The following is a 68776-nucleotide window of genomic DNA, read 5'->3' on the forward strand; positions in this document are numbered from 1 at the left end:
AAAAGTTTTTTCGTTCAATTTCACATTTATCTTGACCCATTTGCAACAAAGTCTAACGTTTGAATCGTATTCAGTTACCTTCATGAATTTTTCGAATCCTGAGGATACAATATTAAGAAGCACATGTTCTCTAAGAGTTAGTCTGTGGATGCTGTAGGCTACACGAGCAGCTTTTCATCTTGATTGACCCGTTTGTGATTAGGTATTTGCACCACATGCATTTCTTACCAGCTGAAGCTGAGCTATACCGAACGGATGGAGCGATGGGCTACGTACTACTATTTTAAGAACAAGTAGTCAGGTCGATTTGGAGGGGTCAATCCGGTCAGTTTTCTGTTCAGTTTAGTCAGCTTGTTAACAGCTTGTTAACCGATTACCTTCGAAAACGGAAAGCCAAATTTTTTGCCATTCTGACTCATGACACACTGAGAAATTTTCAGCTCAATTTCTTACGTCGTTCAGTGAAGATACGTAACTATCAGCGCACAACTAGTTTGGTCGGACCTGATGAAGAGACGCTAAAGTGGGCGGTGACTGCAATAGTAAGTCGCCAAATGTCACTATGTCAAGCAGCGGAGGCATTTGGCGTGAAACGCAGCACATTGAGTGACTATCAGAAAAAAGTTGATCATTTGCATGGTGGAATAGTGCCTCCAGTGTTAAATCGCGTATAACATTCACGACAACTTTTAAGCAGTGTAATGGAATTGGAGAAGGCAGATTACTAAGGCATTGTGCGCTCCTCAACCATGGATTAACTCCCGTTTAGGTAAGGAAACTCGTTTTTCAGTATGCTAAAGAGAACTTGGAAGATGCGATCTGTTGCGTTCTAGTGAGTTTTAATTGTAAAAGTTAAATTAGAGGAATGCCTTTCATGAGTAACTGTTATCATAGGACAAGCAGTCAGCGTTTCTACGCCGAATCAACAGCATGAAGCAAGGGATGAAGTTCAGCAAGACGCAGTAAAACCTTCATCAACTCGCAAGAGAAGGTTAAGCCAGAGTTTATATTCAACAGTAATTGAGCCACCAAAATCTCGTTCCCTGAGTGGCCCGGCCAAAGTATTGGAGGAGTTTGGGATTTATTTAAAAGAACCCGTCGTAGCTATGGAAGTTCTAGTGAATCCAGTGGATCCCGACAGTGACCTTTGCGTCACTAAGCCCTTCGAGTATTGGAAATCTAATCAGTGTCGTTTTCCAATACTAAGCGAAATCGGAAGAGATGCTGTTAGCGTTGCAACATCATCAGGATCTGTTGAACGGGCTTTTAGTGTGGCTTCGGATATTTTATCAGCAAAACGCGCCGCCATGAAACCAGGTCTCTTCATCAACTTGATGCTTATCAAGTGCAACGCAGGGCTTAAAGTTGGTTTACGTGATGCTGTGTAAAACTGTAAACTAAAAGTAAGACTGTCATGCAATACAATACAGAAATTCAACAATTTATCGACTCAAATGTTGTTTTTCTTTTTTTGTGCTAAAAAAAACTTTTATCTTATCTTAACTTATCTTATTTTTATCCCACCATAAAAATTTGGAAATATCTTATCTTTACTGTTTTTTTAAGATAATATCTTGTATCTTAGCATTTTTTTTCGGTATTTCGGAATAACTTAACTTAACTTTTTTTTCGGGCTATTTTTTTTAGTATCTTTAACTTTAGGGTAAAAAAAAAAGATAGGAGACACTGTCTGTAGCCCATTGCAATGATTGATGAGCATCAGATCGTCAACCACGCCATTATCAGCTTCGCGAGAACAGGAGTAGTTCGAGATATAATCATTCAGGATAGATCTTCTCTTTAATGGTCTTCCATAATAAAGGTTTGCTGACCTCAACGATGACGCAGTTGATGAATATCTTCTTGAGCCAGTCAGGGATGAATTGGGAGCAGCCATTTCGCTATTAATAAAAAAAAATATTTAATTAAAAAACAAGAACATTGAGCGAAAATTTTTATAAACTTACCTTTTCAAGTATCCTATGAAGCAAAGAAACTAAAAACGCACATGCATAAAAATACTCCGTATGGAAGTTTCTAGTTGCTATCAATGAAAATGGCCAGTAGTATGGGCACGGAGGATGAGAAGAAGGAGGAACATCGCTCCATAAGCCTCATCAGGGAAAAGTGACTACCCCAGTGTCCCTTTCTGAAAAGTTGCCAGATTTCGGGAACTGGACCTGAGACCCCACGTTGCCAGTTCTAAAAAACGACATTTTGGTGAAAGTCCCGTAAATTTAGGTTTCCATGACGACAGTCGTCTGCTTTGTGATGTTCAAAGCATGGTTTGAATGTTATTGTCACGCTGTTAAAAGATTTCAAAATGCCCTTTAAGTGTGCCGTTCCAACATGCTCGTCTTCTAAAGGTAGTAGAAGTTTATTTAAGAATCGTGTTTCATATTTTTTAACCCCAAAAGATCCAATGCTGCTTGCTGAATGGGAAAGCAACCTTCACCTGTTGGATGGTCAACATCTTTCATCAAAGTCGAAAATTTGCCAATTAAATTTCTCAGAAAGTGATATTATTAAAGGGAAAACAGTGAAGGAAAATGGCAAAGATTGCTTTATTTCCCACAGAAATTGGATACTTAAGCCAAATGCTCTACCCTCAAGTGGTAAGTTGTAAACGATTGTGTAGTTGTTACCACCATTGTCTATGTACACCACGAGTTTCTTTTAGAATGTTGTAACATTTTTTCTTATCTCTAGAGAACGACTTAAATTGTGATGCTCAGACACCTTTCATTGGAGTTCGAATAGTTCAGCCATTGCCACTTGCACTGGATTTACCAGCATTTATCGAGGAGGAAGCTGATATGCAGCACTCATTAGCAGTGCAGTCCCTTCCATCGTCTTTAAATGGTAAAATGTATGTAATTCATTGCATGGATGACGATAACTGATTCAGGTTTTACAATTTTTATAGGAATGAATAACACCAGTTGTGAAGCTGAGATCCCTTTAAGTGTAGTTGAAGAACTAGGCACTGACAGATCTACCTCAAAAGGATGTGCATGTACCTGTACATGTGGAAAATTAGGTCTTACAAACACTGGGGTTTGTACTATTCAGGAACAACATGGAGAGAAACTATCATTGGTTATTGATAATTTATCATCTGAGACTAACAATGCGGGGAAGCGCATCTGTTTAGACGATGCCACGGTAAATTTTTCTTCTTCAGTCTCACCATTTCAAACAGATATAAGTTTTAGAACCCTATTCATTTCTGATTATAACTTTTCTATTGTATTCCTACTATTAAGGTTTTTACGGCAATTGAACAACAAACCCAACTGCAAGTGATGGCTACTGCTGAACAGATATTGAGCACAATAGTGTCATCTTCTTATTTTAGAGCAAATGAAGTAGTTTTAAAAATACCGCTACCCCCTGCTTGGGTTTGGGTCAAAGCTGCTATTGCCAAAGGATGGACGTGTAATGAATTCGTTAGTGATGACATTTTTACAGCTACGTGTACGTTTAGAAAACGGATGACAGTTAACTTTGAAAAGTTACAAGTGGACTACTCAGTTTATGGGATGGAGTGTCAAAATCAGGATCTTATTACTAAATCGTTTACGAACATCTCCGAACTGTGTAACGCAATAATTCGTTTTCATAATACGAAAGTTTGCTTGGGTTTAAAAATGGACAACCTTGACATCTCCAGTTTGGCGGAAATAAAAGGCGGAATTCTGAAACACGGAACTTGGAGAGCAACCAGGTGATTAATTACTACATTTTACCATATCTTACAACGTTCTACATATTTTTTTTTATTTTGAAGTTGCCAATTGCTGTTGGCCAATGGGCGGCGAAACACATGCACATCATGTTTGTCTTTACTCAACGGTACCCGCAAAAGATTAAAACGCTTGGCGTTCAGGAATCGCCAACTGCAGAACGCACATTACCGTTTTCAAACGAAACAACAGTTGATTCAACGGCTGCGTTTGCAATCGTTGAAATTGGATGTAGCCAGGCGAAAAGTGAAAAGGGCAAACTAAGTAACAAGGTAAAATCAATAAAGACCTCTGCGTGACCTTGTATGATCCTAATTACCTCTTTGTTACACAGTCCTTGAAAAAGAAGATAAAGCAGCTTGAGGAGAAGTTTGATGCACTGGATCACTCGAAGGTTGAGATGTTAATAAAAGATGATGTTCAGCTAACTGATTCGGTAAATTGAAATCCCCTACACCGAATATGCACAACACCAGCTCTACCTCGCACGCAGTCTACTACACCCAGTATAATCCACCCAGTGTTCTCAAGCCATTCTACTACACCCAATGTTCTCCAGTCATTCTACTACACCCAGTGTTTACCAGCCATTCTACTACACCCAGTGTTCTCAAGCCATTCTACTACACCCAATGTTCTCCAGTCATTCTACTACACCCAGTGTTTTCTAGCCAGTCTACTACACCCAGTGTTCTCCAGCCAGTCTACTACACCCAGTCTTCTTCACCCAGTCTACTACACCCAGTCACTACACCCAGTCTACTGTAGTACTACTGTAGACACTGTATATTACTGTAGTACTGCAATAAAATATTTAATATTTCCTTGTTATTATGATTTCGAATATTATAGGATAAGCGAACAATTCTTATGGTTTTGAAGAAGGCTAAATGCCTGAATAAGAAAAGTATGAGATACGATGCCGATTGGCTCTTAGATTGCCTTATCCTTCGCTTGAAGAGCAAGGCAGCGTATGATCAATTGGCGACGTCGAAAATGATTCCAGTCCCTCATGTCAATACTTTGAAAAGGCTGCTGAGTGGGATGTCCACTCATTTTGGTTTCAACACATTTGCCCTTCAGGCAATGAAGCGGGCTCCATCAGGGCTCCCGGACATACAAAGAATGGGATCGGTTGTGTTTGATGAAATGTCTATTAAAGAGGCATTAAACTTTAATGCCCAGACGTTTAACTTTGATGGCTTTATAGACACAAACAGTGAAACGAGTTCTACGATATTACCAGCAATTCACATACGCCTGGAAGAGGACGAAGTTTTGGACACGGGAGAATCGAAACTGGCTGACCATGCCTTGGTATTCGTTTTTAGGCCCTACATGGCTTCCTGGATACAGCCTTTTGCCGTATTTGCCTCCAAAAACTCAACTTCCGGTGAAGACCTTTACCGCTTGGTTCTGAAGGCTCTTGTATTGTTGGAAGAACACGGTGCCATCGTTAAATCAATTGTGTGCGATGGAGCGGCAACGAACAAAAAGATGTGGAGCTTGGCTGGCGTTTACGGTCACACGGACGACCATAAAGCCATTCTGAACAACGTAATGTTGCATCCAACAAATCAAGAAAAGATATATGTTATGGGTGACGCCCCACATCTGATCAAATGCATCCGCAACCATATATTGAACACGACTAACGTTCAAGTATTTATAATACGATTAAAAATGTAGCGCAATCGATTTTTATTGTTTTTTTTTTACAGATGTCTGGGAAACTTGTTAGCTGGACCCATGTCGAAGAGCTTTTCGCGACTGATAGCTCAACTGTTGGGGGTTTGCAGGCTTGTTCTCGCCTAACCCCAGTCCATATTCATCCAACAAACATGCAAAAAATGAATGTTTCTCTGGCAGCACAAGTAAATATTACAATTCCACGCCCTTCTATTTTATAAATATGTTAATATACCACGAATTATATTAGGTATTATCAAAATCTGTCGCGGATTTGTTCCGGTATTACAGAACGCAAACAGAAGACCCTGAGCTTGCGCTACGTTTCAAAGACACTGAAGGAACTGAAGAGCTTTTTCGTTTAATTAACGATGTATTCGACATCATGAACGGACGATGTAGAAAGAATGCTATCTCAAGAGACGACTGGGAAGGAAAAAAAGACGTACTGTACAGAATTTTATAGCAATCATGAGTAAATAAAATAACGAAATAATATTACAGCGACTCAGAGAGCTGCTTACGCACATAGACGAATCTGAGTGCTACGGATGGGATTTTGAGGATGGATTTGACTGCCCACCTTTATATCCCCGCGTTTGCCTCGACGTTGACTCTCTCAACATTGAGAGTCACCATACTCAGCACTATAGAATTGGTGGACGAGCTGTTGGACTTGGGTTTTACCTACGTGCTGACGGGGAAATTTAATCAAGATTGCATAGAAGTAGAATATATACATCATTTCTTTGGTGTGCAAGCTTATAATAATTCTTTTAAAATTTAAATTTCTAGAGATTTTTCGGGATTATTCGCTCTTGCGGAGGCTCATACAATAAACCAACTGTTTCATCATTTCTTCAGCTCTTTCGCATGCTGACACTGTACTACCCCACCAAAACTATTATTGGATCAAATGTGGATGGAGTGGAGCGCATGGTTCTGCTTTCATCCTACAAGGACTGGCTCAAAAGTTTGTATATAAATAATCAGAAAGCTTTCGCCGCCAAAAGAGCCCAAATGAAGGACATTTTGTTAAAGGGGATTGTAATAGAGCTAGGACCCTGGGTAAAAGAAAAAGATAATAACTCCACGGAAGTCAGCGACAACCTCGTCTATTATATCGGGGGCTATCTGGTCTATTCTTTTGGGAAAAAAAAAACATTGCGCTTGTTGTGTGAAGACCATGGCGGCAGAAAACGGTAGTAGTTTGCCGGATAATATGACCGCACAAACTCTGACGAAACTGAAATCAAAGGGTTGGTTAAAATGGGCGTCATTAGATTGGTCAACCTATTGACGATTGTTGAAAAAACAATTATAAAGTTTGTAAACGAGGGAATTATTTTTTTGCGTGATGCTTTCGAAGCAATTTTAAGGGAACTCGTTTTCGATAATCTTCCTCAGGTGGGCTGCCATAAACATGGCAATGAGTTCATGACAGAAATCATTTTCAAATTTATGATATTGTGTTTCAAATGTATCGCAAAAAGAAAAAGCATGGAGAAAACGGAAAAGAAAAATAGCAATGCACACACACACGCAAAATTGTCAAAAAAATAATGTTTCCTATTTGTCGTTCAATGATTTCAATAAAATGACAAAACCTGTATCTATATTTTTCTTCCAATCCCGGTTTCGAAATCGAAATTCAGACAATAAAAAGTTAAGTTAACGTCGTCAAATCGTCAACGACAACTTTTAAGTTTTTACGAAGCCGAAAATGTAAGCTAAAACAATACAATGAAAACAAAAATAACTCAAACAAATTACCAGGAGTTGCCAGTGACAGCGAAATAATCCAGCAGGTGCAAATAGTGTAATCCATCAGCGAAAACTTTGAGTAGAACTAAACTAACTACGCCACTACACTCACCCACTACACTATAGGAGCTGCTCGCCGGGAGAAACCACGCGACTAAAAAAATGACGATCGAAAGCGAGCTAAGCCCTTGATTCCAACTTTGATCACCAGGGACCCAAATCAAAACACAACAACTTTCTGCTGTTTTTTCTTAGAACTGGCAACGTGGGGTCTCAGGTCCAGTTCCCGAAATCTGGCAAATTTTCAGAAAGGGACACTGGGGTAGTCACTTTTGTAACTAGTCGATGTTCCTCCTTCATCTCTTCCTCCGTGGTATGGGATTCCAGAAAACTAATTCACTTTACATAAATTATACTGAGGAAACATAGAATCATCAAACAACGTAATAGGTACATAATAACGCCTAATTGCATATTCTAAACCATCATCACGTAAAAATTTATTTATGACAACAATTTCCCCGGTACACATTGTCACACAGCAATTTCCAAAGTCTTCGCGTTTTCTTGATAAAAACTTTCTATCACATTTTAACTTTGCGAATTGACAGCCGTGAAATCCTTCGTAAATAGGACCTATATATAAAATATATAGGTAAAAGTCTATTTTGGCCGACCACAGTAAACTTAAGAAACTAACTTAACTAACTTAATTTAAACTTAGTTAACTTAACTTAATAAACTCTAGTAAAGTACCTAAGCGGGACCAGGCCCGAGCAAAGCGAGGCAAAATAGGGGTTTTGGGTGGGTAAAAAACTAAAGTAGTATGGTAAAGTAAAGTAATGTAAGATAAGTTAGTTTAATATAGTTAAGTTAGTTACACACTTAAGTTAAGTTAAATAGTTAAATAAATATTAATTATAGTAATAAATAAATTTGGATGCAAAACACAATCTTGGCGCACACGAACATTTAGAATAACACTATCTTGCTAAATAAGATAATTAAACATAAATAGAAACTAAACAACATTACCTGAACTAGTATCTGATATCCGTAATAGGTAATAGATGTACAGTATGTTCCAAAAAACCAAACATTTGTTGTAGGCGGATTTGCTTAACCAACAAAAACAAAAGAATACTTTAATTAATCATCATTAAATTAAAATAATATAATATAAACCACAATTTATTAAAAAATAACAATTGGATTTAATAATATATATTACATATATTAATTATAGTAGTGACTTATTAAGTAATCTTAAAAAAAAACATTTCAAAACAAAAGAATGCCTAATAATTTACTATTATAATAAATAAATCTAATATTCATAAATAGAAATTAATATATTATTTTATTTCGGTTAAAATTTTGTTATAAATAGTAATTTAAATTATATTATTATAATTTAATAATGATATAATAAAAGTATTCTTTTGTTTTGGGAGTTGAGCAAATCCGCCTAAAATAAATGTCTGGTTGCCATAGAAACGAGATTTCCATTCCTTAACTCTGTCTCGCGTAGACCAGTAGAGTAAAAAAAAATGGAAAAACTTTGTAAAATTCTTTGCTATGCCTAACGGCAAGTATTCCCAGCACACACTGATGTAAGGATGCGAGCTCATTGATGGGTGTCTCGTTTCCATGGCAATTTCTTACATGGTTTTTCCACATTTTACCATTTGCTTCAATATAGCCTAAAACTCGATGCGTTGATTGACTGACTGACTGAACTAATGGTGCTATTTGACAATAGGGGGCATTGTTATTTGAAAAGGGTAGTCGGATTTTTTTGGAACCTACCATACACACCACACTGTCACAACCGAAAGAATTACAATGATAAAAATTTTTCGTCTGCAACTTGAAATTCCCCAGAGTTGCATGTATTATTTTTGAAGAATAAGTAAAATCTTTATATGCAATAAGTTCATACTATTAAAATATAAATAAAAGTGTTTAAACATAAAGCATGTAGATAATGACAATTAATAATGATATAAATAACATTACTTTTTAAAATACAGTATTGTTGAAAATAAATGTAAATAATAACTATACTTTATTTACATATAATTTATCTACATAGACTAATACATTCTTACCACAGCTGGGTTCGAACCATTTGCATCATATTTAGCGACCAGCGCTATACTACTGAGCTACCCAATACTGCATATTCATTTATCATTAATAACGGCTAATAATAATAGATCCATTCGTAGACATGATGGAATTAATACTAATATTAATATTACGTAAAAAACACAACCCAATTCATAATAAATAAGTTTAGTTAAATATTACTTAACTACGCGTTTCTCAGACTAGATATTAAAATAGTATACTTAACTAAACTTTACTTTTTAAAATAAATATTGTTGAATAGTAAGGTAAAAAGTAACATTTTATAAATAAGTAAACAACTTTATAAATACGTACCTTAAATACATAATCTAAAAATACTTAACCGTCACCAGATTTGAACCAACAAATAAAATAGACTTTATCCAAAAAAAGTATAGTTTAATAAAGTATAGTATAGCATAGAATAGTTCGGTACAGTGAAGTATAGCATAGTAAAGTATAGCATAGTACAACAAAGCATACCATACTATAGTCTAGAAGTAAACAATAATAGAGTAAAGTATAATATAGTAAAGTATACAACATATAAACATACCTAAATGCTCAAATTTTAACTTAAGAAGTTTAGTAAAGTATTACTAAGCTAACTATTCCTCGGACAACAATAGAAATACAATACTTAACTAAACTTTACTTTTTAAAATATTTATTGCTGAATAGTTAGGTAAATAGTAAATTTACTTTTTTCAACTTAATTGAATAAAGTTGTTTAAGTTAATTAATTGTTAACTTAACAAACTAAATTCAACTAGATAAACTTATATAATTATACCACATCTAGATTTGAACCTTAAGCCTTATTTATAGAAATCCAGGGCCATATCACTGAACTACTCAATAATATAATCATAAGATTCTTTACACATTGTATAAGCCGATCTGAACATGTCATTTAATAACGACTAATTATAATAGATCCATTCGTAGAAATAATCGAATCAACTAGTATTACGTTAAATACACAAACCAATTTAACTAAAATTATTTTAGTTACATATTACTTAACTACATGTTTGTCATACTAGAAATAGAAATACTACACTTTACTAAACTTTAGTCTTTAAAGTATAATAATTGTTGAATAGTAAAGTAAAAAGTAACTTTACTTTACATAAACGTAATTTATTAACATAATCTAAAATAATTTTACTTTCGCTAGATTTGAACCATAGACCATAATCGCACCAATCCAGTGCTATACCAATAAGCTACCTAACACTTCATTCATATAAAATATTGCGGATTTTATAAACCATTTAATACATAATACCATTTAATGACGGCAACATACCTTACTACGTTTGGCAACATTGTGATTCTAAAATAACTATTATTCTGTCAATCAGTAGAATACAGAACAGTTCAGTATATTTGTGTCGTTAAGTAGTTGATTTAAGTAATAACAAAGTTACTTTGGTCGGGTAAAATAGACTTTATCAAATATATAAAAATTCAATCGGCTACACTACAGCAGAGATTTGAAGATTGATATCTTCAATAGAAGAAATCTAGATCTAGATCTCTAACACAAGACATTCAAATAAATGAAATAGGCAATGTTGCGAAAGGCGCACATTTAAAAAAATTGTGAATTTCAATCACAAATTTAACATATAAATAATTGCCTAATCTAGATGAATTAGGTATTTAAGGATAGGGAATTAAATTAAGCTTAAATGAAATCAATTTCTGGACACATTGATTGGTAATTTTATAGATAACGAACGAAAAACCCCAATTTTTACTATACCCCCGAGAGCCGAGGGGCCTCCTATACTAGCGAACCTGGCGGGGAATCTTGGGACCCTATACTGAACACCCGCCGTTTCTTCCAAGAGACTGGGATAGCGCGAGAGTGTACCTTTCCTATTATATCGTGCTTTCACTATTAATACAATAATGGGATGTATGTCAATTTTCTATTGCATATAATGTTAGTAAAAGTTTAGTTCTTTGATTTCTATTATAACACTATTTATATTTAAGGCTAATGATGGAACCAAAATGTGGATTGAAACGGCAAACAAAGAGGACACTGTCGACTTGATTCGCAACTGATGGAAAAAAGTGGCGAATTTAACTGAACAAAAACTGCAAATAGTACCCTAACTGGCACCAGGCATTCTGGCAAAATGGCTGATGCAAAAGTATATAGTTTGGCTGGCAACCAACTAATGTCTGAAACGATCAGGCAATTACTCTCTAAGAAACGCTGTGTTGAAAAAGGGAAACATGACCATGCTTTGAAAATATTCTAAATTCTATGTTTTCAAAACGGAAACACAAAGTTTAAAAAATGGAGTAAATTTCTTTTTCTCATTTTTACCTTCGCGCCACTTTGGACATTAAACCTAATAAACGCCCCTCATTAAACGACACATGATTTAACTAAACATTGCGTTAAGAAAAGGTAAAAATGTTAACTTTTTGCATCTCTTTGGTGGGATGTAAAAAACAAACATTTTGAAACATCAACAAATGAAATAAGTATATATCGCGTGAATTGGTTTGATAATCAAGTTTATTGCAAACGTAAAAATGTGTTTATTTAAAAAAAAATGAAAAATATTATTTATCTACATTATCAAATCTAATAGATAGAGATTAGTTGTTTCCCATTGCATAGTATGTATTTTGAGATGTCTATTGAAAAAGTTTTTTCTGACAGAGCTATCACCTGTATGTTTCTCAAATAAATAATAGTGGTGCATTAAAACTGAATATTTTCTGTTACCAAATGAATTTTCATTAAAAATCCCTGAGAATAAGCCAGAGTCAATAATCGTATAATATTTGTCATTGAAAAATCAAACGATATTCAAATGACTTTTATGTTTCTTCATATTTTCCTCTATTAATATGATCAAATGTAATAAAAATGAGGGCCCAAATAGCACAATGGTTATCAAGCTAGATTCTGACATTATAGGTTGCTGGTTCAAACCTCGACAAAATTATGAGATATTTCATATTTGACATGTTTTAATATGAAGATTGAGTTGAGTTAGGATAACTGAATTCAAGATAGTTTGTAGTTCACACCACTATTTTGTACACAAATGTGAAGTGGAAACAAAAATGTATTGATCAAAATTCAAAAGAGTACAGTTTTCTGCTTTCTTCAGGAATAAACCTATGCCATCCAGAATTAGGTTTTTCCACACAAATATGAACTTCCATAGAGATAGTTTTAGGAGTAGAAATGTGTTTCTTGAGAATGTCATTGAATTGCTGCTCATTTAAAATGGTCTTCTCGTGCAGCAACTGAGTCTGGGAATGAATCCAATTCTTGGCCATGTAGTTCTTTCGATGCAAATTAACTGAAATGAAAAATGAATATGAGTACAAGATTCTTGTAATACTTTTTTACAGTACATACCAGCGTCTAGATATGTTTCATAATCAATTGCTTGTAAAGCCAATTTTTCACGTTTGATATCGCCATTATCAAAATATACATAAAACTCAGTTTCTATTTCGTAGATAATTCTAGTAATTGATGACATTTTAACTAAAAGACACAGGGGAAAAATAACAACGAGTTAATAATAATGTTTCAATATAAAGGTGTTCACAGAAAATAACAAACCGAGTTATATGCTGAGCGTCAGATTGATCAGTGAAGACTGAGCGTTAATAATCCAAACTGACATTAGCTCGTTTTGTACAAACAGGAACAAAAGAACAAAGACTGAGAATATTTGTGAATAATGAAACGAAGAAAGGCGTTGTCAATTATATCAATTTTTTTCAAAAATGTAAAGGGGACGGTACAAAATCAGCAAATAAAGAATTGCGGGAATATGAACTAACACCAAGAAACCGTTTGAAACATCACTCTTGCAGTATAGCAGCGTGTGTTGATTTTGTGCGTTGATAATTCTGTTTATTTTACTGTAGTGAAAATGTTTAATTGCCCTTCGTGTAAAAAATGTGTTGCAGTGAAGTCCATAAAGGATATTAAGATTCATTTAGGCCATCATAAGCAGTATGGAGAACTAGACTTTCCCATTCGTTGTTGTGAACCATATTGCCAAGCTACATGCGACTACATTTACAATTACGGTAGGCACTTCGAAAAATTCCATTCCTTTAATACAGAGGGTGGGGACGTTGTTATGTCTGAAAGTGAAGAAATTGATGACCTTGGTTTGCACGAAAACGAAATCATAGACAATAGACCTAATAACCGCCCCTCATTGAAAGACAAAATGGTTACAACAAGAATGGCCTTGCAGGGAGCGGTAACAAACATGGTGATAGATTTAAGAGGGAGAGGAAACGTCCCATTCAATGTAACAATTGACGTAGTAGAATATTTCAAAGATGTCTTTGAAATAATTGTAGATAACTTTAGTGAGGCGCTGAAAACCGAGTTCGATTCATTTGATCTTGAAAATGTTAAAGCAAAAGTGATGGATATTAGTCTTGAATTTAAAGGTTTGCAAAGCGTATTTGATGGCTTTGCATCTGAATATCGCATTCGCAAATTATATGAGAATCATCCTCGATTTGTTTCACCTGAACCCATTGTCATCGGACATTATCATGCCATTGAACGTGTTGTAGTTGACGGCAAATTAAATCACGTTATTGTAGAAAAACCTTGCATTGCACAATACGTTTCAATTAAAAAAACTTTTTTGTCTTTGATAAAGGATCCACTTTATTTAAAATGTCTGCTACAATGCTATCAAGGACAAGAAGGTGTTTATTCTTGCTTTCGAAGTGGTTCAAGGTTTACGGAGTTAAGCATTAATGATTCAAGGCGAATTGTTTCATATATTCAAATATTTTACGATGGCCTTGGAATCACCAATCCGCTTAAGGCAGGAGCGTCTAAACACAATAGCGGCATGTTTTATTTCACAAATCTCTCTTTACCTCCGAGCCACAATGCTACGTTAGCTAATATTCATCTACTAGCAATGTGTCACTCAAATGACATAAAAAATAAAAATTCATTAAATCAGTTGTTAAGTAAAATAGTTTCAGAGCTTAAAGATTTAAACAAAAATGGAATTGAAATTGAAAGTTCCGACGGGCAGAAAATAACTTTATATGTAAAATTAGGATAATTTACAGCGGATAATTTGGGTATGAACCAGATTTGTGGCCTAGTAGAGAGTTTTTCTGGTGATTATTTTTGTATACTCTGCTATGCGACTCGTGAAGAAATGCATAGGCATCATAAAGAAGATAAATTTATTTTACGTTGTCCAATTCAGTATGAGTGTGACATTTCAAGGTTAGAGAGTTTGCCACCTGGGGGAACACACTTTCGGGGTGTTAAATCCAAATGCGCACTGAACGACCTTGAGTATTTCCACATAATGCTAAATTGGTCAAATGATTGCATGCATTCCGCCCTTGAAGGTTTTGGTCCACTTGTTTGTGGAAATGTAATTCATTCAATTTCCTAAATAGAAAATAAAGTATCATTGGCAAATATAAATGTTGAATATGCAAAAATATTTAGCTTATTGATTGTAGATAAAGGTAACGCACCATGTGAAATAAAACAATGTCAGCCTGGCGACGGATTCTCACCAAAAATGAGTGCGGCCCAAAATCTAGCTTTGATACGATATTTACCGCATGTCTTAAGTGTGCTTATTGAAAATGACGAGGCTTGTTTTCCATACATTGATTTGCTTTTGACATTACAAGAAATATTTGATCTTGTATTTGCCCCAAAATTTACAGATTCCCTGTTATCATATTTTGACTCCTTGATTTCTGCATTTATTTTGAAATTTAAAACTTGTTATCCGCAGATGAATATAAAACCAAAAATGCATTTTCTTATTCACTATCCTTCTATCATTAAAAAAATGGACCCTTAAGACATTTTTGGTGCATGAATTTTGAGCGGTTAAACGGGTCTGTAAAGGTTCCTGCCCATATTATTAAAAATTTCAAAAATCCTTTACATACTTAAGCTTATAGGAGACAATGTGCATCACTTGCTTTAATTCTTCAAAGAAAAAGTAATCGGAATTTTATTTCACTTCCCCAAAGGACTTTTGATACCCCGACGGATAATATATCGACAGCAGATAACTTTTCTGAGTATGATTTTCTAATGGATACTATAACTATTGGGGAAAATGTTCTTGTAAACGGCACCGATTATAAGAAAAATACTGTACTGTTAATGGGATGGGGAGATTGTGGATTTGTGTTTGGGCAAATTGTGTTCGTAATTTTTGAAAGCATAGGAAAACCCATATTTTTAGTGAAATTGTTTGATACTGTTGAGTTTCATAGCCCTTTACATTCTTATTGCGTGAATCCGAGAAACCCTATAAGTACAAGATTATGTACTACTGAAAACCTTTGTGACCATCGCCCACTCGATATGTATTCAAGGAATGGAAAATATTTTATTCGGTTGCACTATCATGTTGTTGGTGGTGTGAAGCTTTAAAGTTAAAAGCTTTAGTAAAAATTGCGAATTCTAATTATGCGTGTAAATTTGGCAATACAGCTCATATTACAGCTGTCCCATTTCTCCCAACTAAAAGTAGTCCGCCCACCTGTTTTTTTTTACCATTTCATATAGCAACACGTTATATTGTGGACAGTTTCTATAGTGAGTGAAGTGTTAAAAACTTTAGTTAAAAGTGGTGTAATTGACGTGATGTCTAAACAAGTCGTGAAGCTACAAAATTTTTCCCAAAAAAATTCAAAAGTGAAAATGTTTTGTGTTTCCTCGTTGGATGAGCTGCTATTGAAAGGTATTTTAAAAATATTTCCTTCGTTGTTTTTTAGAAGTTAAAGTCTAGTTTCAACCAGGTGCTACTGCATTTGCCTTAAACGGAATTTGTGAAATCGTTACAAGCTCAGAAGACATTCTTTCGGACGACGAAGTTTTGTTTATGCTGAATAGTCAATCGGAGTTTCTCTATATTCGATTAAGTCAATCTGAAAATGACGGACAACAGAGTAACGAGACCGTAAAAGAGGCCGGGCATCAGAGTATTATCGAGGCCGGGCAACAGAGTAAAGAAACCGGTCAGGAGAATAACGAGGTAGAGCAACAGAGTAACGAGACTGGACAGGAGAATAACGAGGCGGGACAAGAGAGTAACATGGTAATTTTAGAAATAATTCCTGTATATTGTTTACGACACCAGTTGTTATTGTAATGCATGTGATCATCAGGCAGCGTGTTTCCCCGTTGATGATATTCTTAAACAAGGAAGAATTGGTGTTAAAGGAGATACAGCTATTGAAATAATCGACCGACTCAAAGCAGTGGACTACCCCAAAAGTCGTTGCCTTGACAAAGATCACTTTTTTCTTGTTAAGGCCACTGGAACTTGGTTGATGAAAAATTGTGAAAAGTATTTCATTTGTATTTGTAATTGTTGTTAAACATATTAACTTTTTTTTTTCAGACGCGAAAATTTCCCTACATTCAACGAAATTTTAAAGATGGCCAAATCAATTGTCTCTTTCTTTCCATCAGCTGGTAGTTTCAACACTGAATCACCGTGGGTATGAATAATTTATATTAAATCTGTTATAAGAGAAATGACACGTTCGTTGTTATGATATTCTTATACTTTTGGTGTTATTTAAGGATTTGTTTTTTGACGATAAAACTCGCAAAGGTTCGTTAGAGTCCTACATGAGAGGGAAACGAACAAGGAAGCAGCTTTCAGATAAACGTTCAAATAAGCGGTACTCAAATAACTTTTTTCTTACTTTATTTCACGTTTCTCTAAATTCATTTAAATTCTAGGCCCAAAACAGTCTTTTTGTGTCCTGAGGGGGATTCTTATACGGAAGATGAAATAAGGGAAGCAGAGGAGTTCATGAGATTTACACAATTAGATTCCAATGACACAAGAAACCCCAATTGCAGCGAAATGCTTCGTTTGATGAAAGTAACGTATGAAAGCCGCTGGGCTTTCTTACAAAATGGATGCAAGGTTGACGCATCTGTATTTTTGAACAAATATCCTCGTCTTAAGGACATGCCTGAAGCCGTAATATTTCTACTATGCATGTGTATTATTTATGTATAAAATATTGTTTATTGCAGGTAAGAGACGAATTTTTTCGTTTAAAAGGGAGTACTTTGGAAACTTTTGCTTCAAATTGGCGGAAAGCAGAATGTAAAATAATAGAATTTTGTAAACAGAAATTTACGAAGAGTTTAGCCGTCTTAGATATCTTAAGGAAGGCAGAGGAAGCTGAAGAAAACTTTGGTTTGTGTTTCAATGTATCCTTTCATAATTCAGTTTAAATTAATAAACTATTTTATCATTTAGATATTCCTGGACGCATGAAATGTGTCTTAAAGTTGACACTGCATGCAGCAGCCAATACGCAACCGTCCCAAAACAAAAAAGGATCAACTGCTGACGGATGGAATCTTCTGTACCAGTCATTCAATGCAAGTTACATCATTAAGTACATTTTTAATGTGTGTTTCCCAGTCTAACGATTTCTAATAACTATAGGAAATTCTTCTTCCGGAGGAGGCTGCAAATCGTGCTAGCGACATGGAGTTGCCTGGTGTCTTGGACATAAATGGGGCATATTACATCAAGATCGACAATTCGGCTGTAGCTCTTACTGAAACGAAATCTTTTGAACAATCAGTGGGTTATTTGCTAATGTACTATCACATCCTAGACATCAATTATCCTTCAAAATTGAAATTTGTTTATGGATTTCTTGAAACTATGTTTGAAATTGTCCCCTCAATGAATCCATCCAAAAAAATGAAAGATTTGTGTTCCTTTGTTTTCAATTGAAGTATATGTACTTTTGTCTAAAATAAAGTGACATATTATAGCTGTTGAAAGTATAGAATATTTTTTTTATCTAATAAAATGAATATATAGATATTCGGATTGCATTTTGGCTGTAGATACATATAAATGCTGAGAAACAGCATCTGATACATCTAGATACGATAAATCTATAGCAAAATCTAGAGAACAGAAGAGGATGCAGAGGATTAGATTTTTACCAAATTAGGTTTAAATGCATTAGCTGCAAATTAATGTATTCAACTTTAAAGTTAATTCATTTATTTATGTAAATACAATTTTTTACGAATTTCGAGAAATATGCAAATAAGGGGAGGGATAACAAGGCCAGGGAGGAGTATATTCCTCCCTGACAAGGCCATGGCTTCCAGCATAGCCTGGGGTTCTTTCGGTGCCGTTTGGTTAAAAACAAAAAGAAGACAAATGTGTTTGGGTGGGGGGAATCATTTTTGTTTCGAAAAAAATTTCTAAACATCGTGTGTCGGAGGAGGTGACAAACAAGTCATGTTTAGATATAGCAAAACATTAGTTTCCTTTTAGAACACAGCGTTTCTTAGAGAGTCCCCATCTCAACTCGGCCGTTAGATTTTTCTAAATTAATAAATGAAAGGTAAATTAAATATAGACTTTGTTAAAAATGAGCCACCGATACATACTAGAATATCCAGAAATAGTTGCTAAAAGAACTTTCGGGCTTTATTTCCATTAAAGTTTTCCACCCTGAAAACACAAATTCATTTATTTGGTATGGTTCATTATAGTCCTAGTTATAGATACCTTATTTCCATCTCGGTCTTCTTAGCCAAATAGGTTTCAATTGTCTCGACTAACATTAAGTTATCGATAGGTAGCTTTGGCTGCGAAATCATTGCAGCTGTTCCAACAGCTAAGCACCCAGTGGCCTTCATTTTAAATAAAATATGAATACTGTCCTTGTAATTATTATTACTCGACATATCCGGTGTCCTACAAGTAAAAATGGAACGTTATAAATTTCTTCAAGAATAAAAAACGTGCTGAACACTAGCAGAATCAGCAGACTAATCAAATTTAGCAATTGGTAAACACAAAAGAGCATTCAAAAACAACTCACCTAATGAATGACGTCGTGGCAAAAGAAAAACCAATATATAAAGACAATTCTTGGTTTCAAGGAACTAAAATCTCTAGTGGAAAGAGATGACGCGATTTTCAAAGGATATATGTCCTATGCTGCACCACTTAACAGTAATTCTTTCCCACCAACAACATAGGCAACAATTTTGACTTATCCGTGCACAACTTGCTCATTGACCCTTGTAAACGACGAGGATGGATATCCGATCCAAGTTCAGCCATGTGGCCACAATTATTGTCAAGAAACCTCGGGAAAATGCTACACTCTCTTACTCCCAGTTGAAGACCAAGTAAAATTTTTCCTTCGGCATCATGGAATAAAGAAAATTGATGAGGGTGCTCTTGATACTGAGGACAGGAAAGGTGATGTGTTCACGGGCGACCGTTACAAACAGTACGTCAAAGATGGCCTAATCAGCGAACAAACTGTGACAATGCAAATCAATACCGATGGCGCGCAAAAATTAAAGTCCAGCAAATATTCATTTTTGCCCTTCACGGGGATAATCAATGAAACTGGTTATAAAACGCGACGCTCAAATGTCATTCTGATGGCTATTTGGTTCGGAAACAAGAAGCCTCCAAGAAATGCATTTGTTGATCCATGCGTCGTTGAACTGGAAAAACTTTGCACAACTGGTATTGAGTGTGACGGAAAAATATACACTATACGGCCGGTACTCGTGACATTTGATACGGTTGCTCGTCCAATTCTTCGTCACAGTGCAATTCAATGGGGCATATGGTTGTGATTTTTGTTTGCATCCAGGTATTTAATTAAACAACAATTTTACTTTGCTAATTTATTTAACAAATTACCTCAATCGACCGCCAGGAAAGTCAGTTAAAATCGGAAAAGGAAGTGCTCTTGTTTATTGCAACAGAACTGATGGCACAGAACCCAAGTACCCATTGCGTTCTACTTTTCAATATCGGAATGATCTTAAAGTACAGAGAATTAATGGCTGGAAATTGGCGAATGAGTTTTACAATTTTTAAGGAAATTTATTAATTCTTTGGAAGCAATTAAAGGCGGCAAACCATTCAATGGAATTAAAGGGCCTTCAACACTTGCTGAAATAGAAAATTTTTACTTCATTGGTGCGTTCATACCTGAGTATATGCATTGTATTTGTCTGGGTGTGATGCGCTATCTCATTCTACTGTGGATTTCTCCAACTTACAATAAAGAGCCCTGGTATATATGTAAGCATAAGTTAGAGATTCTTAACAAGCGCTTATCAAATACTAAGCCGCCATACGATATAACAAGAACTCCAAGATCATTGCAGAACATTAAGTTCTGGAAAGCTTCAGTATTTCGAGCTTTTGCTCTTTATTATTTTCCTCTCCTTGAAGGAATTTTGCCGGAACTCTATTTTTCCCATTTTCCAAATTTTTCCTGCGCCTTTTCAATACTCTTACAAGAATCCGTCCTTACTACTCAGTGTGTCAAAGATGTGGGCGTCCTCCTAGACGATTTCGTTCAAAAAGTCGAGTATTTTTACGGGAAAAGTATGTAAAATTTAACGTTCATCTTCTGACACATTTATCAAAAAGCGTTTTGGACTGGGGCTGCTTGTGGGCTACATCTGCCTTTATACCGGAGTGGTTTAATGACCAGTTGCAAAACCTATCCAATGGAACTCAGACTGCTGTTTAACAAATGACAAGTTCCTTTTTTTAATGAAAAACTCGGTTCGCAACGAGGCTATAGAGTTATTAAAAAACCAGTCAGTTCCTTATCATATATCAAAGTTTATTGGTAGAATGATTTGTTTACCCAATATGTACGAGTTCCAAACCTATACAGGCCTTAACATCGAAGGCGATATTAGCCTTAGTCTATTGGGTAACCCCGTTATGAGAATATTTACACTAGATGAGCAAACTGCTGTAGAGAATGCTTTGTTGCTGCAACCAACAAAAGACATCAGTGAAAATGAAAGAAAAAGAATGATTGAAATGATTGAGAACAATTGTTGTGCTTTTTATCAAAGGATTTTTTTTTTCGGAATGGTAGTAAATTTAGCTTTACTACTTCAACCTATGTACGATCAAAAAAGCGTGTTAATTATTGTGCTCTCTTGAATGATGGTCGTTTCTTCTTGATAGAAAACTTTTCTTTCATTGAAAAAGCGAAAAAAAAACATTTCATGTGTTCATCTTTGGCCGTTCCATGGACAAAGAATTTAAAAAAACGTATTCTCCGTCTCTAGTGGGCAAAGAGTTTGTTCGTTTTCCGGGTCAGACAACAAAACTAGCTGGAAGAGGTGATTTTTAAGCAATATTGCCATATCAGATAGTTAAAAAGTGTGTTGTGTCAGCACATAATTCCCTACCTCCTTCTTTTATTGTTACGGCGCTAGCCATTACCATGGAAACTGATTAATATTAATATGGCTGTAAACAGTAGAATAAACAGTGTTCGTCAAAGTTTAAAATTTGTTAACTATGGACCTGTCTCTTTTTTAATAACTTTAATAAAGGTAAGGCCTCGATAAAATTAGCGCGATTATATTTAATATTTATTGTTGTAAGGCATAATATATTTATATATTATCGTAGCACAGCATATTCGTATTAAACATATAAGTAACGAGCAAATCTACCCTAGTTTAACACTCATTTGCGGCTGCGAACTAACTACTCGCTAAATTTAGTTAGTAATAAAACATCGTAAATTTATGTTCTTCACTAGTAAATTTTAGCAAGTTGCTAAGGGCGCATTTTGGCGTCAACGTTTAGTTGAACCTTTTCAGTTCAACAATTCTGAGGAGTTAACGCTAAAATGGAATTCGACGTTGATGGTTAACTGTCCAGCTTAACCACTGTGTGGACGGTAAAATGACAGTTGTTGTCAAATTATTTCCGCTAAGTGGCTGTCAAATATTTCCACTGTTTATTTTTCTCAAAAGCCATTGTTTTGAAAGTGACAGTAAATACAATTTTTTAAAACTCTCTAAACTCTACTAAAACTATTTGTAAGTCTCATATAATTTTTTGAAATAACTAAATATTAATTCAATTATCTACGTATAGGCAAAATGGCAGATAAAAGAACACTTTGTCTTTTTCTGTCACAATATGTTTTTGATGGCATTCAATCATCCAGTGAGGAAAGTGATTCTGATTCAGAGGATACAGAATTGCTTACTGTTATCGGATCCACCGAAATGGAGCGTCATCCTCGTCAAGTTGGATACCTGAACGTGATATCTGTATACTCTGATGCAGATTTTTTCAAACACTTCAGGGTAACGAGAACAACATTCCAGTATTTGTTGGCTTATTTACAAGACAACAACTTCCGCTGTGATATAATATTTCATGGGGGATGTGAACCCATGTCTCTCTATGAAATATTGTATATTAATCTACAGTACCTAGGAAATCAAGGTTCCCTTAGGCTGCTTGCTGATAAGTTCAATAGAACGGACTCCTCAGTTTGCAACGTAGTTTCCCAATTTTGCAATTTCATGTTTCAAAAGCAGCGGGACTTTATCAAGTGGCCAAACAGAGAAGGAATCCCTGCTGTGTCTAGGGCTTTTCGCAGGAAGTGTAACTTTCCTGGAGCAGTATCTGCTCTTGATGGTTGCCACATACCCTTTCATCCTAAAGCTCCAAATCAGGTACCATATCGAAACTACACAAAATTTTGTAGTTTCAATCTTATGGCTGCTGCCTTACCCGACCCATATAGCACATTTCTGCCGTCGGATGTCCGAATCATGGCCGAACATCCGTTAGATATCTATGTACTCAATGGGTAGTTCCAGGGATGTCCGTCGGCTAGTCACCTTGGAAGTGCAATGGATGTGCGAAAATTATATTCTACGGACCTCCTTCCAACAGCCAAAAAGATTTTCAATTGTTTCATTTAAGGATCGGCCTCGAGCCAATCGGGGCGCTTTTTTGCAAATCGGGTTTCTCATTTCGGGCCAAGGAGGCGTGGCTCAGGGTGGAAAATTCTTCTCCCCGAATTCAATTGGGGTTTGCAATCAATTGGATTGCAATCAATCGATTCATCAATGCAAAAAACATTATCGATTGACCCGATCTATCCGATAACAACCCCGATAATAGCTCGTTCTACCCGCTTGCCCCGATTTTTACTCTGAAACCGAAAGAACGGCATTTTTTTTATTGCTTCGGGGCAACGGGTTAACCTCAAATTTTTTCCCCGCACCGCCCCGGTTGAAAAAGTGGCACCTCATTTCAACCCCGAATGCACTTTATCGGTGCGGGGCGGTTAACTCGATTAGAACTAATTGGGGCCGATCACTAAGTTTCATTATTAATTGTCAAAATTTCTTGAGAGGGGGAAAACTTAACCGTGTTCAAATTTTTCCCTTGAACGTATTTTTATTTGAAGTCCAGCATTTAAAATGAAAAATTAAAAAAATAAAGGAGTAATGATCTATTTGCCGGATGGTTTATTTTAAAATTTATTTCAAAAAATGAATAAAATATATGAAAGTCGTGAGTTTGTTTGCACAAGCTTTCCGTTTAGCTTACGGGAACCAAGCCATTGAAAATTAACTCACAGAAAATAAATATTATTCGGCATCTAATAATATTAAAAGCAAGTATACTTATGATAGGATTATAATTTCAAATAATAAAAAACTACTTTAAACTTAATAAATCATGCTGAAGTTTAAAATTCAAAAAATATTTAGCATAAATTGTTTAATTTCAATTTATACACCTCTGGTTTAACCTAAGTTCAACATCATCTTGACTTTTTAAAAATCCTGTATGTGATTTGTTATCGAAAAAGCTCAAGTGTTTTACAACAATTCGATTGTATTGTTTGAAAATGATACATAATATATCTGTAGATTGGCACAGTGGAATAAGATTCGACTGTGATGCGGGAGACCCGAGTTCGAATCCAGGTATAGCCTAATGTTTTTTCATGAATAGATGTCCAATACATGTCATATTTATAGCCAAATGAAAGCCCGTTCGGATATCCTTAGAATGTCTGACGGCGCTGTTGAGGGCGGTCAAAACCAAAAAAAAATACATCCGTAGGACATCCAAATCGGATATCGGGCTGTCCGGAGGATATCAAAAAGATGTACTCAACATCCGACCCCGACATCTGTCGGACATCCGACGGACTGCCTTGTGTTATGTGGGGATCGGTCGTTTTCATATGTGTTTTGTGGGTTCCCGGGTAGTGTACATGATTCCACTGTATTCCAAAGCAGTTCCTTATTCCATCAGCTAGATACCGAATGCCACCAGTTTTTTAATCAAAATTCATACCATATCATTGCTGATTCCGCTTTTCCCTTAAAACAATGGCTTATTACTCCATTTAAAAAACTGAATGGGCGGCTACCTAGGAGCCAAAGGATTTTCAATAAGAAATTGTCTTCAACCAGAATGGTTATTGAACTTGCATTTGGGGATATAAAAAATAGATTTAAACGATGTCTAGATATCAACACTAGCATTGAAAAAGGTGTTGATATCGTCGTGACTTGCTGTATATTGCATAATGTTTGTATACAACAAGGAGATCTTTTCTACGGTGGAAAGCTGGACGAGGAATATCTAAATTGCAACGTGAACAACCAACCGTATGCTGTAGTTGTGATAGATCGCTTGGCTGAAAGAAAACGGCAACAAATCTGTGACTCCCTACAATGAAGACAAAAATAAAAATTTGTTATCAATCCATAAACTGAAATAAAGTACGCATTGTTCTTCATTGTAATATTTTTATTACTTTTTCATTTTATTACAACATTTTGGTAAATTGTAGTGGCAGCTTCCGGTTTATGATTCAAAAGTAATCCTGTATCCATTTGGTACGTTTAATACGTCGTTATTTCGATTCTTGGTTCAATATTTGATTCTTGTTTCTTAGATATAAAGTGATATTCACTTTTTGAAGAAAAAAAATAGGACACTAGCAAGCACTGTATGCCATCACGCCAAAACAAGGCGTCCTATTTCCGTGAAAAGATAAATTTGCCATAATTAGGGAATAAAATAAATCATACACTGATTTTACCACTTATGATGATGAAGAACTACATTCATCAGACGAAGAACTTGATTTTGAATCAGAATGCGATCGCTTTCTTTTTGACTCAAAGTTTTCGTTGTTGGAAGAAAATGTCTTCTTGTTTCCGCATTTCTTCTTTTTCTTTTTCTTTTTTTTGGAAGACGGAACCAAACTTTTCATTACGTCGATTAATTGTTGCGTCTTTTCCATTCTTTCGTCATGTCGTTTTTGTTTGTCTTTTTTTTCTTCTAAAAGACGACAGGATCTTTCGTCACGCATCTCACGGAAAACTTCCAAAACCTTGTCGGTTTTGGAAGCTTTGCTGGGTCTCTTCCTTTTTGTTTGAGTTGATCCGCTTGCTTCGTCGAGGCTATCCAAAAATATGTCATCATCCGATATGTAAGACAACATACCGGAGTTGTTTTTTTCAGTGCATGATATACCTACAGGAATAGTAATACATAAAGAGAAAAATAAATAATAAAAACAGTGAGAGTCTGGAAAATGATTAATATTGATATGATATATGACTTATAAAAGGGGGGGTGATCGAGAGAAGAATTCTCAATACCTAGGGGTTTAGGTTCCTCCTGTAAAGCAACTCCACAAAGTGACGAATTATTTGAATCATTAGCCGTCTTTTTAATTTCACCTTCTGTAACAAGAATAATATTAAGATCAAATTTTGTTATAAAAACTTATATGGCACAACAGTACCCCGATCTTCACCAACTTTGAACTTGTGAGGATTGTGGTATAGTGAATCACTCACATAAGGAGGTCGAAAGGAATGATTGCTGGAGCCTAAACAGAACAACAGTAAAATGAGTAAGTAATAATATAGTATATATATATATGGTAAGTAATAATATATATGCATAACTTATCCATGAACATTAAATTACCTATTACTGCTTCGATGGAATCAAAGAACTTTGGCTTCTTTTGGGTATCATTTGCACCGCTTCCTGTTTGCTGAAATTTGGATATATAATTTCTATAATCCTTGCGTAGGTTTTCCCACTTGTTTTTACATGTCTGGATTTTGTCAACTCCACGAATACAAAATCCTGCTTCTTCCAAGTTACTGCAAATTTCATGCCAAATTTGCCTTTTACTTGTCTTGGAATCATTCAATGTTTCCCAATTTTTTTCAACAATCCTACAAATAATAGGATGTTTCAAATTATACTTCAAAATAATCTAGTATAAAATTAATTACCCAAAAACACTTCTGTAGCCTCACAATCGATTGCAATTTGTGTGGCAGTTTTTTTACCATTCCAACATTCTTTTTTGTTTCACTATCACTTTCTACAATTATATTTTCCATTACGATACAAATTCAAAAAAAAGTCATATCTTTTGAAAAAAAAATTTTAGTTTACAAGTGTCTGCTTTGAAACAGTGTTGCCGTATTATATAATTACAAACAAAAACAGAAGATATAGCTCTACGCGGTTGAGCTAGAGCTCAAGGGTGGTCTAGACCACCGTTGAAGAAGTTAAACTTTTTCCATTCAACCTTAAGTTGACGTTGTCGCCAAAACGGTCACCCAGTTCAGCCATCTACCGGACGGTTGACACAAAAACACAAGTTCACTGAAAAGTTGAACTAAAAGTTGACGCCAAAATGCGCCCTAAGGAAACCCTACTAGCAAGTGAACAACTGATTAGAAACTAACAAGAATACGCAGTGTTCTATGCTAGCATGTGAATAGCGAATGAGTGAAAATTGTAGAATACTATATATATTATACATAGTATTCTACTACTCTGGTATATAAATATAGTATTATATTATATATATATTATTCTTTTACTATGGTAAAACTGAAGGAAAAAAACAAAGGGTTTTTAAGAATTTGGCAACTCTGGTTGATGCCGCAAAAAAGGAATTTCCATAATTTAGTTTTTTAGCCTACTCTAAAATCGTTGAATAAAAAGAAAAAAATCTGAAAATCAGGCTACAGGTAGAACTAACGTAGTTCTTTTTTAAGCCCTTTTGCGTCTTCGTAGCCCTAGCTCTTTGTTTAAAAAAAAACCAAAGTGACTTCATTTGCATAATGTCCTCTCGGCTTTCTAAAGACTTTTTCATCAAATTTTTACCCGCCCTTCCCATAAAAAAAAAATGCTGGAAAAAATTAGGGACGTTCTCACTATTTATGAGAACGTACACACACAAAATTTTACCATTTAGGTGAAAATTGTAGCACTGAGAGAACCGCAAAAATGGCGTTTTTGCATAAGGTTCTCTCAGGCTTCCAAAGACTTTTGGTAGGTACTGTACGTAAATACGAGAATAACAGAAATTCCTGATGACGATCTTATTTTTGAATTGCCGATTTCTTAAGTATGAACAGCCTCAAGAGCATTACTCTTAACCGAGCCCACAATTTTGTCACCAATTGAACTCTTTAAACACTGTGGTCTGAGGTAATACTACGAAAGAACTGATTCAGAGCATGAATCAGTGCACTCGGGAGAACAACAAAGTAGGTCAGAATCAGAATTAGTGCCCCAATGTTTAGTAACACTCGAAACTGAGGAGTAAACTTCTAAAAACAGCGTACCCATCGAAATTGTAAGAGCGGAAATCCACACGCAAGTTTATCAGATTCCTTTAGATTGTCCTAAATCGACCCCTAGTATCTCAACAATCACTTGTCCGACGGTTAATCATTCACAGTCAAGTATGAAAACTCAAACTCCTCATTCACAGTTAGCGTCCACTCCGTGTAACTATTTACCTTATCAAGGACTACAAGGTCGGAAAACCTCCTTTACTCCAGCGTCGATCGTTGACCTGTCAAACAAAATCATGCAAAACAAACCGTCAGAAGAAACAAACCAAGACATGTCCATTAAAATAAACATAAAAGAATTGAGCCGTTTGATTTAATCCGGAATGGATTATGAGGATGCTTCTAAAGCAGCTGATTGTATTGTGCAACACGTTCTAACGAATACTAAACGTTGCATTAATTCCTCTCAGAAAACGAAGTATAATGGACAGCCTGTTTTTACAACTAGCTCTCAGCCTTCCTATCTTACCTCAACCCCTTTACATATACAACCACTTGCGTTCAGTGGACAAAGTGTAAAAATCCCAAGCATGTACAATAAGCAAAGTAATAACGAACCAACTCCAAAGTATTCAGTTACCAGCTCAATTCCTAAAATGAATCCCTTAGTAATGTGTCCGTCAAAAGTAAACAGTATAGGAAACACCAACAATTTTATTTCTAACGCCATCGATAAAAATAAAAAGTTACAACAAAGCCAAGCAATGACGTAATTTAGTAACGTCGGAATTTACGTGGACCGTGATCGCTCCGGTTGCTTTGATGACTGGCTTGCACATCTAGAATCAGTATTGGTTTTAGGCGATTTTGAGGAGTCAAGAAAAATGATCTTACTACGCTCCAAATGGTATGGTGAAGCGGTTGATGCGTTTGATAACTTTAAACTGGAAAACCCAATTAGCGCACAAATTTACGACAGAGTAAAGAAGCGTTTAATTAAACTTTTCCACTCTACAGAGACTAGGTCTAAACAAAGCGTTGAATTTCATTATATGCAACGGCAACCCGAAGAGAATATTAGATGTTATGCAAATCGTATACGCAAGGCCTTCCACCTAGCGTATCCTATAAAATCCACGATAGATAAAACAAAAGCTTTTTCCAGAGAACAAATCATGATGGACAGTTTTCTGGAAGGGTTGGCTTTCGACGTCCAGACCAGACTAAAGTATAAAGAATTCAAACTTTTGAAAAACTCATAGAAAAAGCTGAAATGACGGCCATGGCAGTAGAAGAAGCCCAAGTTAGATCCAGACTAAATGCTTTTCAGGCAAAATACGTCGAACCTAATAGAAAATTGAATAAACAACAATTGAAAAACCAGGTGGAATTAAACACTCACCAAAAACATTTAGAAGAAAACATGGAGAAAATGCAAAGGCAATTATCTACCAAAAGAAACGTGAGTTTTTCACAGCGCTCACCACAGTCAAACCCTCCAATCAATAAAACAGGGGATTTATATTTTTGTGATTTTCACAACGATTGGGGCTATCACTCAATAGGCAATTGTAAAGCAAGGGAGAGTCAAGCTAATGATAAATGTTTTCGTTGTAAAGAAATCGGTCACCGAGCAAACTTTTGCCCCCAGATAAAAAATTTGAAACCCAGTCCTCCAGAGGGCTATGACGGAAATGGGAAAAAACTCACTTCGTTTGAAGAAAGGGGAAACTAAAAACTACCGATGTAAGCTTTGGTCCCCTCGGTGGAACTAAGAAAAAGCCCCGACATCATATAAATAGTTTAGCAGTAAACTAACACACAAGACAAGGTCCTATTCGTCAAAGAGCATATCACACGTCTCCAAAACAAAAAGAGACAGCTAAAAATATAATCGAGGAACTGATGCAAAATAAAATAATTCGTTATTCAATGTCCTCGTGGGCAGCCCCGATAGTATTAGTAAGTAAGAAAACAGGGGATGTTTTCCTTTACCTCGAATTGACGACGTTTTAGATTTAGTGGTGGGACAGAGGTATTTTTACACGTTATATCTTGCCTCCGGATATTGGAAAATTGAGCTCGAGGAGGAATCTAAAGAAAAAACAGCCTTCATAGTCGATGACAATTTGTACGAATGGAATCGTTTGGCGTATGGTTTAACCAACGCCCCGGGAACGTTTCAAAGACTTATTAATTCAGTTTTACGAAGAGTTATTGGAAAGATTTGTCTCGTTTATCTTGACGACATAAAAAAAATTTCAAGAACAATTGAAGAGCATTTTACCAATTTAAAGACTGTTTTTTCCCTCTTAGAAAACGCGCACCTAAAAATGAAATTGTCAAAATGTGAATTTTTAGCACAATCTGTTTCCTATCTTGGACACGTAATCACGGCTGAAGGAATAAAACCAGACCTTGCTAAAATTGAAACCTTTGTGAATTACAAAGGACTTGGTACAGTAAAAGAATTACAATCTTTTTTGGGACTAACCAGTTACTACAGACGATTTGTAAAAAATGTCTCTACCGTCGCCCACCCCTTGTTATCACAGGCTAAAGGAAAACCTACTGATAGTGTTACTTGGAAAACAGATGAAATTGCAGCTTTTGAGTACTTGCGACAATGTTTAATATCAGAACCTATCTTGATATACCCGGATTTTTCAAAGGAATTTCTGATTTACACGGACGCAAGTAACTATGGCTTAGAGCCGTCCTTTCTCAGATGAAAGACGGAAAGGATCAACCTATAGCCTATGCAACCAGACATCTCAATAAAGGGGAAATCAAGTATTCGACAATAGAAAAAGAGGCCGCAGCAGTAGTGTTCGGGATAAAACGTTTCCGACATTACTTACAAGATCAACCTTTTGTTATTGTAAGCGATCACAGGCCTCTTCAATGGTTGCAGACTTTTATATACGAAACAGGGCGACTAGGTAGATGGGCGATTTTGTTATCTAATATGAAATTCAGTGTTCAGTACCGACCAGGTCGAGTACACGAGAATGCTGATTTTCTTTCAAGAATACCGATTAATATAATATCTGTCATTCCTGCAGACAACAACGTAACGTGTCAAGAACAGCAGAAAGACTCTCTGTGCAAGGCGATCGTTACGTTTTCGGAACACAATGAACCTTGGAAAAAAGAAGATGGCCCGATTCCTTCTTGGGTTAATGAAATAGATTATTTCTTTGTTGAAGATGGTCTTTTATGTAAACACTACGAACCTAGGTCAGCGAAAAGAAGAAACTTTGAACAGTGTCAAGTTGTTGTTCAAATTTCTTTTAGAAAGCAACTTTTACAAGAATACCATGATTTTCCATTGTCAGGGCATATGGCAACTAGGCGAACATTCTTTCGTCTAAGGGACAAATATTATTGGCCTACCATGTTACGGGATGTTAAGGAAATTTGCACTTCTTGTGAACCTAGTGAACTGGGACGTCGAGCGCATAGTGTGAAAGCCTATCTCAACCCGTTAAACCTGGCTACAAGACCTTTTGAAGTATTGGGTTTAGATTTTCTAGCTCCAGTCAAACCTCATCCACTTCAAGGAAACAATTACATATTAGTAATCACGGATTACTTTTCTAAATGGATAGAAGTCATTCCTCTTACCAACTGTACCACCCTCAGTACTAGTAAAGCCTTAGTAGAAGGAATTATTTTACATCATGGTCCCCAAAGCAATAATTACAGGTTGAGGCAGTAATTTTACTTCTGAATTATTTTCTGCGCTTTGTAAAGCTTTAAACATTAAACGCCTGAAAGCAACTGCGTATCACCCTCAGACTAATGAGCAAACAGAAAGATTCAACAAAACTGTTGTTGAAATGATAAGGAAATATTTGGAGATTGGATTCGAGCTGAGGGGCGGAGGATATTTTAGGCCCCGTTGTTTTCGCTTATAATAATTCTGTCCACTCGTCAACACTTGAAACTCCATATTTTCTAAATCATGATCGTGATCCAGTCATGGCGATTGATCAATTCCTCCGTCCTCTTCCCCCAGTAATAGTTACTCCCTCAGACTATAAAAGTCAAATTATGAAACGCTTACACGAAGCCTTTTAGCTTGTCAAAATCAATCTTTCCCAAGCTCGTGAACAAAAAAAAGCCCAGTACGATAAACGCGTATAAGAGCAAAAATTTAACGTAGGAGATAAAGTTTTACTGGATATGCGAACGCCCTTGGCGGGAATTAGTAAAAAACTTATTCTACGTTTTATGGGCCCTTTTAGAATTTTGAAAGTAAGCAACAACAGTACTGTGGAAATACAACAAGACGTAGGAAAACAAACTCAGCTTGCACATGTGAATCGAATAAAATCCCTATTTGAGTCAATGATATGGAAAGACGAACCAGGTGTCGACTTTTTAGATGTAAGAATTGAGAAACAGGCAACAAATTCGTACAAGAAACCGCAGATGAACTCAAAGCTTTCCCTCTACCCCTAGAAACAAACCTTCAATCTGAGTTAGAACAAATTTCTTGTGAAACTCCTACTCAAAATTTGATGAGACCCCCACCCACAATTCCTCCTACTCCAAATTTAATGATTATTTCACCAACAATTTCGTAACCTCACAAACCGATTCCAGAGACGTCAACCTTACCCATACAACCAGAGCGTCGCCTCGGTTTACGTCCTCGGAATCTTTTAAAACCAGTTGTCAAATTCTAATTTTATTACTGTCATTTTTTTTTTGTAAATCACGTTTGAATCACTTAAACTATCTTTAAGCCGTGTTTAAATTCCAATTATTGCGTATTAACGGATTTCTTGAACTTTTAGTAATCGTTGAACAATATCACTTAAAGCAATCTGTTAGAAAAGATTAAAAAAACGAATAAAATAAAATAAAATAATATAAAATGAATGAAATAAAGATAAAAAAATAAAAAACTTTGTATTAGTAATCTTAGTAATTCATAAAATTGATCCCTAAAATTGATTTTGAAATTACTTTTCTCATAGATTATGTCTTCTACCTCTCCTCATCATACCGTTTTTCTGTCGTCTCCACGCTCTTAACATCCCTATTTGCAATTATACGGCTTCTTAGCCAAAAGGGTTCGTAATTTTCACTAGCGATGACTGTGATTATCAAATAAGCCCCCTTCCCGCTATTCCAGTACGTTATGATGTCTATTCTACTCTTCCCCTAATCACCCTTTTTGTTGACCATTCGTGTACCATGTGGCTGGAAAAGAAAAACATCTATACTGACTTCTGGGGTTGTCAAACTCCAAGTCAATCAAGTGTGCCAATAGGAGCCAATGCACGTGAATGTGAAAAAATGCGAGATTCCTGATTATGCCATTGCTAAAGCATGGACTACTTAGAAACAATAAGTGGTCGTTCGAACGTATTCAAAATGTGCAGAGTAGCTGGCTTCAAGTCACAGCTGATCAGCTGATCAACTGTCGATTAGAAAAAGTTATTTAGAAACTGAGTGCGCTAACTGTACGATAAGCTCAACCATTGGCGATATACCGGGAGGGATCAACGGATCCGTTTCTCACAACCTAGTGACCATTGTCTGGAAAGAATCGTTAAGAGAAGTTCAACAGTGCAAACTAAGGCTTGTGGAAACAGGTATCGCTCAACGTTACCTGACTAACAAAAGTGAAATAGAAAGAATTCGTGACGTCGAACAACAACTTTACTTTGTTTACAATACAACTAACCTGAAATATTGTAATTCATCAGAAAAAAACTATAAACAAGTAATCGGAATGGAAAAAGTCATCTTACGTTTACATTCTTTAACTGACACCAATGCTCATCCGAGTAAACCACTGGAAGAAGACATCGAAAATATTGCTGACATTATCCGGGCTGAAATCAGTGAAGTGGCACATTCTCAAAACGCACGAGACCCAACTATCGATGAAATAAATGGAGTGGCTCGAGAAATTCGAGCTCTACAATGTGAAAATCGGGTGCTGGCACACAAAATTGCTATCGCCACCGCACAACACAGTGGATGGCTTGCTGCCAATTACCTTAATTTACCCACATGTAGCAAATTGATCATCACTGAAATCACAAGCTGTGGTCCTCAACCCAAACTCGGCGACTACACTTTAGACACTGAAGGATAGGAACTGACGCCTTACAACCCCTGTTACTGGCATAAAAATTTCGTCAACATCAACGGCCGAGCACATTTCTACAAAAGCAGTTCTTAGCATCCAATTGTCCCCGGTGTAATAATCCAAGGACATAGTTTGATCAACACTTTTCCGTACGAAATTGATAAGCTACTCGCACTAAGTTTACACCCCGCACTAACCCCCTACCCGATGAGCACTGCAGCTTCAATCGCCGAGATAATTGCTGCTGCTAAAGAAGAACATAGCATCGACCTTGGAAATCCTTTTCACATGAGCACTCTTCTTTCCTCACTCCAAAAAGAAAAGAACGTTTCCCTGTCGTCTAAGATTTTTAGTTGGTCAAGTAGCATTTGTAGTCTTCTAGGGATGAGATTAATTGGATTAGTTTTCTTTCATTTTTGTGGAGTAGGGGTCCTTATTGCAAGATACATACCTTGTTGTTCTTTTCTAAGTACTTGTAACCCTTTCACTTGCTTCACCAAAACATCTGATAATGATATAGAAGTAGGCTACCCCGCGTTATTAAACCCCCCAAATCTATCCCCGCCCAATACTATTGTAAACTTACCCACCTCTAATCAACAACCCACCCCGTAATTTGTTGTCCTATCAGCCCCTTTTCTACAAGGAGAGCCTCCACGGAACAAATTCCATTGGGACGCACTAAGACAAGCGCATCGAGAAGCAGCTGTTTTGTTGAGTTAATTAACGTGGTTTTCTTTGTTTTGTTTTGACTTACTTTCTATTCCGTTCCAAATTTGACTTTGATTGATTGCGAGACGCAATCTTTTGGAACCTGATAGCTATGTAAAGAACCAAAACAATTTATTCTTTATTCTTTTCCTTATTTTTCACTCCCCTTTATTCTTACGTAACATTAATTTTTATACGCCCCTCTTTTCTATGTAGTTTTTTCCTTCGACGCCTTACAGATTGACTTAACCTTCAAACGTTCAAACTTGATTTTCTTGTAGTTCGACCTTCATGAAACCCGTATAAAAACTTTTTGTTCTATAGAAAATAGTCTAGACACCGTTCACAATTCATTTCCTTTTAGAGTTGTTCCCCAATTTTTTGTGCTACTGAAAATATACTTCACAAGAAAAGACAATGAAAAATTAAGTTAAAATATTAATAGCTTACAATAGTATATATATAATACTACATATAGTACTATATGTAGTACTGTATAGTAGTACTGTATTTATATGTATGGATAACCTACGCCTAAGACAGGGTTCTATGCTCAATTCTATGCACAATATTACATACAATATGTATTGCTATTTGGTGTTTCCTGAATTAGTGAGCAAGGCGACGGTGGCGATTCAAGCGGGTACCCAAGCGTCTTCCCGATCGTCTCCAGCTCCATCGACGAGCTCCCGCCATGTCACCGAACAAACAAATTATTCATCGGCTGAAGAAAGTAGCGACGAGGAAGAGGAAGACGAGGATGAGGAGGAGGACGAGGACGGTTTTCATGCTCGAAAGGTAAGTTCGCAGTAGTCCTATTATTTGTCTATTGTAACCAAGAGAAAATCGTTGTAGGACGCGTTTCCAATAAAGAAGGAAAACCTGAAAAACATGAGTACCAGGGATGAGCGCAAGTTTGTCCTTAATCTGATTTGGACGCTGTATTCACCGCAGTACCTCCGTCTTCACAAGAACTGTGGCACAAAGCTACACACGGGGCGACCTTAAAATTCCTATTCCGCGTGAGCAGTATGTTAAAATACAAGGTAAGAATTTTTTAAATATTGTTTAAGAGTTGCATTTTAATCATATTTATCTGCTTAGATGCCATTTTCTCTATGCTAAAGGTGAAATTGAAAAAACATCGTTTGCCACCGAAACTGGAAAGTGCTATCTCACAGAAATTCAACCAGGTGCGTCCGACTGCAGCCGGCAAACGTAAGTTGCGCCAATATTGGAAAAGGCATAATATAATATATAAATAAATTTATAATATAGGGGAGACCGGGGTTGGGTGGGACAGGGGCTACGTGGGACAGTACCCTTTTTGTATGTTCAATGTATTAAATAAATTTAATTTTTTTACAATGTACAAAGAATAGTGTGACAGACTTCTCCACAAAATTTTCATTAAATATAATTTATAGTTTGAGCGTTGACGTAAAAATAGAGTTTTGGGAAAAAGCCGAAACTTTTTACTTTCTTTTAAAGTTAAAAAACACTTTAAATTACTTAAAGCTAATTAAAAAGAAAATATAACATTCGAATGGCCTGTCTTTTTACTATCTAAAGTAAAAAAAAAAAGTATTTACCGGCTCTATTTTAGCTGTAGTAAATATAAATGTAAAGGTACTTCATGAGGGGTTGATGTGGACAACGGAAATGGTGTTGTATGGGACAATTTTGACCATCTTAGTGGGAGTGGCCTAACTAATAATCGATAATTCCCTCTTACCGGCTGGTTCACATCGATTTACCAGTGCTTTCAAATGTGAAACGTAAACAACGTGACTGCTAAGTAAGATGTCTCGTCACCCTGTCGGAATAGTTTTACGTCGTTGTGGATATTCAGTAATACCGAGTTTGGAAGAACTTGCAAAGCAAGGATTGGATCAAAATGGAGAGTGTATTGTTACTTCATTTACTATTATTCGTCAAGGGTATGGTAAAAATTTTTTCGAAGGCCCTTTGGATGTTGCTCATTTGAATCTGGATGACATTGGTATGCGACTTAATAATTAATTTCAAGTAACTATTTTAACATCTTAATTTATATAGTATCAATTGGTTGCAAGATGGTGGCTGTATACCCAGACGTATCCATGAAACCAAGGGAAGGAGAGGGGCTCAATCGCAGAGCTGAAATCACTTTATACAGTTTATGGCCTTTAGATAAGTCCACTGGAAATTACATCACTTATCCCCAATACCACCGCAATAGATCAACTCTTCCTCGTTTTGAAAATAGACTTGCACGTGATTTACACAATATTCCTATTCACCAGAAAAAGGAGCGTTGCGTTTCCAAGTGAACAATTTCTCCCAATATGCAATGGATGGTTGTTTGTATGTGAATACGATTGGAATCAATTTGAGCTGTCAATTACAACTTGGACATAACTAGTATCCTTGCAATTACATGGATTTGCTTGAAAAAAACACAGACACAACAACAAATTGTGACATAGCTATTATTACTCCGTTTTTTTTAATAGTAGGCCTATCGATAAAAGAAACATAGACATTTTATTCTTCTGTTATCTGTATTTGTGAAAAGCTTCAAAATTCAATTTTAGAAGAGAAAATCATTTTTTCACTTCTTTTAGTTTAAGGAATTTATATTTTAGCAACAATTAATTATCACGAGATTATTTGTTTACATTATCATTTGGAAATAGGAAACACTTCTTGTTTTAAACTAAAGACTGGATTGACGCACATAATTTAAATTATCACGAGATTTCTTTTTTCCATTATCATTGAAAATTAGGAAATAGCCTACTTGTTTGTTTTAAACTCAAGATAGCATTGACCCATTTTTCACGAATTTTCACGAGATTAATTTGACTGCAAATAGATTGTTCACGAGAATATCAGAATTAAACAAATTCAGTAATAAGTTTTCGATTGACTTTACGAGTTGAAGGTGCACGTTGCGCGACAACAATGTTACTGCCAGTTTTTGGAATGTAGTCGAGTAAGTCGATGTCACGTCTATTGGTCTTTGTAGTGACCTGTTGATTTGATGCAGAATTCAGATTTGAAGAGTTAGGGTTTGACAGTTCTAGACTTTTTGTTTTCTTGGAATTATTCTTCTGAACATTTCCGATTTTTCTTAAAGCCACCCTATTTTCTTTTTCCATTTTTTCCTTGTAGGTTTCTTTGATCCGAATAATTTCAGGCGTACTTGTTAGTACACGTGAAGACCCACGGTTCTTGAATCTTGATACTCTTGGTCCTGTTTGCGGGACTTGTGGGTGAGGAATAACATCCGCTGGTGTCACATTTCTTCCAGTCATATGCTGAAAGTTATCAAGGCTCACATGTCGACAACCCTTTTCATTTGTAGTAGTTGAAATAGGAGTTACACTGACCACTTTACCGCAAGATGAAACTGTCAACATGTAATTAGTAGTTGTTCCACATCCACATTCCACACAATGACTTGCTCCTTGACTAGATGGAGTTAAATTCGTATTTGCATTTTGCAGTGGCAGGTGAATTGGAAGCAAAAACTATCAATTAAAATTGATACTTTAGTGAATGCAGCGCTAGGTACTAATACCTGGTAAAGTAGTATTTAGATGGCTGACAACTGCATTACAAAACTGCTCTTGAGCGTTTTTTTTTTGACAGACCGGATCTATTTCTACTTGATCCACTGGAACAACAAAAAAAAAACTCCAGCAGTGAATAACGTGTTCTTTAACTTAATACAATTATTTCGTACCTGCAGGTAAATCTGTGACTTCTGAAGGAGCAAACATATGTTCTGGAATCGCATGCCTATTAAAAGGATAAATGCCACATGCTGCAAATGCCGACTTGATGTTTCTTGAATTAAATCTCTTTTTGTACGGTTGGATAGTTAATCCAGGGACATCATATATAGAAATTCGCTGCCCAGGGTGCTGCGAATTTTAGATTATTACCATTTATTTTTGGATTACCATTTAAAGATTACTGAACCTTTATGTCGGAGACTGCCGACTCAGGTAATTTCTCAAAGTATATTTTTTATCTAATCTTGTTTTCTTTTTAGGCCTAACACCGGAGTGTCAGCGTTTTATATATGTTTTTTTCTGGCCTAGCACCGAAGTGCCAGCGTATGTATATTTATGTATTGGCCAACCTGTCACCTTATCGGGTGACAGTATAACGAAGAGGTTGCCGTAAAGGACGGAAAAGGATGGTGGTTTATTGCCGCGACACAGCAGCAATAATCAAAGAGCAAGAAAAGTAGAGAATATTTTAATTACTAATGACTGGATGTTCTTGAAATACGGATGTTCGGAGGATTCCCTGTAGTTGACGGCTAGAAGTTCGAAGATGGCTGACGGATGGAGAAAGAATGGCAGCAAGGCAAAAAGGCGGCAACCACAACGACAGCAGCAAGGCGGCGAACAGCAGACAGACAAATACAAGTAAGAAAATACAACCAAAATACGATACCGAATAAAGGACACCAGACAGGAAACTCGGTGGAAAATAGTGTGAATTCATGATGTTCCTGTTTTAAGTCTTGTTTCATAGGCCCAAATAAACACTTATCGAGTGGTTGCGTTACGTGCGAGGTATGAGGTGGTAAAGTAAAAAGAATGATTCAATTTTTTTTGGAAAACTCAACAACAGGATAACTTATATGGCTAATATGATTATCCATAATCAAAAGAATTGGTTTTTGTGGTGAACAGTTAATCTGTTTCTGAAGATGTTGAAGGGAAATCAAGAACAATTCTGCCGTCATCCAGCCAGTTTTGTGTGCTAAAGGAATGAAACCTTCTGGTAGATTAATCATCTTCTCAAGATTGACTTTCACTCTTGGGAATACGAATACTCCAGGAAAATGTTTACCAACAGCATTAACAAACGCTAACATTGTTACATTTGTTCCTTGTTCTTGACCTGTGGTTGTTGAAACCTGAATCATTCATAGAAAGATGTGTTTCATAGCAATCAATGAAAATGTTTACAATATTTGACCTACCGCCTTCACTCCAGTCTTTGCAAAAATCTTCTGTGGCTCAACTACTGTAGGGTTGTTTGACAATTAAAAATATCTTCAGGTTGAAAGTTGTGCTTGTTTATTAATTCAAACAAATCATCGTAGAACTGATCAATGACGCGGTGATTTACAGCAGCTGCTCTCGCTTGACTTGTTCGTTCTGGCTTCCTTATCGAGAGATTTTTATTTCGTTTCAGAAATAGGGAAAACCAATCTGATCCTGCTGCTTTCTTTACACTCCACTGATTAGGCATTGAAATCTGATTTGCTTTACCGTAACAATAGGCCAATTTCTTTGTATCAAGAGGAGTGAGGCCGTGATTTAACTTCTGTGCAACAATTAGATATTGTGACAGTTCTTCTTCTTGTTCTGGAGTTAACACTTGTCGATTGTGAAAGCTCTGTTTCAACGTAGAAGTATTTGGATCAGTGGGATCAAACTGTTTCGACAAACGATGAAGAGTGGATTTTGATATGCCTTGTTGCGCTGCTTTTCTAAAGCTAATGCCTTTTGAATGTTGTTGGAGTAATGCTTCTTTGATGGCAGATTCAGTTGGTGCTGTACCTCCATTCTTTCTAATATATGTACGAGTCATGTAGGCCTAACGGATTCACTTCAAAAACTTAAACCAATTGAAAAACGGTTTAGGCATACTTCAGTCTGCAAGGTAGGGTAAAAAAATGGATAAAAGTTTAGTGGCATACAGTTTTAGAAATTTGGAAGATATATTTACTACCTTTAGAAAATGTGATGCGTGATGAGCTATTTAGGTTGCAAAAACAATATTTGCAGACTTACTTTTAACAACAAGAAATATCAAAACAAAATTGATTAAATTAAAATAAACATCGATTTTTTACAGCCACGCCTTCTTTCCTCTAACGCCAACCCCCTCACACTGAATATATGTTTTTAGATAGAAACAAGTTTACAGATTAATTACTATATGAAATAGTGATTAATGATAAACGTATTTAGTATTTTTAAAATGGAAATTCATTGGTGAATGTAAATATATTATTATTTATTTTTTTTACCCATATATAACATACATTCAGTTTCCTTTTCTTATCTGTCCCAAGCAACCCCGTTAAATTTGACGAAAAAAAATATGAATGAAGATTAAGAAATCTTAAATAAAACTATCAATTTTCAACGAAAAAAAAAACAGGGAAACAGAAAAGCCTTGTTTTTCAATCCGTATACTTCTTTTAGACATACATCAAATACATAAAAAGATGTATAGAGCTTTAATGATCTTTAATTTTTTGGTCCCATCCAACCCCGGTCTCCCCTATATTACATTGATTATATACAGTATACTGTATATATGGAAATATACGTATTTATGTACGTATTATATAGAGAGAGATATTATAAACCATATATTAAATTATAATATAATATATATACATATAACAAATTTAACAATATTTAACATATATACTTTTAATTATAATATATCTTGTAATATTGTTTAAAATTAATCTATCATTATTAATAACCCGCTCTTTGCGTTGATCATTCGATGGAAGGTGAATTCTTGTGTTTCCCTTTGATTTTAAAATGCGTCTATTGCTTTTAGTTCCTGAGTGAGAATCAGCCTTTTTGTTCATGTTTGAGCGCATCCTTGTTCCATTTGGTATCCTGTTTGACGTTCTATGTTTGTAACCAATGGACATCATGGCAGCCATGATGTGGCAACAATTTACTTAACTGTTGAAGAACAGGTGCAGTACTGTCTCGGTTTTACCTCTTCGCCAGAAAAGAGGGTAACCGAATGTTTTGCACCGCTCTGGGCAGTGACACTCCAGCACTTTTGTTCGGGAACCAGAGTATTTTTTTTAATCATTAGTTTTTCCCTTTGCATGGTGCTTAGAGACGGAAGGTACTTTTTCGCGCTCCGTCTTGAAGCATCATTTACCTAAATTCATAATCGATTTAAGCCCAAATTCTTAGGAAATTATTTTACAAATGGTGTATTTTACCATTTCCGTTTCTTTTCCCTCTTCTATATGAATGGAGTCCAATTCTTCACAGATGGCAATATTGCCTAACTCCTAGTTGTCTGTGAGCTTGTACAGATGTTGCAAATAATTTCGTAAGAGCCAATTTTCTCCCACTCTAAATCGAGCTCTTCTAATTCTTAGGAGCTAACGCCTAACAATCTCGTAGCTGCCCAAGATCCTTTCGTCTTCGGCGTATGCTCTTGGCTTGACAAAGCGGTGTTTTAAGAGCGCATGAAAGGACTCGGATCTATTGGTTGACAGCAAATACTTCCCGTTGTACCGCTCAAGTGACCATATTCCCATTGAATTCAAGTCTGGATGAATATGTTTCTCGAAATACGTTGCAAATTCCAAAAGACCATACATAAATATATTATATCACTGTTGTATATATAGTTAACATATAATTTATATATTGTATGTAGCTATTATAATATATTAAATTATAATATATTTAATACATGATTTAATTATATATATTATATAAACATGTTCTTTTATATATCATTATTAACATGTCTCCAATAAGTTTACAAATAGGTACAAATATACTTACAGTGTTCATACAATTCCGCTGAAATGATCGAGAAACAGCGCAGTATTCTATGTATGATTTTTGGTGAAGCAACTCATAAAAGTGGCTACGATATTTTGCTAATTCCAATCTGCTGGAAATTCCAAGGCTTCGCAATTTCATTTCTTGATCTTTCCACGCATAAATATGACAACGCGCCCGGGGTATATTGGGGAAAATCTACAAATTATGGGAAAAAGCCATTAACATCTTCACTTAAAACAGAAACCAATAAACGTACCTTTTCAATGGAATTTACGATGGCTGCCTCTTGATCAGTGCATATCAAAAGCTTCTTGGATGAAGCAATTTTGGGGATTTCTTTTTTGACCATATTCCAAAAATATTCATGCGAACTCTGCAGTGTTCTCAGGTGGATGAGACAGGCCAAACCTATGGTAGGCATTGGCGAATCTTCGGTTTCCATAAACTCCGTAAAACGGAATGTGATCCAACTCACTTAGTAATTGCCAAGATTAAATGTTGTATCATACTCCATAATCATTTCTGGCAAATTGTCCCGATCCAAAAGATTCCTGAATTCATTTGCCATTACTGCAAATCACATTGAAATAAGACTTGTTAAGACACTTCGACCGATGCCGTATTAAATGATTTGCAATGATTATCATTATTCTAGCCTATTACATATATATATTAATATATAAAAATGTAAATAGTTACACCTATTACCATATATGCCCATTATCTAAGGGTGTCCCTAAAATGCGCGGATTTTTGTGCGCGCCTGCACCACTAAACTGCGCGACATAAAACACCCGCGCGCCAACCCTAAAGTGCGCGCCCTACATGAGCGACGGCCCTAAAGTGCGCGCCTTACATGCGCGCCTATTAAATAACAAAAGGCGCACTAGAACCCGAAATTTTTTTCTTCATTCTTCCTTCAAATAAACATGCCACTTGCCGTATGCAATTTTTCGAAAAAAACTTTCATGATTTAGAATTTCAAATGTTTTCAAAGTCTGTATTGAAAAGTCTTGGATTTGCAATTGACACACTATTTGAATACAATAAGCATGAATGAACATGAAAAACAGTAATAGCAGCATGCCATTACTACAAACGACATTTCTAAGTCTTGGTTTTGCAATTGCAATTAATTTTGCAATTAACCATTTCTTCTTTTTATATTTTGTAGAACACTTTTTTTAGTTCAAGATTTACCACCCCAATTTTGCAACAAGTTAAAAACAACCAGATGGTCGATTTCCACGTGAAGTTCAAGTCCATTTCTTCTTTTTAGATTTTGTAGGAAAAAAAAATTTCCTTTTTTTCCTTCTAACACTTTTTTTAGTTCAAGGTTTACCACCCCAATTTTGTAACAAGTTCAAAACAACTAGATGGTCGATTTCCACGTGAAGTTCAAGTTTTTTTCCTACGGGTTCTTTTCTTTTTTCAGTTGAAGGGTGAAAGAAGAAGGAGCAGGACATGCCCGACAAAACTAGTGCAAATTCATCAGTTGATGATGAAAATGACAATACTGGAGTGAATTCTACCAAAAACTGGCCCCTAGAAAAGTTTTTTATACAAATTGAAGAATGAGAAGATGAAAAAACAGACGAGGTCAAAATGAAATGTCAAGGAGGGGTGCTTTACTTGAATGAAGCAAAATCAGAAGGGAAAAAAATGGTACACTACTTTTTTTATCTTGTTAACCGGGCTGTTAAATTAAAGAACCTTGCTTATTAATTATAGCTTTATTGATTGGTGTTTTTTAAACCATTCTTTAGTTACGTATTGCTACGCAGAAACGAAATGAAAAATTGAATTCACTGCTGTTTTACCTAGAAAATGAAATTTTTTGATTTTATTGTCGATTACGATAGACAAATCACACCTTTTTTTTACAGTTAAGAGGAAAATACAAGTTTCACTACAGAATTCCAACCTTATGTTTTAAAACACTAACACAGGTCTTTTTCTATAACTTCTTTTATTCAGATTATAGAAACGATGGTTACCATTGGCGACAACAAGGAGGAAAAAACTACGAAATTGAAGAAGTGGTCTGGGGCAAGAAAATCCCCTTCTACAGTCGGATTGGTGATCATCAACTGTCATCAGAATTCAAGCGGGAAGTTTATTGGGACCCCCGCTACCCCTTGCGATTTATGATTCATTATCTTGGCAACGCCGACATTCAAGTCGACCTGCCTCACGGAAATGCAAAAGGGAAAAAGAGAAAGATGAATTTTTTTACTACGAGGAAGTCATCTCGGGATGAAATGAAAGTACGACCTGGTTTGCCTTCAAATGTCTACAAGGAACTTGTTTGCGAAGCTCCGGAAGAAGCTTTTCTTCATGCCGTGTCCGCTCCTCGTAACCAGAAACAAGTGGAAAATTTCCAGGCCAATGAACGCCACAAGTTGCGCATCAGCCGAAATGCATATTACAATTTGCTTATCAATGCTAACCAGGATAAGAGTATCAAGAAAGTCGAAATTTATCCCGATTTCTTGTGCATCATATACCTCGACCAGCTGGCCAAGAAAATTGCAGGGCTGATTAACCACACGGATCTTTCGTCAGCATTCGGTTTGCAATATGATACTACATTTAAGCTAGCGGATGCCTATGTTTCGGTTTTGATTGCTCGGTTTACCGAGTTTGAAGAGGCCCCTGTAGTGCCCTTTGTCTTCATGATCCACGACAGAAAGACGACTGAAACACATGATACGTTTTTCAGAAAGTGTGCCGATTATTTTCCTTAGTTGGTAAGATCTTTTTTATGTATATGCATATGATTAACCTTAAGTATATTTCGAATTTGGTCTCAACATTAGGTGAAAGCCGATAATGCCTACATAATGACTGATGGTGAGGAGGCGTTCTCATTCGCGATAGAAAAATATTTTCCAAAGATGAAGAGGTACCGGGACTGGGGACATAACCTCAAAAATGCCAAGCGTGAACTAAAGAAGCTACAGATTACGAAGATGGATCAAGTGGACAGCTACATCGATGACTTAAAGTGGTTGTTCGTGGCTACCTCAGAGACTGAATATTTGATGAGATACAAAGAGATACTGAGTAATGCTACGCGCTGGAATGGTGTAAGTTTTTCTTTTAACATATAACTTAAACGATTACTGAAAGGACGTACCCAGCCCCCCACCCTTATTATCCCATCTCTACCATGTTAAATTTCGGATCGTACCCTCCTCGGTACGCATCCGGTTTGCTGGAAAATTTTTTAAAAAACTTGTATTTAGGCTTAAATTTGAAACAATTATAAAATATTTGTTAAACTTTACAGCAATTTAAGGCATACTACAGAAAGGAAATCCACTTGGCTATTCAATGCATCGGAGCCTGGATGTTGAGCTAAAGTTGTCTGAAAACAGGCGACACCAATGCCTCGGAATCCTATAATGCAGTCCTAAAGCGTTTGCAAAAATGGAAAGAAAGACCGGTCGATGTCCTCGCCCGGGCTTTTTCATTACTGAGACAATATCACGACATCGAAATCCTTAGAGGACGATATGGATTGGGTGATCTGACGTTAAAATCTCACTTGAAACAGGTACGCTCTGAACGCTTCTTAGCACTTCACTTTCTTTTTATTTTATATGTTATGAATTAATGACGTTGAAAATTTATCATGCGCTCTAGTTGTACGACACCAACAAAGACATGCCGGTTTTTGAGAAGACTATCCAGCCAGATAAAATAGTTCTAGATGTGAGAGAGTGCTAAGCAAAAATGAAAGCGGAAGTATGTATTCGGTCCAGCCTATTTTTAACGCAGGGAATACGTTAAGTTCTTCAATATTTACAAGTCAATTTTTAGTATTACAGAATTATTCAAAGGCTAGAATTGCAACCGACAGTACCAATGAAGGTACTCACGAGGATAATGTCACGGTTTACAACGTCGCTACCCAATTAAACAAAAACGACCTGATAAAACAAATCGGGCCAGGCGAATATGTGGTGAAAAGAACGAAGTACTCCGAGAGTAGGATTGTGAACCTGATTCCAAAGAACTTTTCTTTGACTAAGTGTACCTGCCATGCATCTGCTACGTGTGCACACGTCGTGGCTGTCCAGATGCACCTTGGATGCTTCGACCACGAAACGAAAAAGCCCAAGAATTCTACTCTTGCTTTAAAGAGAGCAAGAAAACCTGCAGACAAGACGTCTGGCAGAAAGCGTCCACGGAAGAAAGATGTGGATCCACCATCACTTTCAAATAAGTTAACTCCCAAGGTTAGCATTTATCAAATATTCTCCGGTATTTTTGAATATAAATGTGCGTTGTAGGAGGGTTCTTTGTCGGAAATCGCAGAGAAGTTGGCTCAATTTGACATCGGACATTGGACCTTTTCGACCTGTTCACACAATTTTTTTCCATTAATGTTTGCCTTCAAACCTTAATAATTAGCAATTGAAACAATTACATTGTAAAGCGTATTTTTTTTTTCATAGGAAAATTCCACATTGATAGACCAAGACAAAACAAATCCAGAGGCCAAATCAACTCCTTCACTTAACCATCAAACTAGTCCTTCCAGTATCGACTTGACTATAAATGTAAGCCGAAAAAAACAAAATTTTTATCAATTACAAATGTCACACATAAGCATATTCTACTGAATTTTATTCATAGTTAAATTCTACATTGAAAGAAAAAGAAAAGAAAAATGCAGCTGCCCAAACAACTCCAAGTGACCATCAAATTAGTCCTTCCAGTATCGACTTGACTATGATTGTTAGCCTAAAATCCTAATATGTTATAAAATAGAGATGTTTAATTGTATTCGAGATTTTTTTACTCTTCATTTATAGGAAGATTCCAATTGGAAAGGTCCCGATCATTTAAACGAAGCGGTCCCATCCTTGCACGATGCAATTTACCATTCACGTGCTGGTCCTAAGGACATATTATTAGCCCGCATGGTAAGCCTTATAAATCCATTTATAATTTAAATGAAATTAACTGTTTTTTCATGTCTTTTTCATGTCTTAAATTGCTTAGACTGAATCATTCGATGAAGAAGGGGTCAGGGACGGATACGACAATTGCAATAAAGAAGAAGTTGTTGTAGAAGATGTTGGTTGGGATTGTAGCGCGGATACGTTGTTATTTAAAACATCTACTTACTCACGGGATAACAGTACGAGACACGTAAGGACAAATTAATTAGGATTTTTGTTCCGTTTCCCATTAACTACCTTATTTAATTAGTTATGTTTTAATTGAATGCATTTCTTGACAAGTTGAAAGAAACCTATTCATTTCTCTGTGCAATGTAGGAGGGTTCTTTGCCTGGTCCAGAAATCAATACAAAAGCCGCTCAAATTTACATTCCTCTTCGACGTGATAACCACAAAAAAAGTTCTTTCATCGACTTGACTACGAAGGTTAGCCAATACCACTCTTATTTCTATTTTATCAGTACATATTTTTCTTTCATTATTTATAGAAGAAACCTGAATTTCCACTGGTCGTGTTGTCTCGATATCAGCATAATCAAGTCACTAACGAGGACATTCGGTTGAACGATTGTCACATGAAGGCAGCTCAAGTTCTCATCAAGAAGATTTCACCAGAGGTTGGAGGTCTAATGGACACTGTCCATGGTTCAAATCTTGGCTTCCCAAAAGTAAAGGAGAAGAAATGGATCCAGATTCTTAACGATGGAATGAACCACTGGGTTACGGCTTACAAGGCACCTAGCGAAGATTTTGTGAAAATTTACGACAGCTTAGAGCACGAGGACAACCTGCACGTCATCGCCTGCATCTCTGCTTTGCTGCGACACGAAGGAGACAGCATTTCATATGCCTATATGAAATGCCAGATACAGAATTTTTGAGTCAACTGTGGCGTTTTTGCCATCGTCTTTGCGGTGTCCTTAATTACCGGTGGTGATCCTACCAATGACAATTTTGCTAGCGACACGGATTTACGGCAACACCTGAAGAAGTGCCTCAGCGATGGCAAAATGTCACCGTTTCCAAAAACTACCGAAGAAGTTAAGATGAAGAGATCATCGAAGGTTAAATCGACGAAGATTTTCTTCCACTGTCGTTTGGTCAAATATGACCCACTGAACGACAATCCGGATTGGCCATCCAATAAAAAGAAAGAAAAGCGGCTGAAAAACCTCGACCCAGATGCTAGTAAAAAGGCAAAATCCGAATCGAAATGGAACTACATTCAATGCAGCAATACTGCTTGCAAACAATGGTACCATTGGGGCTGCGAGGAAGTGTCAGATGAAGACTAATCTGATAAAAAGAAGAAATGGTTCTGTCAGAAATGTCGTTTGTAGTAATGGCATGCTGCTATTACAGTTTTTCATGTTCATTGATGCTTATTGTATTCAAATAGTGTGTCAATTGCAAATCCAAGACTTAGAAATGTCATTTGTAGTAATGGCATGCTGCTATTACTGTTTTTCATGTTCATTCGTGCTTATTGTATTCAAATAGTGTGTCAATTGCAAATCCAAGACTTTTCAATACAGAGTTTTAAAACATTTGAAATTTTAAATCACGAAAAGTTTTTTTGAAATATTGCATGCGACAAGTGGCATGTTTATTTGAAGGAAGAATGAAGAAAAACCTTTCGGGTTCTAGTGCGCCTTTCGTTATTTAATAGGCGTGCATGTAAGGCGCGCTCTTTAGGGCCGTCGCGCATGTAGGGCACGCACTTTAGGGTCGGCGCGCACACGGGCGCGCATTTTTGGGTCGGCGCGTGGGTGTTTTATTTAAGCAGTTTAGTGGTGCAGGCGCGCACAAAAATCCTCGCATTTTAGTGGCGCGCTCGCCCATTTTAGGGACACCCCATTATCTAAAATACATATATATGTACACACATATAATATATAAGGCATATATAGATCATGTATTATATATAACATATATATACAATCGATATATGTATATATCGTAAATAAAAACATATACATGTATTGTATATAATATATATACAAATAGATATGTGTATATTTATGCATATCAAACTGAATAGACTCACGATAAATATATAACTCACCCAAGTCCATACAAGCCATGTTGACAGAAGGAAGATACTCAAGTTTCCGAAGAAAATTTGTATCGATGCCAACTTCGTATGCGTTAAACTGGGCGTCGTGGCTTATACGGTTTTTTCTCTTGCTAATATTTGCTCATTTCTGACTTGTTATAGGTCTCGAGACGCATCCATTGCTTTAATTTTTATGTGGCTTCCCGCAGACTCAATTAAGTCGCCGTGAACTTGCGCTGGAGGATCTTTCGGACGTTCTTTTGCGGTTATTGGGACTGACGCTGCCGTTCGGTAGAATAACTTCTCTGTCTTCTCCAGCTTCCTGGCATTCCCATGCGAGTTTTTCGGATTGATAACAGAATCATAGCCTGCGTAGATAAGGAGAATTTGGGTGGGATAATCCGGATGCTTGTACGCATGCTTTGAAAATCTGTTGAAAAAGCCAGTTGGGTTTCTCCCTGCTCAATTTACAATTTGAAATAATATTTGAAAATTTTAACACCATCCACGCAAATGGTTTTTTCCCCAGATTCCTGGCGCCATGAGTAATCATCCATTCTCCAGTCATTTCGACGACGTTCATCAATAACCCCAAATAATCTTTAACTATTTTGATTAGGTACAGAAATATTATTGCTTTGCCATGATAATGTTAGCAGTAGTGGAGAAGAAGAAGATGTAGAAAAGTTAACGAGATGTTCAAAAAGTGCCAAGCCATATGTTTTCAAGGTAACGAAGTCACATCTAGAGGATAGACAATTTAGAGATTGGCTAATTGAAAATCCAAAAATAAAATCACAATCCTTTTGTCACCCTTGCCACAAAGCTTCAAAGCAAGCAACAAAAGAGGCCTTCTCAAACATTGCTCAACAGCCAGTCACAAGAATCAAGTGGAATTCCTCAAGACGTAGCTAAGCTTCTGGACAATCAAAATTCAACAAGATCACTAGAGTTGGCCTTAGTTGTCTCTGTTGTTAAAGAAAACTTGCCAATCCGCTTTATGGACACCCTGACTAAAGTATTGAAAAGCCATGTGAAAGATTCAAAAGCCGTGAAAAGTATTGCCACTGGATTAATAAAAAATTTATTTGTGCCGTTTGAGGAATCCAAATTAGCAGACGTGCTGAGAAATACGTTCTTTTCCATTATAGGGTGGTTCGAGGTTGCCATCTTGGCACGGTATTTCTGGACCCTTAGTGCAGCCACAACTGGAAAGCATTGGCTTTTTAGGTTTTTTGGTGGCAAGTGTGATGTAGTTTAAGTTTCTTTAAGTGTGTTATTTTTGAAAATGCCAGAATTTTCAAGTTTTTCAAAGAACTTGGATAGTGAAGCAAAGTGTAGGTTATTGGAACAGTTATCCCTATTAAAAATTGACGATCCTAATTGGATTGACAACGATCTGTGGAAGAAAAACCGTGACGTTCTCATAGTAATTCCACCAGTAATTTGGCCAAAACTATAGACTATTTTCAGAATGGGAGAAGTCTAATAAGTGGAGAGAAACTGTATGTTGAAAAAGACGTAATATCAGCCATGGAGTAGAGTCTAGAAAACAAATGGTTTAGAGACTTTTCTGCATTGCAGCTTACAAGCAACACAGTCGTCATTAAAGCAAAAGTGTGTAACCATGAAATGCTTATGTTTTTCATTTCAATCGACTGTTACATTTTTCTTTTCTTAGGTTACAGCATCTCAAACACTGAGTGTTACATATTATCCTTCGTCGCTTGTGCTAAAGATGGCATGGTACAGTTTGCCAGTTGTACATGTACTGAAGGGTAAAATTCCACCTATTGTTCATCTTTCTATAGATTAGAAGTATTAAATAGTACTATGTAAAATATGATATAGTGTAGGTGAAATGTGTACGCATGTAGCCACACTTTTGCATACATTTATTTCGGCCCATGAAGTGAATACGGATAAACAGTGCAACAAAAGTTGCACTGAGCAAAAATGTGGTTGGATTGAAAACACTTCTAAGCCGGTAGAGTAATGAAAAAATGTTAAAAATATGTTTGCCTACTCATTTTAATAACTGTAAAATACAGGGAAAAACTAGCAATTGGAATTTTGACAGCTTTCCTTTATTTCATATACCTAGAAGAGCCAATGCTTTTCAGTTGTGGCTGCACAACGGGTCCAGAAATACCGTGCCAAGATGGCAACCTCAAACCACCCTATAGTAGATGAAAGTACGGATAGAACGATTACTAAATATATGGCGATTTTGGTGAGGTAAGCACAATGTACAACAAATTACTCTGTGGGTTTTATAATAACGAATTATTGATTTTCAAGATATTTTTGTGCAGAGCGAAAAAGGCCTGTTAAAGAATTTTATTCATTGCCAGTAATCAAAGACCCCACAGCTGTTGGCATAAAATCCACGGTGTTGCAAGAGTCTCAGAAAAATAGGATTTCAGTATTGAAGATAGTTGGATTCGGATCAGATAATGCAAGCGTTATGACTGGACGCAACAAGTGGTTAGCTACTCTGCTAAAATAAGAAATACCCTGGCTCGTAGTATTTGGCTGTATATGCCATTCGTTCGCATTGTGCGCTGAAGCTGTCGTTAGACTCGAACATAATGCATTTCACAAATGACGTTTACAGTTTTATTGGAAATAGTTCCAAGAGGAAGCAAGAATTTCTGGAATGTCAACAGTATATTGATGTAGCAAACCACATGATACTGTATCCAGGCAGGACACGTTGGCTAGTAATGGAATATGATTGCAAGCAACTTGTCGAGAAATGGAAGGCAGTCACTCTATATTTTCAATCGTACCTAGCTGACAAGGACAAGACCACGAAAACTATTTATCAAGCACTCAATAACAATCCATTTCATGTTCAACTTCATTACAACTTTCTTGCTTACATCCTAATAGTTATGAATTATTTGAATCTAGAATTTCAAAGTGAAGAAGTTCGTATACACAAGTACCTGGATGTGGTAGAGTTTGGTCTAAAAATGAAAATGAATAACTTCATAACAACGAGAGTTTTGAAAGAAAAAAACTGCTTCGAAATAAGCTTGGAAAATTCCCAAAATTTGAAACCGTTGAACCTAATTTACTTTGGAACAAATGTCCAACAACTTATTGAAAACGCGTCAGAGAGTGAACACACGCTTGTTGAAATTTTTCAAATCAGAACGCTTGGTTGTTATCAAGAATTTCTCAAGCAAATACGCTCTAGAATCAACTATCAAGATCCTTTGCTTCAACAGCTTAAATATGTGTCTCCTGCAGTTGCTATTTCAGGGAAGGTTTCGTCAATTGTAGGATTATACAACAACTTCAAAGAAATATTACAGTCACACATGGACATTGAGGCTCTGGATGCTCAATGGAGAGCAATTCCTTTTATCCCAAACATCGAGACGGATGTTTTAGCATACGCCGGGAAAATTAATGCGTTTCGCAAAAAGGCAAAAAAATCCCCATTGAAACCTCTAGAATGTGCTCATTGACTGACAGTGAACAGAATGCCAGTTCAACAGATGGGGAGCCCGACCAAATGCTAATGCTGTACCTGTTCAGTGCATTCAAAAAGTTGACCCGAATATATTTTGGAATTTTATTTCTGAACAGCATAGCTCAATAGTTGAAAATTTTGATTTAATGGTTTCTTTTATGAATTTTATGTATTCTGCATATTCCTATTTCTCCTTTTTTTTTTGTTTCGAGATGTTCTGCAGTAGTCTATCTGGGGTGGTAAAACTAGTAAATCCGTACAAATCGAAGAGGGGGAAATGTATGTAAATAAACAGTACCTTAAACTTCTGTACCAATCCAGTTTAAATCTTACTATATGTGAAACAGTGTTCCAATTATCTCACTCAGTCGAACTGCGTATGGGTTTATATGTAAAACTACCTGATATCCGTTGATGGATTTATTCTGGGGGTTCATTTTACCTTTCCCATCCCTTTATCATAATGCCTAATTAGCACATTGAATCAAAAGATGTAATGCAATCCTATTGTTAGACTTAAAGCCTGACGTGCCAGAGCCTTTTGAAGAATGGGACGACGGGTATTAAAAACAAGACACGTGACAATGGACTAATTTCGGAAGGTCATTTTTTCCCTGACCACTGTTGAAGCCGCTGAGGCCCTTTTGCATCAGAAATATTCAAATTGTATTTGAATGAACGCGTCCATCGACAAAACAATTTTACATCTTGGCTTAACATGATACTTGTGAATAGAGGAACTACAAAACTCATGTAAGAGGCTTTCAGAGGACAAAAGAACGTAAAAACTTACTTTTTTGGTACGTAGATACAAGGCTGTAGAGGAACTACACAACTAACTTTCATTAAACTTTGATACAGGGATATGGAAGAACGATATAACTGACAGCTGACTGAGTTAAGTACATTTTTCTTGGTTGGCTGCGTATTGCCCCCTCCCGTTTGGTCATTCAAAGAAGGTTGGAATAAATTGCTTTTGTTTCGAGACGTTTCAATAAATAACATTACAATTCAACCAACTTGCAGTTGTAAATTTAGTCCGTGTTGCAATCTTCGTCGATCCCATTTGGTTTCTTCTTATAACTTTTTCTGAGGCGCAGACAAATCTAGTGCGGGTCACTTATTCCAAATCAGAGTCACTAACTATAGGAAATAACTTCCGGATGCCATCTGCAGATAACATAAAAATATTAGATAACAAATAGTACGTTACAATTACAAAAAAGTATTTCTAATGGATTCACCATGAACAGCATCCACAATAAGAGACCCTTGTAGTTTGTCTTTTTTCTTGTCCATTTTTTGCACCCCCACTAGTGTAAGGCGGCCTGACATTCTGGAGTTCTTATCCTATCACTAGATCTTCTAATCACATCTTTGACGCACTCACCCCCGCATCTTTTACAATTTCAACCTACAAATAAATAAGAGAGATTTAATTAGTACAACCAGATACAGTATTATCATTATGTACTTGACAAAATCATAAAATCTTACCAATGACAAGTGAATTGTGGTGTCTGACTTCATTCCGGCATTAAAATTAAGGAACTCGTCAAAATTTTAAAAAAGCAAACACTCCAAAGAAATTGGAATTTCCGAGTCGGGAGTTAGCAATCCATTGCGGACCAATTTAGCCTCGATGTTAGATAGTCTTTTGTCAATCAATTTCAACATTTCCGTAATCCTTTTGAGTTCTCTCATTAACACGAGATGTTCTTATGGTGGAGTTAATTTAGTTTTGTGTGTCTAAAACACATATAAATTATGAACACGCTAACTAAACTTACAACCGAAGACGGAAAAGTGATCAAAGGTGTGTTGGAAGACGATTCTGATTCTGCGAAAGTTGCGGATGACAAAGACCTATCTATTGGTTGGCTGAAGATTTGTAAACTTTTAGATATACATGGCTCTTCTTGATTCGATATACTTTCCATGAGAAGCGAGGAGTAATAACCGGGTGTTTCTTGTGAGAGCTGCGAGCTCACCGTTGCTGCCGATATCGTGATGTTGGGGTAATTGTCTTTCTGAGAATTTGGAACTGCAATGGAGCAAGTAATATTAATAAAACTACGCTATTGTTTAAGTGACATGGACTAGTTAAAACTAGAAATAAGTAAAGGTGACTAGAAAAAGTGAATAGAATAGCGGTGATTTTTTACAATGCATCATGCAGATCAACATAGAAATCTAAGTGAAGCACAGTGAGGTGAAACGATTGGTTTAACTAGAGCCGGGCATTTTCAAGCGCAAATCGCTAATTTGCTCGGTGCACAAGATCAACCGTTCAAAGGTGGCAAAAATATTTTTTTTAAAGAAGAAAATGTCAAAAGGAAAAGGTCTAAGAGCTTAAAGAAGAAAACAACACTGCAGCAAGATAACGCAATAATGTGTTTTGTCGCTGTTAACCCTATTCTTGAGGCTAGCGTTATTACAGATTAGGGTAACTTAATTTTTTTATTTGATTCACAAATAAAAACATTTGTTTCACAAATAAAAAAATTAAGCATTTTTTGTGCTTAAAGTGCAACAAAGAAGAAGTTTTTGCCCATGCACAGACCAAAGGCAAAATCTAACTGAAAAAGACGCTTATCGTAAAAAATTAGCGCTTTCTATAAAGGCTTTGACTATGCGTTGAAGATAACGGCTGGTGGACAAAATATTAAACATCTTTCGTTTGTCAGTTAGTTTAAGTTAAATAAAACATTTTTTAAAATTTGTTTTATTCTTTCTAATATTTATATTTTTAATACTATAATATTATCCCTCTTCTAAAATCGTCTGTAACCAATAAATTTTCATGTTGCGAGAAATTATATAAAACGGAAAATTTGAGAAAAAAGTCGGGGTAGGGGAAAGGGAAAGTTCAAATTCTCCGTGTTCCATATTTTGGAAAAAAACATTCAAATCATGGCAACCGTCTCGCTTTGCAGTCAAAACAAACAAAAAACTTTTAATTTTTCGCAATTAAAACAATGTCAGCTAGCCGGCATATGGTATTTTATTTAATAAAAATCAATTAATTAATTTTATTTATTTAAAACTAGCAAGACAAGTTTTCGCCCGACCCCCTTCTGGCCGGCTTGGGCAGCGCGTCAGTTCCGTAAAACTCGAAACTTTGTACGCGTTTTACGGACACTCCCGCTCATTTGCACACCCTAAACCCTATATTAAAAATGATCAGCGTAAAAAGATCTACAACCTTGTATCAATTATTTTTGGATTAGAAAAAACTTGTCTTGCTAGGTAAGAGCCCAATATTTGAACGTATAGCAAATGTAATAACCAAATGTTACGTGCCAGATTGATGCTGGCTATTCAGATTTACATCACCGGCGATCAGGAAACAATTCGACAACTGAGGCAAGGACTCGTTCATCGTTCACTTTTGATGTTGGTGCTCTTGCTACGTTCGATATCACCAGCCGTGCGTCGCCGCTACCCAAATCTTGAGAGTCTCGTCCTAGATGGTAAGTCATTGATACGTGTGTGGTATACGTAATTTTTTTAAATGTTTCTAATGGCCAAAGGTGTTATGACTCGAAAAGAGAAGCAGTCTTTCGAATCGATTGTTCCAGTTGTCAATTTGTTTTGGGTACCTGCTACTTGGTTTGCGACAGCACTCCAGGACGCTTTCAGCGATGGAATGCTGACCAACGAATACGGCACAAAACTCATCATGGAGGTTTGTAACATATCCTGTCTTAATGGGAATTGAATGTTGTAAGACATTTAATACTGTAGACCTATACGTTCTGACATTAGACGTTTTTTCGTGTTAATATTTACTCATAATCGTGAAATCTAATGGATTTGATTTTTCATTAAAACAAAAGGAATTTTTAGAATTTCGTGCCAACTGCGGTGCCCTTTGGAGCTACAACTGGGTTAGCATTCCAATAATCTACACTCAAGTAATTCAAACTAGTTTACGAAGCATTGTCAATTATAATTTCCCGCTTATTTAAAATTGATACACATGAATAATATTGATAAAGGTGTGCACGTTATCCACGTATTCCTATTTCATTGCCTGTCTCGTGGCCCGTCAATATACGGGTCCTAGTCATCAATCGCTCCAGGACATCGACATTGTCCTGCCTATCGGTACAGTCATGGAACTCGTTTGCTACGTCGGACTGCTCAAAGTGGCCGAACAGATCAAAAATCCTTTCGGTGATTCCGACGAAGATTTTGACCTCAACTTTCTCATCACCCGACATCTTCGAGTTGTTTATTTATTTTGTTCTTTCTTTAATTTCCACCATTCTTTCATTTTCGTTAAATGATGAATTCTAGACAGTTCATCTAGGACTGGATGACTTGGACGTGAATTGCCCGCCTTTGACGGACGCTAGTTCAGGAAAAGCGGCTTCCAATGGAGCGGGTGATAGTTTACAGCTGATGCCGGGCCAGTTGCTGCAGAATGAACGACACACGTCGGAACTTATCAAGTACTGATAATGCTGCTAGACTACACAAGGGCCATAAATGAGATCTACCCTCATAGACGCACAAAAATTCTACAGACATTGGCTTGAACAGTTTGCAGCCAAATCAATTTCAGTCTATTACAAAGTTAACTAAAAAAAGCTGTAGCAACCAATTCAAATTGATTCAAATTGATCTAATATGTACAATTTCTACACAGAGATTTACACACACAAAAAAACGCGTGCAGAAAAGGAAAGTGTCGATTATGACGATTTGCTGTTCAGAAACTTGCTGTTGTACCAAGCGATCTCATTGCCCCGTGGGCCTGACAAACCGAGCAGCTTGAACGTGCCACTGTACCAAGGATTAAGCTTCGAATCAAAAAGGAACATGCCCTCTTCCTCCAGTTAGCGGATGATGCGGACACGATCACGCATCTGCTCTGGAGAATCCTTGATAGGCAAATGAATCTCTACGGCCAGCTGACGAATTTTGTCCAGCATTCCCGATTTGATTATCTGAGGAATGACTGCCCACTCATCTAACTCGATGTCAATCTTTAGGTAGTCGATGATCTGTTCACCATGTCGCTTCTTCAGCATACTGTAGATGGAAGTGAGTGAGCGGAGTTGCCTTCCTTTTTTGTTGGTCGTGTCTTGGCTATGGAGACCGAGTTTGAAGAAATGAATGGCTGGACTGCGGTCGTGATCTTCCGCTTTCATTGACGGGTCAAAAGCGTAGACTTCACAGCCATAGCGTTCCATGGTGTCGTCGAAAGACCATTCATTATTGATACCGAAGGAGTAAACCAGACATTCACCAGGAGGAGGCGCCACTTGCACTGGATTGAGACAGATTGCTTTCTGGCCATCCAGCCCCGATGGTTTGCGTTTCATGTGTCCGCCGAAATCGTGTGCGAGACGACAGGACGTTCGATTGGGCCACAGGAAATAGCTCATCATGTCCTCCGCTGACATTTCTTCAGCACTAACAATTCGCCAATCAAAGACGGACGTCTGGCACGGTCGGCTGGCCGTCATCCCAACAGTTTGAATGCCGACATACTGCAAACAGAAGAATGTCGTTGCAAAAAAGAGCGAAACAAGCAAAACTAATGCACTTTTTCTGTTTTTTATGGCTTCGAACGCCATTGTGATGACGCTCACAAATGCACGTTCAAAATGACAACACACAACGGGATTCTATACTGGGAAGTCTGATGGAATGCTGCTGATGTGGTGACGCGTTCTCTTCGGTGTCAAACTACATACTTAACACAGCTGTTTTCATTTTCTTTTCCCCCTTATTTTTTAGTTGAGTTTCTAGTGCATGAAAGCTTATCGGTGTCACACCAGACGAGTGGTATATTCTATTTGCGTATCGCTATTTCTTTTGGTTTCGAGATGCACGACAACGACCACTTCCCCTCTTGCGTCTAGACGATTATTAGCATTCCCGTTCAGCGTAACAGCTCGCCATAATCAAACAGCCAGCAGTATAAAGCAAGTTTTAGGTCCATACGGCACACTTTAAAATCTATGCATTTATTTTTTAATATACGCGTTAGAATTAGCTTATTTCTACTTCAATTAGGCGATTAGCATACTTCAATGACTTCCAATGACCCCTTAACAACAAATCTATAATTAGTTGTTAAGTGCCATATGAATAATGTGACATAAAAAATAATGTTCATGGCTTTTGGCTCTATGATCAAGTTAATGAGTGTAAAAAAAAATAAACAGATGTTCTACATTATATTTCAGGAAACAATTAATTTTCCATGCAGTAATGCCAAAATGAATGAGTCTGCGCATCGTTTATTATCCGTCACACGGATGTAGGAGGAGTGGGATGCGCAGTGAAAACAAGATCATCTTTTAAATTCAAAATAAAATTTTTTCCCTCAATTTATAGTAATTTCAAATCATTTGAAAAATGTTTGTTAAAACATCAACTTTAATTAAAAACCAATTACAAAAGGATTTAACTCGAAAATATTTTTCAAACTTGAAGTTAACGAGGAATTTGAAGGGCCGCTACCAGCCGTCAATGTGCTTCAATAAATAAAGCCCAAACCGATATTCCCAATTAATCCAACAGAGTTTCGTAATCTTCCATGGTCATTATCAATCCCCGATTGATCTTGAATATTCTTCATCGAACTCAATCAAATCTCAAACTTCCCAAACTTTAAAAATGGGATATTTTCCCAAGTACTTTGCTTTCCTCCATTGGATGATGTATCTCCTAGATCTTCTCCGCATCATTACAAGGACAGAACCCAGAACGGAGTCTACCGACACCGAGGCTGTTGACGTGTCCGAGGAGAACACGGAACCAACGCCGGTGGTAACCCAGAACGTTGACGCATCCCAACAAACGGACGACGCGTTTGAAACCCAGATCCAAAAGGCCCGCGAAGAAGAACTGATGAGAGATTTCTGATTTAAAAGACCAACTTCAAACGGCGCACCGCGTTAGTCAAGGTATCAAGGTAGAACTCGAGGACGCGAAGGAGCGACTGATCAAAGAAACGCAAACCTTCAAGTGCGAAATGGAGTCTGTCAAGGTAGAACTCGAGGACGCGAAGGAGCGACTGATCAAAGTGTAAGTAAATCTAAAGTGAAGACCCGAGATGTTGGATGCGACACGGAGGACCTTCCTCAGCCCGTGAAGGCCAAAGGAATAGATGTTGGATGCTGCACGGACGATTTCCCTCAACTTGTGAAGCCTAAAAGTCGAGACGTTTCGTGCGACACTGATGATCTTCCATCACTTCCTGAGGCTGGAAAAAAAGACGTTGGATGTGGCATGACGTTGCACCCCTTGCCACTGCCAAAGAAATCCAAGGAGCGTCTGCCGATGAAGGGAAACAATCAGTCGATGAAAGTGAGAGACTTACAGAATTTCGGGAGGTTTCGTCTAGAAAGAAAAAGGCCAAACTTCAGGCTAAAGCAGCAGCTAAAAAGGAGGAACGTGCACCCGAAAAGGACAAGACTCCAGCGGAGTTGGTATCGATTTACGAAACTGTGATGGACGCTATTTCTCCATCACAATTTCCTCCGCTTTCCGGCAAAAGGCCCCCAGGTCAACCTGCCGCTGATGTCAGACCTGCACGACAACCTGCCGCTGATGTCAGACCTGCACGACAACCTGCCGCTGATGTCAGACCTGCACGAAAACCTGCCGCTGATGTCAGACCTGCACGACAACCTGCTGCTGATGTACAACCACCAGTTGTTTTCCAGTCAGCTGATTACAGATATAAACAAAAGCCGATCGAAGGTTACACAGTCAACCTGTCCGAAGGCCAAACATCGGTTCATCCGCCAGCTCGACCCCAAGCGAAGGCTGCGCCAACTGCTGCGCCAACTGTCGCTCCTGAGAAGGAGAAGGCTGCCACAGCTAAACCAGCTGCCACTTTCGCCATTGTTTCTGGAGAAATTCAACAATTGAAAACTGCGGATAACTTGGTACTCTTGGACATTCATTACAGAAACTACGGTCGTATTGTGGGACGAGGAGGTGAAAATGTCAGGCGCCTGGAGGAGACTCACGGAGTCATGATGACCTTAGTCCAAAACCAAAAGGCTCTCCAATTTTACAACTTGAAAATATCAGGAGGGAGTCCCGCAAAACGTCGAGCTGCCGCACAAGAAGTTATCGAAGGTCTGCCGGTGACGATCGAGTGTTCTAACGTCGACTTAAGACAACTCCGTCATCTAAAAATGCGGAGTTCCGAGACGGAATTCTTCGTCTCTGTCAGACGCCCGATGTCACGTGATGAGAAACTACAACTCTCAGGCCAAATAAACGACTGCCGAAAAGCTTTCGACCTTCTCGTTAACGGAAGAGATTCGCGGCCATCCCCCAAATAAATTCCACATATCTCACATTAATTACCCTCCACATGCAGTTAAAGTATGACTTTCAAAAACAAAACAAATGTGTTCATTTTTTTTTAACTACCCGTTTGAAGTGTACTCGTAAAGATACTAAAAAAATAGCCCGAAAAAAAAGTTAAGTTAAGTTATTCCGAAATACCGAAAAAAATGCTAAGATACAAGATATTATCTTAAAAAAACAGTAAAGATAAGATATTTCCGAATTTTTATGGTGGGATAAAGATAAGATAAGTTAAGATAAGATAAAAGTTATTTTTTAGCAAAAAAAAGAAAAACAACATTTGAGTCGATAAATTGTTGAATTTCTGTATTGTATTGCATGACAGTCTTACTTTTAGTTTACAGTTTTACACAGCATCACGTAAACCAACTTTAAGCCATGCGTTGCACTTGATAAGCATCAAGTTGATGAAGAGACCTGGTTTCATGGCGGCGCGTTTTGCTGATAAAATATCCGAAGCCACACTAAAAGCCCGTTCAACAGATCCTGGTGATGCTGCAACGCTAACAGCATCTCTTCCGATTTCGCTTAGTATTGGAAAACGACACTGATTAGATTTCCAATACTCGAGGGGCTTAGTGACGCAAAGGTCACTGTCGGGATCCACTGGATTCACTAGAACTTCCATAGCTACGATGGGTTTTTTTAAATAAATCCCAAACTCCTCCAATACTTTGGCCGGGCCACTCAGGGAACGAGATTTTGGTGGCTCAATTACTGTTGAATATAAACTCTGGCTTAACCTTCTCTTGCGAGTTGATGAAGGTTTTACTGCGTCTTGCTGAACTTCATCCCTAGCTTCATCCTGTTGATTCGGCGTAGAAACGCTGGCTGCTTGTCCTATGATATCCCCCTTTTAGGGCAAAAGTTACCATTGATTTTCATAACCTAAAGTTAAAGATACTTAATTTTAACTGAATTTGACACAAGATAAAAGATACCAAAAAGATACCAAAAATATCTTATCTTAACTTATCTTAACTTATCTTTTACAAAAGATAGGAGCCACTGGTCCAGTATCACCCCCAATGAGGGTCTATTTTTAATTCATTAAGAACTCTTAAACCGTAATCCGTAAAAACAATTTTATACCGGCTCTGTATAAGTAAATGAATTAACTAGCTTCTTTCACTATAATATTAATTTTTGACGAGTTATAGCGTGGGCAACACCAAAAAATGTGCTGTAAATAAAAATGAAAAGACAGCACTATTTTTTTGCTTCCTCTATAACTCGAGTATTTTTAAGAATTTCACGATGATTTCTTTGTCACACATAGAAATTGACATTGACAACTTCCCAGTATTTTTTTTTTTCATAGTTCATCATCACCAAGACCCGTAACTGCTACTGTCCTGTTTGGTACAGTATCCTGCACAAAAATCCGAACACCGATTTAATTTTTTAAAGCCACCTATTGGCGGGGTAAAGGGTTTTTTGTTTGTTTTTCTTTAAGAGGGAGGGTAGACGGGGTGATGGACACATAGGGCAGGGTTGGGTAAGTCTAGACATTTTTTTATGCCTTAAGGTATTACGCTTTGAGGCAAGTAACAGGTCGCACCACCCTGGGAAGTAAGAAACATACCTTAGTGGTATGTCTCAGAACCTCAGACCTGAAGGTCCCTCCTATAAAAAACACCCGGTGGGTTAAAAACCAGTAACTTTTAATTTTCACTCGAATATAACTGCTGTCCGCCGGACATTCTTGCTTGAAAGATAAAACAGATCTTGGCTTTTTTTAGGGAACCATTTTTAAAAACTGAAAAAGTTTTACGGTAAGAGTTATTTTTACGAGGACCGAGAAATTTTTTCGATTTTTCCCACTTATTTCACCCGGTGGAAAAAGTAACATTTTAAAATGAACATTCAGTAAATCCTCTTTTTTCAAGGAAAAATTTTTGAAGTAACAAAAAAATCCTACGGAAAAACGAAATAGATTTTAAGAACCATTCTTTCATATTACAAATTTAACAATACGCACTATCTGACCCTTCAATTTTTTTTCGATGTATTCCTTGGTTTAGTCGGAAAAATAAAATTAAAGTGACGTAGTGTCATAAGAAAGCAAAATGAAAAAGTTTGTGTTCCGATATTTGTGTAATACAGCATACCACTGATTTTTTTGTAATGTTGAATTTTTTTAATGATTGGCCTAAAACACCACAATAATCTTATTTGCTCCAAAATAGTTGAATTAACTCTGAAAAAAATTTTTGCTGCCATAATTTTTTTGTATGACGAATGGAGCTCGTACAGTTGTGTTTAGAAAATGCGCCATACAAAAAGTACGCAAAGTGTATGTCTATTGTTTTAAGTTTTCCGTTAGCGATGTATGAAAAGTTCAAGGATATTTTTCTTCCTTTCAAGAATTCTTAATAAAAAAAATACTCCCCTATTTAAAAAAATTTAGACCAAGGCCATTATTAGTTAACCAAGGTTATTATATCGTTCAATGACACACTTGTTACATCATGTATGCCATGTTCCGTTCAGTTTGTTTGATTGATTTAAACCTTATATAGTATTTATTTTGTGAAAAAATTATTTCAAGCGTATTTAATTATACCCATATAGTTTATATAAGGTTAATGATTCAAAATTTAAAATAATAAAAAAATGCGGGTGAGAAAGAATTTAGGATTAGCAGGCTTTTAGTATGTAATTGTTATTGATCGACAGATTATCCACAAACCGTTGAACAACACCGATTTTATGGATAAAGGTAAATCAGCAAGAGCTTCAAAACACACAAAAACAAATTTGATAGGAAGGGGATATTCGATAGACAAAATTTAATAATACGCAAGAAGAAAAGAGAGAGCTGATTTCAAATTGGCGTTTTCTAGCTGCGAATGTTTTTTCCTGATCTTGATGAAAAAATTGTTTCTGATTTGGATAACACCGGGTGGTGTCAACTCGGATGTTTCAGAAAGAACCCGACCGAAAGTCGTCCCTCCCTTAAAATAAAAAATATAAATTTTTTTGCAAATTACAATGGATTCAATGACAAAAGATATAAAGAAAAGATATATATCCATAATTCTATACACCTCAAATTTCCGAAACATCAACGAAAGGCAGCCAGAAGTTTTGACGCCCTTTACCTTTTCTCTCGGGACATTATTAGGGAAAATGTGTACTAATAACTCGACAACTATCTGGAAATAATCGGAAGAGCCTGAAAGAGGAAAAAATAAAGAATAAAGAAGAAAAAAGTAATATTTTCTCTGTGGGAGGGAGGGGGCTAATAAGGGGCTAACAAACTAAATATACGCCCACCTTAGTATTCTCTATTCTTTTAGCTAGTCTGTTTTTGCTTCTTCACAAGCGCTGATCGATATTTCCGCACTGGATCAAAAATATTTTTTTTCACGTTTATACAACCAAAATTTTGCTGTTCATCTATTACAAATAACGAGTGTTGCGAGTGAGTTTTTAGAAGCGAATATTTAGTAAGGAAAGATGACAACCAGTTTAGTGCTATCTAATTTGTTTTATTTTCAAAAGATGCTCATAATCATGCTGAATTGCCCGATACAGTTTTGCAGCGATAACTTTGCTCTTATTTCTTAAATTCTAAAATTTTCAAAAAATTCTTTGCGACAAAATTCTTTATGTAATCATGCTTTTTCGAGGGCGGCAAAATGTGCCGTATTCGGCTACGTTAGAATTTGTCACATGTATGAAGTCTTTTACTGATGCGTTAATTAGATAACTAAAATCACTTCTTAATGATTTTAATTCTAATGATAATATCGCTAGTGCATTGAGTAGTGTTTCCACTGTTTTCGATTCTTCCAAAGCTGAACATTGCATTCGCAAAGTTTACGAAGACCATCCTCAGTTTATCACACCTCAGTCTCTTCCTCTGAGTGCTAGAATAGATAGCCAAATTACATCGCAAGGAGTTATCAAAACTATATCGAAATCCAATGTTGCTCAATATATTCCTATTTGGAAAAACCTTGAAATCACTCCTGTTGAATGAACCTCTTTTCTTGAGTATGATAATCGAAAGTTACCCCAGCTAGCACAAGTTATGCCCAAGTTACTACCTGGTTACGTTTTTTTCCCGGGTCATAACCAGTGGGAATTACTTGGGCGTGCCCTATTTATTCCATATTACCACCCACAAGACTCTCTGGTCACGACCAGAATAACACTCCCATAAAACGGACGTTGGCCGTAAAATAAATTATTATTTTTTTCTTTTTCTTTTATATAGCTTTATTAAATATGATTTATGGAATCGAAAATAAAATAATACCATCCATGGAAAATGTGATTGTTTAAAGCACTTGATTAAATGTATTACTATCATAAGGCAGTTACACGGGGACACCAAACTAATATGATGACAAGAACATATACGGTATCAAATCGTATTATTATAGTGTCTAGAATTGATAGACCCTGATTCAGTTGCAATCTCACATCAAATGTTTCTTAGAAGATCAGCATCGCTTTTCAACAAGTCATCATTAAGCGGTATCAGCACCTGCTCTTGAGCCCTTCCAATTTGCTCATTCCTGCCAATTTGTATATTGCCAGGGACCATTTGCTAGTGTTACGTAAGTAATTCATTGTTATATGAAGCTGGTTGTTTTTTTTGAAAAATATTTTAACCTTGTACTTTTCTTTTCCTACACAACAGCTTGACAGACTCATCAGCCGAGTATTCACGCTCATCGGGGCTTCAAAAAGCCAAACGTTAGCCAAAAGACTAAAACCTCTGCTCATCAAAAGTCCAGGGTATGCGGTTTTATTAATTTTATTATACACACTTATTATTAGATTGTTCATTTCGACAAGATATTTAATTTCAGGAAATTGTTTTCCTTTTCTTTTAGAACGAACCCGTTCGTTCCCAGGAAACGTACGGTTAACAAGCGACAATTGCGAAATCGCTTACAGCGAATGGTTGATAATGCTCTTCGAAATGTCATCAGTGTGACTGGTGAACGGTTAAATTCCGAATCGCATTCCAGCGCAGATGAAGAAACCGGTTTTGTAGCTGATGACGAAGCTGATGACAGCTCCGATGAAGAAGAGGAGTAGGAAGTCGGTGTAGCTAACGATACTAGACTTGACAGGAGTCCAGGAAATATCCGCATGGAAAATGTGTCGTTTACCGAAAGTGTTGTGTCAGAATGTGAAGAATACTACACAGACTCGAGTTACTTCTCACCAATCAATCTCACCTTCATCACCAAATCATCAATCATACGTATTATCATTTCGGCCTGGAGAAGGAGATTTTAAATCACCTGAAGACAGCCAAACATCCTCATACTTCCTTAAGAGTCCTAGTCAACGTGGACGGTCTACCACTGTTCAAAAGCAGTACCACTTCGTTTTGGCCAATTCTTGGGAAAGTAAGAGGAGAGCACTCCACCCTTCCCCATTGGAGTTTGGTGTGGGCCTAGCAAGCCAAAGTGCCCAAATAAGTTATTGCACCCATTCGTTGACGAGGCGAAAAAATTTGAAGAAGATGGTGTCGTCTACGGCGAGCAACACTATACAGTGAAAATATTGGGTTTCACATGTGATTCACCTGCCAGATCATTCATCACCGGGACCATGGGGCATATCGCGCGAAATGCATGCCCAAAATGCAAGACAATCCGGGGTGTATTACAAGAAACCCGGCAAGGTGCGTGGAAGAGAAACGTTTCTGGATATCTACGCTCCTCTACGGACCCACGAAAACTTTATCGACAGGATGTGTCCGGATTCCCACGCCATGGAGACAGTTGTGCTGGAGGAATTGGACCTCGACATGGTGTTGAATTTCCCGCTGGACTATATGCACCTCTGCTGTCTTGGAGTGATGAGAAAGCTTCTCCTTCATTGGTTCAACCGAAAACGGTGATGCATCGCATAACCCACGATGACGTTGCCGAATTGTCACGCAGACTTGTTCATTTTCAAGGATCGATTCCTTCCGAGTTCGCCAGGCGTCCTCGTTGTCTAAATGATGAACAACGGTGGAAAGACACGGAATTCCGTCTCTTTCTTCTATATATTGGCCCATCAGTCCTGAAAGGTGTTCTTCCGAGTGTCTTATATGACCATTTTATGTTACTCTATTCCGCAATCAAACTGTTGTCCTCGGATGAAACTTGCTTTCGATTTAACTCATCCAGTAAGGATTTTTTTACACCATTTCATTCGGGAGTCACCTAAGTTGTTCGGAGGCCACTTTATAACGTTTAATGTTCATTGCCTTATTCATTTGCCAGCCGATGTTAGTAGATATGGCCCTTTGGATGACTTCAGCTGCTTCCCGTTTGAGAACTTTTTGTATCAATTAAAGAAGCTCATCCCTCACAGCGCAAACCCACTTGTACAACTTGTTAAACGACTAATCGAAATGTCCAACTGCTGGGGAACATACTCATTTGAAAGCAATTTGGATTCCTTTGCTCATGATCTAGTGCTATCTGGTCCCCATTCGGATGGACCATTACTTCATGGGGATCTCTCTTGCAATTTCCGCCAGTTTCGCAGTGTTCAGTTCCACCAATGGAATTTCTCTATTCGCCACCCAATTTGTTATGTAATCATTAACGATGAAGCAGATGTCCAAGCCTCTGTAATTTCAATTGAAAATATTATTGAAGATGAGTACGGTTCTGTCTTTATTGTTGGTCACTCATATCACAATGAAAGTGCGTTCTTTGTTCACCCTTGTAATTCAGATGAAGTGTTGTCTATCAAGTCTGTTAGTGTACCCTCTGCGTTTTCATCAAAGTGGCCAATTCAAATGATTAAAACAAAAGCAATTGTGATCCCAACATTTCCTGATGATGATGCGGGCATACCAAGGCTTGTTATGCTGTGTTTCCCCGTCCAAATAAAAACAAACATGATTAAATGTGATGGTAAAAAGTAAAGCGTTTCATAACTTTCATCATAATTATGGAAGTATATTTATTTTGTAAAAATTAGCAACCTTTGGGAACCAATTGGTCACAATGAGCTAATATTTTTAATAAAGTAACAATTAGCCACCATTTGGAGCAAATTGGTCACAATAGCCTGATCGCATTACTACCAAATCAATACCATAAAGTGCCCAAAATAGTCGGTAGCGAATTCAATGCCAGGTCACGACCAGGTAATGAATTGGGAAAAACGTGGTTTTCGTTTAGAATGGGACGGGAAAAACATCCTTGTTTTCATTCAGCTGTATGCAGACGGCGTCGGGGCAACTAATCCCTCTTGCTTCAGCAGCGTCGGAACATAACAGCAGGTTAATAATTTAGATTCCAAATTTTACGCATCTCTTTCAAAACTTCACCTAGTTGCAATGTGTAATTCCACGGATCTGAAATATGACGACGGGCAAGACATTCTGTTAGAGGTGATTGTTGATGATTTGCTTAGTTTCGAAACTGACGGCTTTGAGATTAATATTCCTTCCAGGGGAACTTTTCAAGTGAAGGCTATGCTTAGTCAATTTACTGGAGACAACTTATCAATGAATCAAATATTTGGCTTAACTGAAAGTTTTGCACATGATTTTTTTGCCCGTTGTGCTATTGTACTCGATAAAAAAGTCTGAATTGTTTCAAAGAAAAAGATTTTCGCTTTAGCACCCTAGAATCTTATAAACTAGATGTTGAAGCCTTACTCTTAAGGGTCATCAATCAGTTACACGTTAGAGGAGTTAAGAAATTTTGCATCCCTGAATCGCTTTAATTTTTTCAT

The 68776-nt window shown here is 36.8% G+C and overlaps 5 protein-coding genes, 1 long non-coding RNA gene and 2 pseudogenes across 6 annotated transcripts; 5 read left to right on the top strand and 3 right to left on the bottom strand.

Annotated features, from left to right (window-relative positions):
- The first annotated feature begins 2070 nt into the window (after positions 1-2070).
- On the top strand, positions 2071-6146 carry LOC123469887 (annotated as a pseudogene).
- Positions 6147-12415: 6269 nt separating this feature from the next.
- LOC123469637 lies at positions 12416-13039 on the bottom strand. Its single transcript, XR_006642921.1, has 3 exons — positions 12943-13039; positions 12733-12864; positions 12416-12673 (listed from the first exon to the last, which is right to left on the bottom strand). It is a non-coding gene; the product is annotated as an uncharacterized LOC123469637 (long non-coding RNA).
- Positions 13040-13211: 172 nt separating this feature from the next.
- LOC116919364 lies at positions 13212-14431 on the top strand. Its single transcript, XM_032925333.2, has one exon. The coding sequence runs from the start codon at positions 13259-13261 to the stop codon at positions 14429-14431; it is 1173 nt and encodes a 390-aa protein (XP_032781224.2). The 5' UTR covers positions 13212-13258.
- Positions 14432-14582: 151 nt separating this feature from the next.
- LOC116922313 lies at positions 14583-18166 on the top strand. The gene is made up of 10 exons (XM_045169234.1): positions 14583-14601; positions 15941-16093; positions 16152-16450; positions 16521-16702; positions 16757-16856; positions 16942-17042; positions 17104-17350; positions 17407-17572; positions 17636-17760; positions 17828-18166. The coding sequence occupies exons 1-10, from the start codon at positions 14583-14585 to the stop codon at positions 18122-18124; spliced, it is 1689 nt and encodes a 562-aa protein (XP_045025169.1). The 3' UTR covers positions 18125-18166.
- Positions 18167-24981: 6815 nt separating this feature from the next.
- Positions 24982-26573, bottom strand: LOC116916547. Its single transcript, XM_045169235.1, has 6 exons — positions 26563-26573; positions 26189-26445; positions 26001-26087; positions 25855-25938; positions 25290-25726; positions 24982-25224 (listed from the first exon to the last, which is right to left on the bottom strand). The coding sequence occupies exons 1-5, from the start codon at positions 26571-26573 to the stop codon at positions 25293-25295; spliced, it is 873 nt and encodes a 290-aa protein (XP_045025170.1). The 3' UTR covers positions 24982-25224; positions 25290-25292.
- A 9781-nt stretch (positions 26574-36354) lies between these two features.
- LOC116916010 (nuclear pore complex protein Nup98-Nup96) lies at positions 36355-37034 on the top strand. Its single transcript, XM_032921185.2, has 2 exons — positions 36355-36632; positions 36689-37034. Exons 1-2 carry the CDS (start codon positions 36434-36436, stop codon positions 36940-36942), a joined length of 453 nt encoding a protein of 150 aa, XP_032777076.2. The 5' UTR covers positions 36355-36433; the 3' UTR covers positions 36943-37034.
- A 12740-nt stretch (positions 37035-49774) lies between these two features.
- On the top strand, positions 49775-57181 carry LOC123469889 (bestrophin-1-like). Its single transcript, XM_045169236.1, has 9 exons — positions 49775-49778; positions 49853-49962; positions 50060-50291; positions 55948-55966; positions 56024-56190; positions 56251-56405; positions 56557-56634; positions 56719-56949; positions 57020-57181. Exons 1-9 carry the CDS (start codon positions 49775-49777, stop codon positions 57179-57181), a joined length of 1158 nt encoding a protein of 385 aa, XP_045025171.1.
- Positions 57140-58402, bottom strand: LOC123469627 (annotated as a pseudogene).
- Positions 58403-68776: the final 10374 nt, after the last annotated feature.

Source organism: Daphnia magna, linkage group LG2 (genome assembly GCF_020631705.1).
Source record: "Daphnia magna isolate NIES linkage group LG2, ASM2063170v1.1, whole genome shotgun sequence".
In the NCBI taxonomy this organism is placed as follows: domain Eukaryota; kingdom Metazoa; phylum Arthropoda; class Branchiopoda; order Diplostraca; family Daphniidae; genus Daphnia; species Daphnia magna.

Coding starts and splice junctions, on each gene's coding strand:
- LOC123469889 (XM_045169236.1), top strand. Junction 49,963..50,059: donor CCAAGCCATATGTTTTCAAG/GTAACGAAGTCA, acceptor CTTGCCACAAAG/CTTCAAAGCAAGCAACAAAA. Junction 56,191..56,250: donor TGAGAGTCTCGTCCTAGATG/GTAAGTCATTGA, acceptor TAATGGCCAAAG/GTGTTATGACTCGAAAAGAG.
- LOC116916010 (XM_032921185.2), top strand. CDS start 36,434: ATGTCTCGTCACCCTGTCGGAATAGTTTTACGTCGTTGTGGATATTCA. Junction 36,633..36,688: donor TTTGAATCTGGATGACATTG/GTATGCGACTTA, acceptor TAATTTATATAG/TATCAATTGGTTGCAAGATG.
- LOC116919364 (XM_032925333.2), top strand. CDS start 13,259: ATGTTTAATTGCCCTTCGTGTAAAAAATGTGTTGCAGTGAAGTCCATA.
- LOC116922313 (XM_045169234.1), top strand. Junction 16,094..16,151: donor GGATGAGCTGCTATTGAAAG/GTATTTTAAAAA, acceptor AGTTTCAACCAG/GTGCTACTGCATTTGCCTTA. Junction 16,451..16,520: donor CGGGACAAGAGAGTAACATG/GTAATTTTAGAA, acceptor TGTGATCATCAG/GCAGCGTGTTTCCCCGTTGA.
- LOC116916547 (XM_045169235.1), bottom strand. Junction 26,088..26,188: donor TTCCATCGAAGCAGTAATAG/GTAATTTAATGT, acceptor TGTTCTGTTTAG/GCTCCAGCAATCATTCCTTT. Junction 25,727..25,854: donor GGAGGAACCTAAACCCCTAG/GTATTGAGAATT, acceptor CTATTCCTGTAG/GTATATCATGCACTGAAAAA.